General features: G+C 49.6%; 1 non-coding gene and 1 pseudogene across 1 annotated transcript; both read right to left on the bottom strand.

The window, feature by feature from the left end:
* Window positions 1–12,221: 12,221 nt before the first annotated feature.
* On the bottom strand, window positions 12,222–30,139 carry LOC139265778 (interferon-inducible GTPase 5-like; annotated as a pseudogene).
* Window positions 30,140–57,263: 27,124 nt separating this feature from the next.
* LOC139266510 (U2 spliceosomal RNA) lies at window positions 57,264–57,445 on the bottom strand. The gene has a single exon (XR_011593746.1). It is a non-coding gene; the product is annotated as a U2 spliceosomal RNA (small nuclear RNA).
* Between the last annotated feature and the right edge of the window lie 3,503 nt (window positions 57,446–60,948).

Below are 60,948 nucleotides of genomic sequence, written 5' to 3'. Positions count from 1 at the left end.
CATTCTTCTAAACTCTTGGGAATATTTACCTAGTCTACTCAATCTCTCCTCATAGGACAATCCCCCCATCCCAGGAATCGGTCCAGTGAACCTTTCAGCACTCCCTCTAAGGAAATAGATCCTTCCTTCGATAAGGAGACCAAAACTGTACACAGTACTCCAGGTGTGGACGCTCCAAAAACCGATATGATTGCAGTATGACTTATTCACGTTTATACTCCTACCCTTTTGTAATAAAGACTAACATACTATTTACCTCCCTAATTGCTTGCTGTACCTGCATGCTAACCTTCTGTGATTCTTGTACAGAGAGACCCTCTGAACAACAACATTTCACAATTTTAAAATATTCTGCTTCTTTATTTTATCGACCAAAGTGGATAACTTCACATTTCTCCACATTGTATTCCATCTGCCAAGTTCTTGCCCATTCACTTAACCTGTCGATATTCCTTTGCAGCCTCTTTGTGTCCTCCTCACAACTTCCTTTCCCACCTAGCTTTGTATGATCAGCAAACTAGGATATATTACACTCAGTCCCCTCATCAGTCATTGATCTAGATTGTAAATAGCTGGCACCCAAGCACTGATCCTTGCGGAACCTAGTTACAGTCTGTCAAACCGAAAATGACCCATTTATTTCTACTCTCTGTTTTCTGTCCAGTAACCAATCCTCAATCCATGCTAATATATTACCTCCAATCCCATGAGCCCTAATGTTGTGTAATATCCTCTTGTGTGGTACCTTATCGAATGCTTTTTAAAAATCCAAATACACGACATCCAATGGTTCCCCCTTATCTACCCTGCTAGTTACAACTTCAAAATATAACAGGCTTGTCAAACACCAATTCCCGATCATAAATCCTTATTGACTCTGCCCAATCATATCATGATATTCTAAGTGCCCTGTTACCAGGTTCCTAATAACAGATTCTAGCATTTTCCCGACTATTGATGTCGTGTTTTCTGATGTCCAAATTTCTGTTAATCCGCACCTATCAGATGTTGCTGATACGAACAGATCTTGGCGTTAGTATCAGAAACACTCTAGAAACTTGGGCATAATATCTAGGGTAATACTCTAGTGCAGTACTGAGGGAGTGCTTCATTTCAGAGGTGCCGTCTTTCAGTTAAGATGTTAAACCTTCTCAGGTGAATACAAAAGTTCAAAGAAGAGCAGGGGAGTTGTTTGTGGGGTTTTAGCCAATGTTTATCCCTCAACCAACATCAATAAAAACTGATTATCTGATCATTGACACCTTGCTGCTGTGGGAGCTTGCTGTGCACATATTGGCTGCCGTGTTTCCAAGTTGCCGTGTTTCCCAAGTTACATCAGTAACTACACTTCAAAAGTACTTCATTATTTGTGAATCACTTTGGGACATCCTGAAGTGGTGAAAGGCGGTGTAGAAATGCAAGCGGGTTTGTTTGATGGTCTTTCTGTGGTGAAAGCAGGAATGCTGCTGCTGGAGATGTGGATCATTGGGGCTGTGAATGAAGGAAATCACCAGCAGGGGGCAGGCAAAACACAAAACCCTCCCAATGCACAACGTTCAGTTAATCAACGCAACGACACCATCAGAATGTACGTCTCCTCATAGAAATCCTTGTGTGTCAGTGGTGGAGTTCATCAACAAACAGCTTGCAAGGCTTCAAGTGTTGGTTTTATGTGGTCACTCAGCGGGTTTCGAGCTGTGCTGTAAAGCAGCATGGAGAATGTGGAGCAGGAGCACTGGCCTCGTGTGTGGCTGGTGGGAAGCTGATCCCTGAATTCAGTAGCACGAGATAGGCCCGAATGTTCCTTATCATTCACTGCCAGCATTCCCGAGCTCATTTATGGCCAATCTCTATATTCGCTAGAGTTTAGAAAAATGAGAGATGATCTCATTGAAACTTACAAAATGCTTCCAGGGCTTGACGGTAGATGCAGGGAGGATGTTTTCTCTGGCTGAGGAGTCTAGAACCAGGGGACACAGTCTCAGAATAAGGGGTCGGCCATGTAGCACTGAGATGAGGCGAAATTTCTTCATTCAGAGGGTGGTGAATCTTTGACATTCTCTGCCCCAGCGGTCTGTGGAGGCTCAGTCAGTGAGTATATTCAAGACAGAGATCGATAAATTTGAGGATATTAAGGGAATCAAGGGATTATGGGGACACTGCAGGCAAGTGTTGAGTTGGACAATCAACCATGATATTATTGAATCGCGGAGCAGGCTCGAGGGGCCGAATGGCTCCTAAACCTTATGTTCTAATCTCACTGTTATTATCAATAATATCAATAAACACCATTTATAATTGACTCCCAACATTTTTTATATCAATCTTTTGGAGGTTTATGCTGGTTTCATTAATAAAGTAGGCTGTCTATGATTGGTGCTCGGGGTGAGTGGGGTAACACACTATTGGCTACACATAGAAAGGAATGAAATTGGGGAGGAATCCTGCAGCGGATCCACTCAGACCCCAGTCACAGTCAGATTCTTTGTGGAAGGATGAATCCACCTTCCTGACTAGTGCTCCCTGGTGACGCAGTGCTCCCCGGTGACTCGGCGTTCCCTGGTGACCCGGCGACCCGGTGACCCAGTGCTCGCCGGTGATCCAGTGTTCCCCGGTGACCCAGCGCTTCCCGGTCACTCGGTGTTCCCCGGTGACCCAGTGCTCCCCGGTGACCCAGCGCTCCCCGGTGTCCCGGCCCTCCCCAGCAACCCGTTGACCCAGTGTTCGCCGTTGACCCAGTGCTCCCCGGTGACCCAGTGTTCCCCGGTCATTCGGTGTTCCCCGGTGACCCAGAGCTCCCCGGTGACCCAGTACTCCCCGGTGACCCAGCGCTCCCCGGTGACCCGGCGCTCCCCGGCGACCCGGTGACCCAGTGCTCGCCGATGACCCAGTGTTCCCCGGTGACCCAGCGCTTCCCGGTCACTCGGTGTTCCCCGGTGACCCAGCGCTCCCCGGTGACCCGGCCCTCCCCAGCAACCCGTTGACCCAGTGCTCGCCGTTGACCCAGTGCTCCCCGGTGACCCAGTGTTCCCCGGTGACCCAGCGCTTCCCGGTCATTCGGTGTTCCCCGGTGACCCAGAGCTCCCCGGTGACCCAGTGTTCCCCGGTGACCCAGCGCTACCCGGTCATACGGTGCTCCCCGGTGACCCAGTGTTCCCCGGTGACCCAGCGCTTCCCGGTCATTCGGTGTTCCCCGGTGACCCAGTGTTCCCCGGTGACCCAGTGTTCCCCGGTGACCCAGCGCTACCCGGTCATACGGTGCTCCCCGGTGACCCAGTGCTCCCCGGTGACCCAGCGCTCCCCGGTGACCAGCACTCCCCGGCGACCCGGTGATCCGCCGCTCCCCGGAGACCCGGTGACCTAGTGCTGGCCGGTGACCCAGCGCTCCCCGGTGACCCAGCGCTCCCCAAAGACCCAGTGCTACCCGGTGACCCAGCGTTCCCCGGTGACCCAATGCTCCCCGGTGACCCAGTGTTCCCTGGTGATCCAGCGCTCTCCGGTGACCCAGTGTTCCCCAGTGACCCAGCACTCCCTGAGAAAATGATTGCGATGGTTATGATCTGGCAGCATTTCAGACAGTATGTGCTGGTAATAGTTATTCTGTAAACATTTACACCCGCTACGGACCCATCTTTTGAGTTTTTATTGTCCCATTACCATCCGCCTTTCCCTTGAACCATCATCCTTTGTGTCATTGAATCACTCCTGCCTTCCACCCAATCACAGACCTTGCCTTTAGCTGCCCCACCCTTTCACTTGATCTGCACTTGCTTATAAACTGTTAAATCACTGACTTCTTCCGGTTCTGATGAAAGGTTGACTTGGTTTCTCTCTCCACAGATACTGCCGGACCTGCTCAGTGTTCCAGCATTTTCTGTATTGTATTTTAGGATGCACCTCACAAGGAGATTTAACGTCGGATCCAAATGCAATGCACTTAGAAACCCAGCTGAGCAAACCATCACTGGGGCTGTGATCCACTGAGAACAAATAGGGAACCATCTGACCACCAGATTGGGGTCTGTCAGTGATATTGGGGGTTTAGAAGAATCCTAAATTATCTGGGCTGTGGACTGTCCCACAAACCCAGTTCAAAATATATTAACCAATTAACCGGCTTCAAAAGACTGAGTCGGACACAGAGGTGTATCAACTAACACTGCTTTATTTAATAACATCTATACTAATACAGTTACTGCCATCATCGGGTTAAGTACTGACGATTGCAATAAAGTAGTTCATTATTTAATATCAATCCAACAATCTAAACCATCACAGGTGGAACAGTAATCAAATGCATCACATGACGGTCAGTTTCGCTTGCTTTAACTCAGTAACAGTAAAACACAATTACGTTCAATGGCCAAGATTACTCCACCGTTGTTTCTTTAACATTCGTTTATGAGATGTGGGCGTCGATGGCAAGGCCGGCATTTATTGCCCATCCCTAGTTTCCCTTGAGAAGGTGGTGATGGGCCGCCTTGTTGAATCGTTGCAGTCCGTGAGGTGAAGTTACTCACACTGTGCTGTTAGGGAGGGAGTGCATGATTTTTGACCCAGCGACAATGAGGGAACGGTGATATATTTCCAACTCAGGATGCTGTGTGACTTGGAGAGGAACTTTGAGGTGGTGGTGTTCCCATGTGCCTGCTGCCCTTGTCCTATTAGGTGGGGGAAATTGTGGGTTTAGGAAGTCCTATTGAAGAAGCCTTGGTGAGTTGCTGCAGTGCATCGTGTCGATGGTACACGTAGCGCCGGTGGTGGAGGGACAAGATATTTAATGTGGTGGATGCCGGGCCATTCAAGCAGCATGGCCTGGATGGTGTTGAGCTGGTTGAGTGTTGGTGCAGCTGCACTTGGTAAACTCCAAGGACAGGACATCATGTAGGGGAGGGGCGAGGCCATGGAGGGATTTGAAAACAAGGATGACAATTTTAACATAGAGGCATTGATCAACTGGGAGCCAATGTAGGTCAGTGAGCACAGCTGCGATGGGTGAACAGGGTTTGGTGCGAGTTAGTATATGGGCAGCAGACTTTTAGATGACCTCAAATTAATGGAGGGTGGAGGATTGGAGGCCAGCCAAGAGTGCATTGGAATAGTCAGATCTAGAGGTAACAAAAGCATGGGTGAGGGTTTCAGCAGATGAGTAGAGGCAGGGATGGAGTTGGGCGATGTTCCCGAGATGGAAGTAGTTGGTCTGAGTGATGGTGTAGCTCTGTGGACAGAAGCTCCTCGGGGTCAAATACAACACCAAGGTTGTGAACAGTGTGGTTGAGCCTCAGGTTGGACAAATTTGACTCATTATTTCCACCTGGCATCGGCACTTTCATGGGGGTCAAGGTAGTCATTCACATAAACCCGGACGCCAAGCCAGTGCACCACAAGGCCAGAGCAGTGCCATACGTGATGCGGGAAAAGATAGAAGGCGAATTGGACCGCCTGCTGAGGGAAGGCATCATCTCGCCAGTCGAATTCAGTGACTGGGCGAGCCCGATTGTGCCGGTGCTTTCAAGGCGGATGGGTCGGTCAGGATATGTGGTGATTACAAGGCCATCAATCGGGTGTCACTCCAAGACCAGTACCCGTTACCGAGAGCGGAGGACCTCTTTGCGACGCTATCCGGTGGCAAACTTTTTTCAAAATTGGACATGATCTCAGCTTACATGACCCAGGAGCTGGCGAGTGAGTCGAAGAAGCTGACCACCATCACGACACACAAGCGGTTGTTTGAGTACAACAGATGTCCGTTCGGGATTCGCTCGGTCGCCGCGATCTTCCAACGAAATATGGAAAGCCTCCTCAAGTCGATTCCAGGGACGGTGGTTTTTCAGGACGACATCCTCATCACGAGTTACGATACTGAAGAACACCTCCGCAACCTGGAGGAGGTGCTACGCAGACTGGACCGGGTAGGGCTGCGACTGAAAAAGGCGAAGTGCGTCTTCCTTGCTCCAGAGGTAAAATTCCTGGGGATGAGGGTAGCAGCAGACGGGATCAGTCCAACTGCGTCCAAGATGGAAGCGATCCAGAAAGCACCCAGACTCCGTAACACGATGGAGCAGCGTTCGTTGCTGGGGCTCCTGAACTATTTTGGTAACTTTCTTCCCAAATTGAGCACGCTGATAGAGCCGCTACATGTGCTCCTACGCAAAGGTCGCGAATGGGTCTGGGGGGATAGCCAGGAAAGGGATTTTAATAGAGCACGCAATTTGTTATGTTCCAACACTCTGTTAACACTATACGACCCATGTAAGAAACTTGTGTTAACGTGCGATGCGTCGTCCTATGGTGTCGGGTGTGTGTTGCAGCATGTCAATGTCAAGGGTCAGTTACAGCCAGTAGCTTATGCCTCCAGGAGTCTGTCCCAGGCAGAAAGGGGTTACGGGATGGTAGAAAAGGAGGCGCTCGCATGTGTATATGCTGTAAAGAAAATGCACCAATACCTGTTTGGCAGGAAATTTGAACTGGAGACAGATCACAAACCCCGAACGTCCCTTTTGGCCGACAACAAGGCCATAAATGCAAACGCATCGGTCCGCATACAGAGGTGGGCACTCACGTTAGCCGCCTATGACTATACAATTCGGCACAGACCGGGCACCGAAAACTGCGCCGATGCACTCAGCAGGCTCCCACTAGCCACCACTGAGGGGGCTACCGAGCATGCTGCTGAGATGGTCATGGCTGTTGAAGCTTTCGGAAGTGAAGGCTCACCTGTGACAGCCCGTCAGATTAAAGTCTGGAAAAATAGAGACCCGCTATTGTCTCTAGTCAAGAAATGTGTCCTGAATGGGGACTGGACAGCCACGTACAGAGCATGCCCTGAGGAATTTAAACCATTTCACAGGCGCAGGGATGAACTCTCGATTCAGGCCGATTGCCTACTGTGGGGAAACCGCGTAGTCATGCCCCAGATGGGCAGAGAGGTGTTCATCAGAGAACTCCACAATGAGCACCCGGGCATTGTCATGATGAAGGCAATTGCCAGGTCACACGTTTGGTGGCCAGGGATAGACGCAGATCTGGAACTTTGTGTTCGCAGGTGCAACACGTGAGCCCAGCTGGGCAATTCGCCCAGGGAAGCCCCTCTTAGCCCCTGGCCATGGCCCACCAAGCCTTGGTCACGCATCCATGTGGACTACGCAGGTCCTTTCATGGAAAAATGTTTTTGGTTGCAGTAGATGCCTACTCCAAATGGATCGAGTGTGTCATTTTAAATTCAAGCACAGCCTCTGCCACCGTCGAAAGTCTACGGGCAATGTTCACCGCCCATGGTTTACCGGAAGTCTTGGTCAGCGACAATGGCCAGTGCTTAACAAGCACTGAATTCCAGGACTTCATGGCAGGCAATGGAATTAACCATGTCAGAACGGCACCGTTCAAGCCGGCCTCAAATGGCCAGGCCGAATGAGCAGTGCAGATAATCAAACAGGGGATGCTCAGAATCCAAGGGGGTTCCCTACAAACCCGCTTATCATGCCTCCTGTTGGCCTATTGATCCCGACCACACTCGCTCACAGGGGTTCCACCCGCAGAGCTGCTAATGAAAAGGACGCTCAAAACCCGGCTATCCCTTATACACCCCACCATGAAAGAAATTGTCGAGAGCATGCGCCAGTCACAATATGACGACCATGACAGGAATGCGAGGGTACGATGTATTGATGTAAATTACCCTGTTTTTGTCCTCAACTACGCTGCAGGGCCCAAATGGCTCGCAGGTCTTGTGATTTCCAAAGAGGGAAATAGGATTCTGGTAGTTAAACTTACCAATGGACAAATCTGCCACAAACACGTGGATCAAACAAAAAAGAGGCTCAACAACCCCATAGAAGAAGCAGAGGAAGAACATTATGTCGAGTTCACTCCACCACAAGTGACCGAACACCGGAACCAATGGGAGGAGAGCCCAATCACTGTGGGCAGTCTGGATAGGCCTGAGGCACCGCAAACAGCAGACACTCAGGCCTGCGCCCAACAACCAGAGCCCCAACTCAGGCGCTCTACAAGAGAGCGTAAACCACCAGAGAGACTCAACCTGTGATTCCAATAAGACTTTGGGGGGGAGGTGATGTCATGTATTCAACCAGCATTGTAACCCATGTATAATCTGACCTAAGTTGTACTCTGTGAGAACAATGACCACTAGGTGGGAGACACTCCTAACCTGGACCTTCAGGTATAAAAGGGGAAGCTCCACCCATCTTCATCACTTGAGTGTTAAGGAATAAAGGACAGGTCACAGACTGACCTTCTCTCAAGCATGGGCCTCGTGTGCATTTATACTGTATAGTAAGGACGTATCAGGGCCAACCGGCTAGCCCCGTGCTGGCGCTGTGGAGGAAACCTCAGGGCCCACCAGTGCCGATACACAGACTGTACATGCAAAGGCTACAGCACTAAAGGCCATCTTCAGCGAATGTGTAGAAGAAATTTTACTCACCGTCTCGTTGATGAGTTAGTTGATCACCCGGGCTCCAGCGCTGATGAAGATGAAGTGACTCAGCCCCTGGAAGAGGTGTACGGAGTGTATACCTGCTCCACTGAGAGTTCCCTGTGGAAAATGGAAGTAGAAATCAATGGTGTTCCAGTCTCAATGGAGATCGACACAGGGGCAAGCCAATCGCTGATGAACCAGACGGCCTTCGAGAAACTCTGGGACAATCCTGCCAAACAACCAAAAATGATCCTCATCCAGGCGAAGCTGCTCACTTACACAAAAGACACCATCCCAGTCGCTGGCAGCGTGGATGTCCAGGTGTCCCATGGCGGCGCGATGCACAAGCTTCCTTTGTGGGTCATTGCCGGTGATGGTCCAACGCTGCTGGGGAGATGGATGAAGCGAATCCAGATCTGTTGGAGCTGGGAAAGCCTCCAGCCCCCAGCGATCGACGTCCTACGCGGCACCAAACTTGGATCCATCGCAGCACCTGGAAATCCTACCATCCAGCTCGACTGCGTGGCGACGACACAGACTGCACAACTCAACGGCGAGATGATCCAACCTGAACGACCAGATCTCATCTTCCGGGCTCCAGTGGCAGGACTCCGAGGGAAGAGAATCGGTGCAGAAGGTGGGTTCCCGGCCACCGTGGCAGAACCTGGGGAGAAAAGGATCACCGCAGCCTACCTCGTGGAGAAAAAGAAGATGGCACCCGCACCACGAGGTGAAGCACCTGAAATCAAGATGGCCGCGACCAGACCACGAGAGGCAGCGTTGAGGGAGCAACACGTGAAGCTGAGCAGCGAACCGGATTGGGGTAAAGATTGCACGGCCTTGTTAAAGGAGACCGGCAACCCAGAACAATTAAAGGGACAGTTCCACTCTTCGTACAGCGATGCCGGTGATACTAATAAAGGTATAATTAATGAATGCAAGTATATAAATGTACTGTTGAACAGTGATGCCGGTAATACTAACGAGAAAAATGTAGCTAACAGAAATGCTGATAATACTCAAAAAAGTGATGTAAGTGACAAATTCGTACAGCTGAACAGTGACGCTGGTAATGCTAATGAGACAAATGTAATTAACAAAGGCAGGCATCCAATTGTACCCCTGTACACAGATACTGATAGTACACAGGAAAGTGTTGTAATGGACAAATGTGAAAGTGTAACTGATAGTACACAGGAAAGTGCAATGGACAAATGTGAAAGTCGGAGCCAATGTATCATGAAGGCTAATGGACGGCACAGCCACCACCACTGGCAACCTGCCCCAGATCGGCCCTACCCCGCTGGCCACCAGGACCAGCACTGGGAGCAAGAGGCCATTATCCTCCAGCCTTCCTGCCAGGACCTGGGATGACCAGACTTCCACCACCAATGAAGGGCAGCAGGGTGACCTTGCAGCCGTCAATGAAGGACAGGGAGGCCATGCCACCCTGTGGCTCTGCCCATCACTAAATGTCCTCACCCACCCAGACAATGTCATGTATGTCCTTTCCTATAACGTGTACTTGCTCCACCACTGCTGAATTCAAAAACAGTGACATAACCAACCTGATTCCTTACTCACTCTACATGTATGCCAATGCAGGCGTTGAGCCACACACATGGTCTATGTATGGAGGGGGAAATGGATGTATGTCGCCATGAACACATGGATCATACCCAGAACCCACACAACCCTCTCGACAACCTCCAACCGTCCACTGCCGACCACTTCCCAATATCATGGCAATAAGGACTTGGGGTCCACAGGGAGAGAGCCATTCCCTGGCAAAGACAAGGTGCCAGGGCTTTGGGTACTCAAGTCGAGGGCCAGAGAACACAATGCCTGTGGCACAAGACTTAATGTATATACTGTAACACTAGACCACTGAATGTACCATCACACTGTATACACCATACCTGTACCACCAGAGGGTGCTACTGGTGGAGACCTAAGGATCACCTGCACACTGCAGGTAACCAAGTAGAAAGGGGAGCTCACCTCATTGTGGCCTCACTCAAGAAGCTGTAATAAAAGGACGAAGGTCACTACAGTTCAAGTACTATACCTTACCTCATGGAGTCGTTACTAGAGTACTTGCATATACTACAGGTGTTCCCAATATTAGTTGGAGGAAATTTCTGCTCATCCAGTACTGGATGTCGGACAAGCAGTGTCACAATTTGGAGACAATGGAGGGATGGAGAGTGCCTTGGGATGTCTTACTATGTTAAAGGCTCTGTATAAAGTGGTTGTTGTTGAGGCTCAGGAGCATCTTGCCCACCCAACAAATGGTAACACAGTGCATGGGATTTGTCGCAATACGTGAAGTCACGTGAACCCATGCATACCCTGAGAGAATGTTGCAAGCCTGACTCACCTCCATACCATCCACGCCCTCACTGTTGAGAGATGGATGATGCCAAACACACAAGCACTCCTTTCCCACCTTATCCCACCTGTGTTATCCCAGAGCCTGATACACGGCTGCTGGGATTTGATTCATTAGAGAACAGATTGCTGCATGGCCTGTACCTGAAAGCATCCTTCCTGTGCAATGTCTGCACACTCCTGGCTGTAGTTCAATCTTGTGTTAATCAGGGGCCTTCCTCACTTCGCAGAGGGAAAGTTCCCGCAATCAGTGGGTCAAACACATTTGTCAGAGAGGAAGTGCACCCATCCCCCCACACGCACGAGGAGGAAGCTCCTCAATTCCTCGGGAATGCACCGGGGAGGCGGTGAGAGATGGGGATGTTGGAGGTGAGCTGCTGAGAACACATGGTAATAGAAGGGATCGGTCTCAGTCCAGTGAGCTGGTACAGTCTCCTGACATTCACCTCAATTGTAAGCTCTTCTGTTGTTGCTCACTGACTTCCTCAAAATCACATAAGAGTGGCCACCCTCCTAAACCCTTCCCTTTGTAACCCTCGCAGGTGATGCACAGCCTGATGCCTGGTCTGAAGAGCAGGCTGGCAGCTCCAGAGTGAAGAGCCACTCACCTGACTCACCAACTCTGTCCTGGCACCTTCCTCATTGAAGCAGCAGCACCAATACATCACTCAGGTCACAGGGTGTAAGAGCTGGTGAGGCACTGAGCACCAGTGAGCAGGAGGGGCTGGGAGGGGAGGAGGGGCAGGCAGCACTGCCTCAGCATGGGGAGAAATAACTGCCTTGGGCTGAGGAGCCTGATTGCAGGATCCCAGTGCCTAAGGGATCAATGATCCTGGAGTATTGAACACATGTGCTGCTGGGTCTGTTTCGGTGAATGTGCGAGGGTCTCACGCTCCAGGCTTGCAGCTTGGTCACACTCTGGTGCTTTTATCCGTGAAGCCAGTGAAGATGTGAGTGAGCCAAAGACTTTTCATTGTAAGATCCAACTGTGATGTGTGTCCAATGGGTGAACAGGGTCAGCAATGAATGAGCTGTATCGTGTGCAGACTTCACATGGTTCAGCAGGCAATGAGTAACAGGAAATTACTGAGTACAATGGGACCCATTCAAATCCTCAGGCCGGCTCTGAAATGGACACTGACAGTGAGACGCTGCTTTTCCAATGTGAAAATATATAGGATATTACAGACTGTGAGAGAAATTGAATAGGATCTGGGTTTGTATCCGGGGCATATCATGAAGCTTAATTTGGTTCTCAAGGTAATTATACCAATTAATTTAATTTAACCTGCACAGCCACAGCCTGAGCAGCAGGAGTCAGTCCAGCACGGGTAGGATTACCACCAACACTGAGCTACCGGACAGACATCATGAACTGGACAGGACACAATTCAGTGTGATGCTAATGGCAAATTTATTTCATTGGTTCTCCCATTTAAGGAAACTCAATGTTCAAAACAATCACTGAAAACATAGCAAGAAATGAACATTCAGAATTACAGTCACACATATTACATTATACTGCAATTATTTGTATACTTTTGCATTATGCTGCAATTGTCTCTATACTATTAGATTATACTGCAATTGTCCCTATACTATTAGATAATACTGCAATTGGCTCTATACTATTAGATAATACTGCAATTGGCTCTATACTATTAGATAATACTGCAATTGTCTCTACACTATTAGATTATGCTGAAATTGTCTCTATACCATTAGATTATGCTGCAATTGTCTCGATACCATTAGATTATGCTTCAATTGTCTCTATACTATTCGATTATACTGCAATTGTCTCTGTGTTATTAGATTATACTGCAATTGTCTCTATACTATTAGATTATGCTGCAATTGTCTCGATACCATTAGATTATGCTTCAATTGTCTCGATACTATTCGATTATACTGCAATTGTCTCTGTGTTATTAGATTATACTGCAATTGTCTCTATACTATTAGATTATGCTGCAATTGTCGCGATACTATTAGATTATGCTGCAATTGTCGCGATACTATTAGATAAAACTGCAATTGTCCCTATACTATTAAATAATACTGCAATTGTCTCTATACTATTAGATTATGCTGCAATTGTCACGATACTATTAGATTATGCTGCAATTGTCTCTCTACTGTTAGATTATACTGCAACTGTCTCTTTACGATTTGATTATGCTGCAATTGGCTCTATACTATTAGATAATACTGCAATTGTCTCTACACTATTAGATTATGCTGCAATTGTCTCTATACCATTAGATTATGCTGCAATTGTCTCGATACCATTAGATTATGCTTCAATTGTCTCTATACTATTCGATTCTACTGCAATTGTCTCTGTGTTATTAGATTATACTGCAATTGTCTCTATACTATTAGATTCTGCTGCAATTGTCGCGATACTATTAGATTATGCTGCAATTGTCTCTATACTATTAGATAAAACTGCAATTGTCCCTATACTATTAAATAATACTGCAATTGTCTCTATACTATTAGATTATGCTGCAATTGTCGCGATACTATTAGATTATGCTGCAATTGTCTCTATACTGTTAGATTATACTGCAACTGTCTCTATACGATTTGATTATGCTGCAATTGTCTCTATACTATTAGATTACACTGCAATTGTTTCTATACTATTATAATGTGATGTACAGCAGGTGAATTTCCAAGGCTTTCTCTCCCTAGTTCACATAACTTCAGCAGAGGTTCTGTGAAAACTCTGGAAAATATCAACCATGTCGATGTGGGTTTTCTGGAGTTTCCACTGGTCTTCGGGATGTCCTGAGGATGTGAAAGATGCCACATCCACACTACTTTCAGTCTTATTCTTGAACTTTTAATGATGTACAGGAGCGCGATGTGCTGATGTTTTAGTGCAGTCCATTTAATCAGTCTCAAATGCAGCCTTCACCACTCTCTGCGCATTCTCCACAAGCTCATTCAGTGCATCATTCAGCAGCTTGTAGGTCATTGCAAATGATGTTCCTGCTCCAAAGATGGAACCAATGATTGGTATGAAGTCAAGGATCGCCTCAGCTACTAAAATGGCAGCAAAGGTGGAACCCAGCAACATTCTTTTCACAAATTCTTCAGTAATTTCACCCATCAGAGGGGTTTTCACCACTGCTGTCAGATCTCTCACAGATTTCCCTGCCACATTGGCCAGTCTTTGAAGAGAGGCATCATCCAGACCCAGATATAGACGGAACTGTATTATTGCTGTAACCAGTATCCCAATGTCACAAGCAAAGGACAGGCCAGGAATGGGCACTGCTCCCACTGTTCCTGAAAGTGTTGCCAACATCCAGACTTGTTTATTTAGCTCTTTTATTCTCTACCATCTCCAATGTAATGTTTGGAGGTGACAGCAAGAAAACATGCTTCTTTATATCATCAAGGTTATTTGCAAGGGTTTCCTTTAATGTTGGAAAATCAAATTATTTCACGCAATGGCTTGATATCAGGAAAACAGTGGGTGATGGAATCCTGAACTTTTTCAACTCAGCAACACAATAAGTCCTGATATTTTTCATTTCTCTAGATTTTCCACCATCCGTTTCAATATCAGTGAGGTCATTGTCAATCTTCGATCGAGCAAAGTAAATATTCTTCCCCAGTCGCTTAATCTTTTTGCCGAGTTTTGCATCATGCTCTTTGACTCGGCAGCCTAAGATAATGATGAAGAAATCGTATCTTTCAAAGTGCATTTTCCTCAGATATGTATCTGCTTTGAAATTAAAAGTTCCAATTCCTGGCAGGTCCCAGAAGCAAACATTAGGCAGGCTGAGATGTGGGTGTGGGGCTGGCTCCATTGTGGTTTCTATGTTACCAACTTCAGCTGCTCCCTTATCATTTCTCCGAAGCCATCTCACAGCATTGATGAAGCTGGATTTCCCTACGCCTGATTCTCCCGTCACGGCAATGTCAAGCTTTACATTGTTGAGGTCTTCCAACTTCTTCTGTATCAGAGGCAGAGCCGTCTCCAGCCCGCCTGTTTCATAAGCGGACGTGAATCGCTTGCGATCTTTCTGACTGAAGAATGTAGATTTCGAAGACTGAGCCATCTGATCTCTGTAAAAAAAAAATGATTGTACACTATGGAGAATTTCTCCAAATTGTAAAAGATTGCAGGAAAACTACAATTAGAACTCGTGATTAAAGGCAGAAATCAGTGGGGACAATTCACTCAGAGCTACTGAAAGATGCACTGAGCTGTAAAACAAAGGATCTTGTCACCCTGTAACATCACTGATCCCTCTATCCCAATCATTCATTCCTACTCTCCGTGCTCGTGGGGCATGTGCTATACAGGCACTCCTGGCATTGAATACCTTGTGTTGACTTTGCAGTTTGTTGTATTAAAATAGAATGTGGATTTAACATTTGTTATTCAGGAAGATTAGAGTCAAACAGGACAGTGCAGGTATATAGTGCTGACTCAGTTAATCAGGTGATTATTATTAGCACTGTCACGTAGGAGCAAAGAGCACTGACGTGTTGGCATGTTGTAGGATGTTGCAGCCCAAACACCAACTGATCTGAAGACAGGAAGTAGAAAGAATCAAAATCAAAGGGTGACATCACAGGAAAGAAGGGAAGTGAGGTTCCGCAGGGCTCAGTGCTGGGACCCTTGCTTTTTATGGTATAAATCATCGATTTAGATTTGAATATCTGGAGTATGATTAACAAGTTTGCAGACGACACTAAAATTGGCTGTGCGGTTGGTAATGAAGAGGAAAGTCATGGGTTGCCGGAAGATATCAATCTACTGGTCAGGTGGGCAGAGCAGTGGCAAATGGAAATTAATTCAGAGAAGTGTGAGGTGCTGCGCTTTGGGAGGGCGAAAAAGGAAAAGATATACACATTAAGCGGTAGGTCACTTAATAGTGTAGATGAACAAAGGGACCTTGGAGTCCATAGATCCCTGAAAGTAGCAGGCCAAATGGATAAGGTGGTCAAGAAGGCATACGGAATGCTTGCCTTTATTGGCTGAGGCATAGAATATAAGAGCAGGGAGGTTATGCTTAAATTGTATAATACTTTGGTTAGGCCACAGCTGGAGTACTGCATGCAGTTCTGATCGCAGTATTATAGGAAGGATGTGATTGCACTAGAGAGGGTGCAGAGGAGATTTACTAGGATGCTGCCTGGAATGGAGAATCTTAGTTATGAGGACAGATTGAATAGGCTGAGTTTGTTCTCATTGGAACAGAGAATATTGAAAGGAGACCTCATTGAGTTGTACAAAATATTTAGGGGTCTGGACATCTTGGATAGTAATGGTCTATTTCCATTGGTGGAGGGGTCTATTATGAGGGGCCATAGCTTTAAGGTGGAAGGTTTAGAGGGGATTTGAGGGGGGCTTATTTATGCAGAGGGTTTTGGGGATCTGGAACTCGCTGCCTGGAAGAGTGGTGGATACAGACACCCTCACCACTTTTAAGAGATGGTTGGATGGGCACTTAAAGTGCAGTAGCATGCAGGTAATTGGGATGAGACTGGATGACGTTTTGTTGGACGGCACAGATATAATGGTAAGTACTGCAGGAATAGAATACATCCAGAGAGATCTCCTGTACTAGTTTCGATCACCTAATGGGTCAGAGAGGAATTTTCCCAGATTTTTTCTCCCTAAATTTGCCTGGGTTTTTATCTGGCTTTTGCCTCTCCCAGGAGATCACATGGCTCCGGTTGGGGTGGAATGTAGAATGTTTCAGTATAAGGGGTGCCGCAGTTGTGTGAGGCGGACTGGTTGGGCTGGGTGCTCTTTGCCTTTTCGCCATTGTTCATAGGTTTGTATGTAACCTTTAGGGCTGCTGACCAAGGGCCGTGCAGCTCTTTGTCGGCCGGCGCAAACACGATGGGCTGAAATGGCCTCCTTCTGCACTGTAAATTTCTATGTTTCTATGTTTTTATTGGTTGGTGAGTTTTTCTCTTTCGCTCTTTTCTGGGGCATTGATTTGAATTAGAGCTGGGATTAAAAACAAAACTTGAAAACTTAATTTACTAAATACATTAGAGGTGGCAGAGCAGGCGATGTGCTTCTGTTGTTGCATCTGGGAGCTGGTGGACCCCATTGAGTTCCACGTCGACCACATCTGCAGCAAGTGTCTGCAGCTCGAGGAACGTTGGCTTCCTGTTGATGAGCTGGAGTCCGAGCTGCAAACACTGTGATACATCAGAGGCGGGGAGAGTTACCTGGACACTGTGTTCCAGGAGGCAGTCACACCCCTTAGATTAATTAGTTTGAATTCGATCCGTGGTCAGGGACAGGAGGGTGTGACTACGAATGAGGAAGGTATGGGGACTCAGGATGTAGTGGTGGAGGAGCCTCGGCCCTTGAAATTGGCTAACAGGTATGAGATTCTTGCTCCCTGTGTGGACGAGAGCAAACTGACCACAGCACCTTAGTACAGGGGGCCATTCAAGTGGGGGAAGTAAAAAGAAACGTTGTAGTAATAGGGGACAGTATAATAAGGGGGATAGATACTGTTCTCTGCAGCTGAGAACGTGAGTCCCGAAAGTTGTGTTGCCTACCCGATGCCAGGGTTAAGGACATCTTCTCTGCGCTGGAGAAGATGGAGAGGAACTTGGAGTGGGAGGGGAAAGATCCAGTTGTCGTGGTCCACGTGGGTACCAACAACATAGGTAGGACAAAGAAAGAGGTTCTGCTGAGGGAGTATGAGCAGCTAGGAGCCAAATGAAAAGCAGAACCACAAAGGTAATAATCTCTGGATTACTACCCGAGCCACGAGCAAATTTGCATAGGGTAAATAATATCACGGAGTTGAACACGTGGCTCAAAGACTGGTGTGGGAGAAATGGGTTTTGGTTCGTGGGACACTGACACCAGTACTGGGGTAAGAGGGAGCTGTTCCATTGGGACGGGCTCCACTTAGACCGTGCTGGGACTAGGGGCCTGACCAATCAAAGAACTAGGGCTGTAGAGAGGGCTTTAAACTAAATAGTGTGGGGGGTGGGGGGTGGCGTGGGGGAGGAGCGTTCAGCTGAACAAGAATTTAAGAAGTCAAAGAATAAGGAGAAGGCAATAGATCAGGATAGCACTGGGGGAAATGAAAACCAGAGCATGCCAGGAAGGGACAGAATGTATAAACATAAAAGTGGGGTCAAAGCAGGAAAAAAGGATAAAGAAACAAAATGAAAAGCTCTTTATCTGAATGCACGCAGCATTCGTAACAAAATAGATGAGTTGATGGCACAGATAGATATAAATGGATATGATCTGACAGCCGTTAGAGATGTGGTTGCAAGGTGACCAGGACTGGGAACTAAATATTCAGGGGTATTTGACAATTCGGAAGGACAGACAGAAAGGAAAAGGTGGGGTAGCTCTTTTAATAAAGGATGAGATCACTCTGTTAGTGAGAAATGATATTGGCTCAGAGGATAAAGATGTTGAATCAGTTTGATAGGGAATAAGGAATAATAAGGGGAAAAAGTTGCTGGTGGGCATAGTCCATAGGCCCCCTAACAGTCGTTACACTGTTGGACAGAGTATAAATCAAGAAATAATGGAGGCATTTAAAAAAGGAATGGCAATAATCATGGGAGATTTTAACCTTCACATTGATTGGACAAAGCAAATTGGTCAGGGTAGCCTTGAGGAAGGGTTCATAGAGCGTATCCGGGATCCTTGAACATTACGTTGAGGAACCAACTAGGGAGCAGGCTATCTTAGAACTGGTACTGTGTAATGACCCTTGATGGCTTACATCCTAGGGTCTTAAAAGAAGTGGCTGCAGAGATAGTGGATGCATTGGTTGTAATCTACCAAAATTCCTTGGACTTTGGGGCGGTCCCAGCAGATTGGAAAATCACAACTGTAATGCCGGTCTTCAGAAAAGGAGGCAGACAAAAAGCAGGGAACTATAGACCAGTTAGCCTAACATCCGTCGTTGGTAAAATGCTGAAGTACATTATTAAGGAAGTGGTAGCGGTACATTTGGAAAAGCATTATTCAATCAAGTGGAGTCAGCATGGTTTTCTGAAAAGGAAATAAAGTTTGACAAATTTGCTCGAGTTCTTTGAAGATGTAACTAGCAGGGTGGTTAAAGGAGAACCAGTGGACGTGGTGTATTTGGGTTTCCAGAAGGCATTCGATGAGGTGCCACATAAAAGGTTACTGCACAAGATAAAAGTTCACGGGGTTGGGGGTAATATATTAGCATGGATTGAGGATTGGCTAACTAACAGAAAACAGAAACTTAGGATAAATGGGTCATTTTCCGGTTGGCAAATAGTGACTAGTGGCATGCTGCAGGAATTGGTGCTGGGTCCTCAACTATTTACAATCTATATTAATGACTTGGATGAAGGGACCGAGTGTAATGTAGCCAAGTTTGCTGATGATACAAAGATAGAACATAAGAACATAAATAATTAGGAACAGGAGTAGGCCATCTAGCCCCTCGAGCCTGCTCCGCCATTCAAAAAGATCATGGCTGATCTGGCCGTGGACTCAGCTCCAGTTACCCGCCCGCTCCCCATAACCCTTAATTCCCTTATTGGTTAAAAATCTATCTATCTGTGATTTGAATACATTCAATGAGCTAGCCTCAACTGCTTCCTTGGGCAGAGAATTCCACAGATTCACAACCCTCTGGGAGAAGAAATTCCGACTCAACTCAGTTTTAAATTGGCTCCCCCGTACTTTGAGGCTGTGCCCCCTAGTTCTAGTGTCGCCGACCAGCAGAAACAACCTCTCTGCCTCTATCTTGTCAATCCCTTTCATTATTTTAAATGTTTCTATAAGATCACCCCTCATTCTTCTGAACTCCAACGAGTAAAGACCCAGTCTACTCAATATGTGGGAAAGCAATTTGTGAGAAGGACACAAAAAATCTGTAAAGGGATATAAACAGGCTAAATGAGTGGGCAAAAATTTGGCAGATGGAGTATAATGTGGGAAAGTGTGAAGTTATCCACTTTTGCAGAAAATAAAGAAGCAAATTATTATTTAAATGGAGAAAAATTGCAAAGTGCTGCAGTACAGAGGGACCTGGGGGTCCTTGTGCATGAAACACAAAAAGTTATTATGCAGGTACAGCAAGTAATCAGGAAGGCAAATGGGATGTTGACCTTTATTGCAAGGGGGATAGAGTATAAAAGCAGAGACGTCCTGTTACAACTGTATAGGGTATTGGTAAGGCCACACCTGGAGTACTGTGTACAGTTTTGGTCTCCGTATTTAAGGAGGGATATATTTGTATTGGAGGCTGTTTAGAGAAGGTTCACTCAGTTGATTCCTGAGATGAGGGGGTTGACTTATGAACAAAGGTTGAGCAGGTTGGGCCTGTACACATTGGAGTTCAGAAGAAGTCATGTTATCAAAACATAGGATCATGAGGGGGCTCGACAAGGTGGATGCAGAGAGGATATTACCACTCATTGGTGAAATTAAAAGTAGGGGACATAGTCTCAAAATAAGGGGCCGCCCATTTAAAACTGAGATGATGAGGAATTTCTTCTCTATGGAATTCTCTGCCCCAGATAGCTGTGGAGGCTGGGTCATTGAATATATTTAAGGCGGAGATAGACAGAAATTTGAGCGATAAGGGAATAAAGGGCTATGGGGAGCGGAAGTGGAGCTGAGTCCATGATCAGATCAGCCATGATCTTATTAAATGGCGGAGCAGGCTCAAGGGGCCAGGTGGCTGACTCCTGCTCTTATTTCTTGTATTCTTAAGTTTTTATGTTTGGATATTGGATGGATGGGCTTAGATGGGGGATTTAGGGTACTAGATGGATGGATTTGATGGAGGATTTTCCGTACTAGATCGATGGGTTTGATGGGAGACTTAGAGTATTGGATGGATGGGTTGGTTTGATGGGAGAGTTAGAGTACTGGATGGATGGATGTTAGAAAACAACTATTCTGCAGGCTTTTCAGTAGATATAGGCCTTTTATATTCAAAAATGCTAATTCAGCAGTTTGTGTAACTGTTTTTGTACAACTAGTTCCAAAGGCATTTTGTCTATGGATATCTTATGTTGCGGGATTATAGCATGGGAAGTATGGGGTAAATGTTTCTGCCTATTGTGGAATGTGCGAGAGTGGTTCGGAGACTGTTCAGCCTGGGGAAACATTGAAATCTATTGACATACAGGCACTAAAAGCAGGCTCAAGTTCCCATAATATAATGAGTGATTCAACATATATAACAAAGACGTATATTGTATTATAATATTCTCGGAGCGAAACTGGTGATGCTCACATGTTATCACAAGGCCATTTGAGATCAAGCACCTCAAAACACCTTATAGATGTTAAATAAATTCAGTGGGGAATCCAGGAGAAATTTCTTTATCCATAGAGTGGTTAAAATGTGTAAAAGGAGAAGTTGAGGAGACTAGCATAGATACATTTAAGGCGAAACTAGATAAACACATGAGGGAGAAAGGAATAGAAGGATCTGTTGATCGGGTTCGATAAAGAAGAGTGGGAGGCGGCCTGCGTGGAGCATAAAAACACCGGCATAGACCGGTTGGACTGAATGGCCTGTTACTGTGCTATAAATATTGTGGTCAAAATTTTCTTCGGGGAGACGGGCTGGAGGCAGTGGTGGGGGGAGGGGTAGCAGTGGTGGTGGGGAAACCCAGGAAGCCTAATTTGAATGTGAGGCCTGATTGGCTGTGGGTGGCTAGGCCTCAGTTGTGAGGGTCGGTCTGGGGGAGGGATCACGGGAGGGGAGTCGGGGATTGGTGGGAGGGGGTCAGGATCGGGAAGGTCAGGCATCGTGGGCCATGGATTGCGGGGGGGTGGGTGCGGAGGATCGAGAGGGATGCCGGACGATCAGGGCCGGCCTCATCATCATCGCTGTGGGGAGGCCGGGGGTGGGGGGATGGGTTAGGCAGGGACCCTGGATCCAGGAGGTGGATATAAAGCCATTTATCTCCTGGATGCAGCCATCCCTTCCTCGGTCCAACTGTCAGGTTGTGTGAAACCCATCCACAGGCAGTTAAATTCGAAATGGAGGGAGAAATAGAGGCTTCCAGCCTCATTATAATATTTAAATTGAGGTAACGGCCCCTGTATGTGGATAGGTCGCCCGCCACCCGTCCCGCCCCGTCCCGCCCCAGCCCCGTCCTCCCCATTCCGCCCTGCACCCCCCTCCCCGCCCCGTCCCCCCCATCCCACTCCGTCCCGTCCTGCCCCGTCCCGCCCGGTCCCGCCCCTGGTCAAACCAGAAGTGGGTGGTGTGCATGTGACGATTGGCTGGGAGCAGCTGTCAGTCAGTGAGTGTCTGTGACGATTGGCTGGGAGCGGCTGTCAGTCAGTGACCGTGTGTGCGCATTGGCTGAGAACAACTGTCAGTCAGTGAGCGTGTGTGACGATTGGCTGAGAGCGCAGTCAGTGAGCATGTGTGGCGATTGGCTGGGAGTGGCCGTCAGTCAGTGAGCATGTGGCGATTGGCTGGGAGCAGCTGTCAGTCAGTGAGCATGTGTGGCGATTGGCTGAGAGCGGCTGTCAGTCAGTCAGTGAGTGTGTGCGGTGATTGGGTGGGAGCTGCTGTCAGTCAGTGAGTGTGTGTGGCGATTGGCTGGAAGCGACGGACAGTCACTGAGCGTGTGTGGCGATTGGCTGAGAGTGGCCGTCAGTCTGTGAGAATGTGATGATTGGATGGGAGCAGCTGTCAGTCAGTGAGCATGTGTGGCGATTGGCTGAGAGCGGCTGTCAGTCAGTCAGTGACTTTGTGCGGCGATTGGGTGGGAGCGGCTATAGTCAGTGAGTCTGTGTGGCGATTGGCTAGGAGCAGCTGTCTGTCAGTGAGCGCATATGCGGGTGCTGAGGGAACCGCCCACAGGCTGCTAGCACGCGTGCACACAAACACACATTCTCCGCATGCGCACAGGTACACCCCACATGCACACTCAACACAAGCACACCTAACACACGCACACCCAACACACGCACAGACACGAAGCCGGGCGCTGTCGACAGGTAAGCCTAGGCCAGGCGTGACCTCCCGCAGTTCGGAAAATTCTTTCTTTCGGCACCAGTCAGGTCCCAAGGGTGCCGGACCACAGAGGTCCAACCTGTACATATCAATCACTTAGACTTGAATAAAAGGTTTTCAATGATATACAAATTGGCTGTGTGATTGATAATGAAGAAGAAAGCTATAGACTGCAGGAAGATATCAATGAACTAGGCTGAACAGTGGCAAATAGAATTCAATCTAGAGAAGTGTGAGGTAATGCATTTGAGGATGGCTAACAAGGCAAGGGAATACACATTAAATGGTAGGACACTGAGAAGTGCAGAGAAACAAAGGGACCTTGGAGGGGCATGTCCACAAATCCCTGAAGGTAGCAGGCCAGGTACATAAGGTGGTTAAGAATGTATACGGAATACTTGCCTTTATTGGCTGAGGCATAGAATAGAAGAGCAGGGAGGTTATGCTTGAACTGTATAAAACACTAGTTAGGTCACAGCTAGAGTACTGCTTACAATTCTGGTCACCACATTGCAGGAAAGATGTGATTGCATTAGAGAGGGTACAGAGGAGATTTACGAGGATGTTGCCAGGAGTGGAGAGTTTTAGCTATGAGGAAAGATTGGATAGGCTGGGTTTGTTTTCTTTCGAACAGGGAAGGCTAATGGGAGAACTTATTGAGGTGTATAATATTATGGGGGACTTAGATAGAGTGGATAAGAAGGACCTATTTCTCTTAGCAGAGAGGCCAACAATCAGGGGGCATAGATTTAAAGTAATTGGTCGAAGGTTTAGAGGGGTTTGGTGGGGGTCTGGAACTCACTGCCTGAAAGGGTGGTAGAGGCAGAAACCCTCACCACATTTAAAAAGTACTTGGATGTGCACTTGAAGTGCCGTAACTTACAGTGCTACGGACCAAGATCTGGAAAGTGGGATTAGGCTGGGTAGCTCTTTGTCGATCGGCATGGACACGATGGGCCGAAATGGCCTCCTTCATTACTGTCAAATTCTATGATTCTATGATTTCCATCTATTGAATAGTATTTAATGTTAACCTTTGATTATTTCCTCATTCCATTCCCCATGGGAATAACTATCATGGCTTGTTGAGCTGGGTGTATGAAGTCCTATACTTGCAGCTGCATTGCTTGTCTATAGAATGAGAAGGGACGCATCGGTTTTAAGGAGGCCAATACATCTTACATTACGAGAAAAGCATTTAAACTTAATCTTCACTATCTTCTTTCCATGTTCAAATCCCTCATTATATTAATCTTGCTTTGCTTTCCTCTAAGGTGCAAGCAAGATTGTGTTTTCACAGAGGGTTTAGAAACTGTGGAATGTACTATGTTAGTTAGCAACTGAAGCAGAGACTACGGCCCTGAATTTCCTCAGTGTCAGTTCCTCGGTTGTTATGTTGCTCTTACACCGGAGGTTACCATCACTAGCAGCGGGATTTTCACACAAGTATACTGGGGTAAGTGAATGGAAATAGCTGTTGGTTCAGCTCTGCTATAAGTTGAGTGTTGAAACTGTAAATTGCTGCCAAACTTGCCCTCCCAGGAAACCTCCATGCAACAATGGTGTAACTCTTTTAAAGCTTTCTACAGATGTCTGACAGCAGCTGAACATTGTCGCACAGCAAGGTCATCAGCTCAAAGTGGTTTTGTTGCCTATTTCCACCAGATCATTGACACCATCTCTCACCCACACCTTCAGTCCAGATTGGCACCTTCGCACCCCATTAGTTGCCAGCTGTACCCATTGGGCATCACCCGAGGCCAGCAACAGAAGAACATTTGGGACCCCGATGAAAATCTCCAAGCTCTCCTCACCCACACCATCGGTCCAGATTGGCACCTTCACACTCCATTAGGTGCCAACTGGGCACCACGACAGGGCAGCAGGCACAAGGTCTACAACTGGCTCCCTGAGGGAAGTTCCAATCCCTGCTCCAGAGGTACATGAGGGAAGACACACACTCCTGGGTCTTTTGTTCAATAATCTGGACACCAGCATCAGCTTCCAGGGAGCAGGCACTGATTCCCCACTCCCTCACACCCAGCACCACATTCATTTCAACAGTGCAGAGAAAATGAAAATACTTCGAGAACATGTCGGCAAACTCTCTCTCTCATCCCTCTCCGTCCTGCCCACCACACTCTCCCTCTCCGTCCTGCCCACCACACTCTCCCTCTCCGTCCTGCCCACCACATTGTCCCTCTCCATCTTACCCACCTGACCCAACTCTAACTTTATTTGCAATTGATCGGTACTTCTTGCGCTTGGAATGCTCAAATCGCAAAACAGGTTACTCTGTAACATCGCCCGCCTCTGCCCCTGCCTCAGCTCTTCTGCTGCTGAAACCCTCATTCATGACTTTTTTTAGTTCTAGTCTTGACTATTCCAACTCACTCCTGGGTGGCTTCCCACATTCTACACTTCGTAAACTTGAGTTCATTAAAAACTCAGCAGCCCGTGTCCTAACTTGCACTAAGACACGACCATCCATCACTCCTGTGGTTTCTGACCTACATTGGCTCCGAGTTAAAAGTTCTCATCCTTGCTAACAAATCCCTCTATGGCCTTGCCCCTCCCTATCACTCTAATCTTTTTCAGCCTCACAATCCCACAAGATGTCTACGCTCCTCAAATTATGGTCTCTTGAATATCCCTCATTATAACTGCTCAACACTGGTGGCCTTGTCTTCTGTTGCCTGGGCCCCAAGCTTTGGAACTCCCTCCCTAAACCTCGCTACCTCTCTTTCCTCCTTTAAGACGTTCCTTAAAACCTACCTCATTAACCAAGCTTTTGCTCATCTGCCGTAATTTCTTCTTTTGTGGCTCGGTGTCAAATTTATCTGTTTTTTCTTGCAAGACTGTTGTGAAAAGCCTTGGGACATTTTACTACATTAATAAATATGTAAATAAAAGTTATTACAGGCAACTCTCCATTATCCGGGTCCCTCAGGGATTGGGCTATGCCGGGTAAACGATTTCTCTGTTAGAGCGATTTGACATTACAGTTAATGTTTACAGTACTGCAGGTGTGCTCTAACCAATAGTTGTAGCGTATCTTCTAATCCTTGAATTCTAGTCCTCTAGATCTAAAGACCATTAGACTTGTTGATTACTTCCTGTAAATGTTCATGGCATTTTAATGAATTATGAGAGGCAGTGGACCTGTGTGCGAGCAGCAGCGGAAGCTGAGGCAAGGCAGAGCGCTGAAAAGCAAGGCTCAACAGGCAACACTCGAAAGGAACATCAGAGTTTCAAAGCGACATCACACACGTGGAATTTTAAATGCTGTTACAACAGTTTCACGTTGTATCCGTGTGCGGATAATCGAGAGTTGCCTGTATTTATTATTATTACACGATAATCATTAATTTATACATACAGTGGTCCACGAGCGGGCAGCCGAGTTGATTGTTGTTCCTCTGGGTTTGATTTGACCGGATTGTCCCGTCTTCCACCTGCAGTAAAAAAGGTTGATTGCCTTTTGGCTTATATTCTGTTTGACTTTTTGCTGAGCAATTGACGTTTGGTGCCTTTTTCCTTATACTGTTAGCAGAAACTCTGAAGTGTAACTGTTAATCTGATAGTCTCTAATCTCAGGAAACACTTGGTGCTGACTCATTCTGGGTGGAGGATGACAGGCGATATTTTTTTCTGTCCATTCTTGGAATTTCAGCCTCAGCCACAAGCATACGAGTAACTATGTGTATCACATAGCTGTTCCACGCGTCCGTCCCTTTCTTACGATCCTCCCTCAAGTGACTCCTGAGTCTTTGACTCTCATGGGACACTTAAAGTCGTTTGATGTGTACAATCTGCACCACTGCAGCCAGAATGCTTTAATCATTTGCTTGAATCTTGTGGTGAACCATTCCTTAGTCATGCTGTCACACCAGTCACGTATGCTGAGACTTGACATATTGAGTATAATTTCCCTTTCATCCATCACAACATCATTAAACATAACAAACCTTTCAGCTCCAATACCAGGCCATTACTGATCCCCCTTTCTCAAGAGGACAATGCCATTTGGTTCTTTCTTTGGCTTCTTTGATTTTTGTTTAAAATCGATCCACTGTTTGGGTGTTTTAGGGCAGCTAATCATATTGCTGGGCAATTTCCATACAGACACATGAACGTACCTGAGTGCTTACTTCCCCAACAATTTCCCAACATTAAGTATGCCCATCGCTCCAATGCTTTACCCAAATGAACCTTGCCCCATGCAGGTACATACTGACCGACTGCCCCTTGCCCCATGCAGACACATACTGACCGAATGCTCCTTGCCCCATGCAGGCACATACTGACTGAATGCCCCTTGCCCCATGCAGATACATATTGACCGAATGCCCCATGCCCCATGCAGGTACATACTGACCAAATGCCTCTTGCCCCATGCAGACACATATTGACCGAATGCCCCTTGCCCCATGCAGACACATACTGACCGAATACACCTTGCCCCATGCAGGTATATACTGACCGAATGCCCCTTGCCCCATGCAGGTATATACTGACCGAATGCCCCTTGCCCCATGCAGACACAGACTGACCAAATGCCCCTTGCCCCATGCAGGTATATACTGACCGAATGCCTCTTGCCCCATGCAGACACATACTGACCGAATACACCTTGCCCCATGCAGGTAGACACTGACCGAATGCCCCTTGCCCCATGCAGGTACATACTGACCGAATGCCCCTTGCACCATGCAGACACATACTGACCGAATGCCCCTTGCAGGTTCTAACTGACCGAATGCCCCTTGCCCCATTCAGACACATACTGGTTGAATGCCTCTTGCCCTAAGAAGACACATACTGGCATTGGGGCATCTGGCCATAAGTCTCAGTTCCGCCACTCCCTCTGTAAAGTTTAGAGTGTTGTTGGAACACTTTAGACAAATTCACTGTCTTTCTTCCACCCTTTGGTGGTAGACAGTTACCGCCCAATTACTACATATTAGGGTCTGATTTTTAGCAATGGTTCCATCTTTACGGAGATTGATAAAACCCATATCTGAGGAATTTATTTTACCGATGGTGTTGGCCGTTGGGATTGTTTCCTGTCGAAACATTTGCATGTTCAATTCCCGCATCCCGAGTACCACGGCCACAATGAGCAGGATTAACATTTCCACATTTCCCTGTAATACACAAATAACTTTATGACAAACAAGGATATTATAACTTGTTCAATTTAAAGACTCCATGGCGTCCGAGGTTTTCGGACTCTAGTACTGATCCATCCTGGTGGTTATGCTGGTAGGTTTCCTTGGGGAATTTTGGATGGAGATGTTACCACTAACCCCATTGTCGATGTTGGCGCGGGTGACACAGCCACAGGGGGTGCAGCTGGCACCACCGCCCGCTGAAATGGTTCTAGTACTGGACTTTCATCGTCCCACAACATAGGTGCTAGTCCTGTGTACCCGATCATGCACATAACCATGCCCTTTTGTCTTACTTGTTTGCATGCAGTACCCGTTGCACTATATCGCTTCATCTGGTTGATGTGGAACCACTTAACCATTTTGGATAATTGCACCGGCCGCGTAGACCATTGGGCTGGCTTTTTCCACGATATTGTACAGACGCTTATACAGTGGTTCAAACACTCCCACCCTCGCATAATTCCTGACCACCACCTGATCTCCCAGATCCCACTCCTGGGATTTATGAAGTTCCAATAACAACTTATTACTGGTATGTTGTTTCCCAATATTGTGAGCTGCATTCCAGTGTGCCACAGATTTTTCACGAACTTGTCCCTTGTCACCTCTCTTTCATGAGTTTCCGTCAAGGTCGGGACTAACAAATGGGCTGGGGTTCTCATTGGCCTTCCCGTCACAAGTTCACAAGTACCCCATTCCCTTCGCAGCATTGAATGTGATGTCCATTAGGACCAATGGAAGCACCTCATCCCATGTCTTTGGATTATTCCCCAATCCCTTTCGTAGCCTTTTAAGGATTCAATCCATTCTCTCCACAATCCCAGATCACTGCGGGTTATGGGCCACATGCCATTTTCCTTTGATTCTCAACAACTTCAGGGTTGGCTGCATCACTTGACTGGTGAAGTGACTTCCCTGATCAGATTCCACTACTCTGGGGAGTCTCCATCACGAGAAAATCTCCCTCACAAGGCTTTTAGTTGTGAGTGCCGTGGCTGTTTTGCAAGGAAAGGCCTCCACCTATTTGGTGAAGGTATCCACCAGGACCAGGCAGTATTTATTAGCTCTTCTGGTGGTGGGAAGTGGAGCGATGAAATCAATCTGGACACAGTGCCATGGGCCTTCCAGTCTTCTTATACGTCCGAGAGGCGCCTCCTTCGTGTGGGGATCTGGATTGTTAGCTGCGCACACCAAACTGTTGTCACAATATTCCCTCACATCTTCCCTCTGGTGAGGCCACCATTTACCACCTTCCACTTGTTTCCAAGTGGTTTCGGGTCTGGGATGCCCAGCCCTTGGTCCTCCATGGGCCAGTTGCATGAATTCTTCCCAGTACCTCTCTGGAAGTATCCATTTGTCTCCTTTAAATAACATCCCTTTGCTTAGCTGCACGTCGCTTGCTCCAAATGGCTCCTCCAGGTACATCCCTCTGCCTTTTCTTTGATAATGGCTTTCAGTCCCACATCCTTTGTCTGTACTGCTTTCCGATCTGGTGGTCGGGTCACCAGATCTTTTACCTCAGTCGCTCCTGGTAGGACGGCTGCCATTACTCCTGATTGATAGGGATCCCACAGGATTCCCTGTACCACCCCTTCTCTTGCCAACTTGTCTGCCCTCTTACTTCCTTTCCACTAGTCTTCACCTTTATTTCCTGTGGCCTCCAAATTGGTGGCTAATAAGGGTGCATTCACTAGTAGTTTCCCATTAACTGACTTAAACGCTCTCCTGGCCCTTATTGCCAAGTACTCCATGCAGGAGTTACAGGTAAACATAGAGTCTGAGCAGATGGTGTAGGGCGGTGGGAATTCCATGGGGTGTGTCACCACAAAAGTTACTGTGGCCAATTGTGCCTGCTGGGCACTCACACCTTCCGGCAAGCAAATTACCAGCTCCACCCCTTTCCTTGGATCATAAATCCCACACCTTGTTTTTTCCTCCCATCTTCCACAAAGCTTGATCCGTCTACATAAATGTCTCTTCCGTTGGGTGTTCTCCCGCCCGGAATCCTATTCCCATTGCTCCTTCAATTGCCCAAACACTGGTGCCGTCTGCAGGTCCCTTTTAAATCGGACAAAGGCTTCCTCACATTAGTCATCCCATTCCCAGTCTGCCCCTTTCCTGAGTAACCTGAAGGGAGGCACTGCTGTGGGAGCATAATCCTCGATAAACTCCCTCGAGCATCCCGTGAGTCCTAGAAATGATCTCAAGGCTATGACGTCAGCAGGGATTGATAGCTCTTGCACTGCCTTTCGTTTGGCTTCATCTATTGATCTTTCGCCTGGTCTGAGCACTAATCCTGAGAACCGTAGCTCCTTTCATCCCATCTGGGCATTTTTAGGGTTTACCTTAACACCTGCCTTGGCTAACAGCTTCAACAATCCATTTAGCATTTGTTTATGGTCCACCTCAGAATCTGAAAATAGCAACAGATCATCCACATATTGGACCAGGCAGTCTGGCCGACTGAATTCCTTAATGGTGTTAGCCATGCACTGTTGTAATATGGAGGGGCTATTCTGGAACTCCCGGCAGACATGACCAGGTGTACTGCTGTCCTTCAAAGGTAAACGCAAACTTGTACTGGTCTTCTTGTCTTACCGCTATCGGCCACAACCCGTTTAAGATAACCAACATGGTAAATACCGTTGCCGATGAGGAGATATTTCCAATCAGGTCCACCACCGCTGCCACGGTCGGGGCACAGGCGGGAATATTTTTGGTAAAGACCCGATAGCCCATGGTCATTTACCATGACTTATCTGGTTTCTTCACCGGCCAAACCGGTGAGTTTACATGGGTGGCCAGCAGCCTTGAGACCCCCTGTATAACCAACGATGTCACCAAATCTTTCTCTGCATCCCTTGGAAAGTTATAATGCTTCTGGGCTTTAGTCATTGGTTCCCGTCGATCTGCGCTTCCATGCCTGTCACCCTACTGCAATCGTGTTTATGTGCAGAAAATGCTCCCTTGTTTACCTCTACCACTGATCTGTACTCCTCGGGTACATTGTTTACCAACTATCCTCTGTCATATGGGTCGTTGGGCAGCATCATCCATGCAGGATCACGTTTCCTAACTCCCTTCGGGATCTCTAATACTTCCTCAGACCCATCGTCATCCACTACTCCCCAACTGCAATCATTCTGCATGTCCACGATAATATTATGGGCCAACACCCAGTCTGACTCTAGGACACCTAATCCTTGTTGGTCCCATTTCATTAAACACATGTCCACTCAGTTTCCAAGGGGCCCGTCTTGAAACTTAAGGTTTTGATACCATCCCAACCTGTTCGTTCCCAGTGAAGCTCGCCAAAGTGACTGGTTTACCGCATGACCATGGGGCTCTTGAGGGAGTCTCTGAGTGTATGACGGTGCTGGAAGCCCCCGTGTCCACTAGATAGTCCCGTCTCTTCCCTTCCACTATTATGTCAATACACGGTCTCCCCCATTTGTCGTATCTGAGTGGACGCAGATCCTTGGGCTGGGGACGGCTCCATCATTGGGACGGGGGAGAGTCACTGGTTATTACCAGTGGTTACACTCACAACCCCTTTCCCTACTGCTTATTGTAAGGCCTTTACTAATATTTGCATAACTCTCTCCTGTGGTCCACCACTCTGGCTGTCCTGTGGTAGTACCAACATTTTTGGACGTGAAGAGTCCCATTTGTTCTTTAGATTTCTTACAATCGCTAATGAAATGTTCTTTCCTCCGCAATTATAGCAGGTCTTATCCCCTCCTTGTCTATAATGTCTCCCTCCTGCTGCCACTTTTGCCTGCCTTGCCCGTCTATACATGATGGATAACCTCTTGCTTCGAACAGTTTCCCTTTCTGTTTGGGCTTGACTGAACCACACCCCTCCATTTTACTGGCTGTGCCCCTATCTGCTTCGAAAGCTAAAGTTAACCTCCGTAATGAGATGTTGGGGGCCTGAGGATCGAACCAGTGATCTGTTTTCGCTCGAATATGGAGCAAGCTATTTGCAACTAGTGTCCTCAGCTCGTGACTGAGGGGGTGGCTAACAGATTAGCCCGCACCAAATCACAGCTGCAGGGGGCTGAGTAGATGGGCTTAATCTCTTGGCAAAAGCTTCCATCAGTTCTCCCGGTTCTTGCCTGGTGTTATTCACCCGATCGAACGGGCATCTGCTGTCGCAACCCATGGCCCGTACCATTTGATCTTTTAACCCGTGCCAGGTACCTCCACCACGTTTAGTTATGGGAGGGAGGCCACTATATAACGAGGGTTCGAGTGTAAACAGCAATATTTATATGTGCTCTGCCTCATCACAGATGTTTAAGTCTGTTGCCTGCTGTCCCACCCCTTGCTTCCGGCCCTTGCCCAATGTTTACCTTTTCTACAGGATAGCTCAGATCAATACGTGGCTTGAGGAATGATGCATGGGGGAGAGATTCAAATTCCTGGGACATTGGAACCAGTTCTGGGGGAGGTGGGACCAGTACAAACCGGATGGTCTGCACCTGGGCAGGACCGGAACCGATGCCGAGGCAGACTGTTTGCTAGTGCTGTTGGGAAGGGTTTAAACTAAAATGGCAGGGGGATGGGAATCTATGCAGGGAGACAGAGGGAGGTAAAAAATGGGGCAGAAGCAAAAAGGTAGGAAGGAGAAAAGCAAGAGTAGAGGGCAGAGAAATCAAGGGCAAAAATCAAAAAGGGCCACATTAGAACATAATTCTAAAAGGACAAAGAGTGTTAAAAAAGACAAGCCTGAGGCTCTGTGTCTCAATGCGAGGAGTATTCACAATAAGGTGGATATATTGACTGCGCAGATAGCTGTTACTGGATATGATTTAATTGGGATTGTGGAGACATGGCTCCAAGGTAACCAAGGCTGGGAACTCAACATCCAGGGGTATTCAATATTCACGAAGGATAGACAGGAAAAAGGAGGTGGGGTAGCATTACTGGTTAAAGAGGAGATTACTGCAATAGTAAGGAAGGACGTTAGCTTGGATGATGTGGAATCTATATGGGTAGAGCTGCGAAACACCAAAGGGCAGAAAACCTTAGTGGGCGTTGTGTACAGACCACCAAACAGTAGTAGGCAGGTTGGTGATGGCATCAAACAGGAAATTAGGGATGTTGTGTATCTGTAAAGCATGCACTCCCATGTTCCGTCCCCAGAGAGCTCAACCACGAGTCTACAACTGCCAGCAGGCCTCAGGTGACCCAGATGACTCAGAGTCCGCAACAAAGGATGAATGCAAGGCAATTCACACCTTGTTGGCATTGTGGAGGCTTCCATTCAGCCTATTCATGCCACATCAAAGGGTACATTTGCAAGAGCTGTGGAACAATGGGGCACCTCCAATGAGCTTGCAAATGCGCTGCAAGCTCTGCAAAACCTGCTAACCACGACGTGGCAGAGGAAGATCGGTCCATGGTGGATCAAAGCAATTTCGAGCCTCAGAGAGAGGCGGCAGATGCTGAAGTACACGGGGTGCACACATTTGAGAGGAAATGTCCACCTATAATGCTAAACATAAAATTGAATGGCTTACCCATAGCCATGGAACTGGACACTGGCGCTAGCCAATCCATCATGAGCAAAAAAATGTTTGAGAGACTTTGGTGCAACAAGGCATTCAGACCAGCCCTGAGCCCCATCCACACGAAACTGAGAACGTACACCAAAAAGCTTATCACTGTCCTGGGCAGCGCCATGGTCAAGGTCACCATGAGGGCACAGTGCACGACCTGCCACTCTGGATTGTCCCGGGCGATGGCACCACACTGCTTGGAAGGAGCTGGCTGGGCAAAATCTGTTGGAACTGGGATGACATCCGAGCGCTATCACATGTCGATGAGGCCTCATGTACCCAGGTTCTTAACAAATTTCCTTCCCTTTTTGAGCCAGGCATTGGAAACTTTTCCGGGGCGAAGGTGCGGATCCACTTGGTCCCAGAGGCACGACCCATTCACCACAAGGCGCGAGCGGTACCTCACATGATGAGGGAGAGAGTGGAAATCGAGCTGGACAAGCTGCAGTGCGAGGGCATCATCTCCCCATTGGAATTCAGAAAGTGGGCCAGCCCAATTGTTCCAGTACTCAAAAGTGATGGCACGATCAGGATTTACAACGATTATATAGTAACTATGAATCGTTTCTCGCTCCAGGACCAATACCCGCTACCTAAGGCAGATGACCTATTTGCGATGCTGGCAGGAGGCAAGACGTTCACCAAGCTCGACCTGACTTCGGCTTACATGATGCAGGAGCTGGAGGAGTCTTCGAAGGGCCTCACCTGCGTCAACACGCTCAAGGGCTGTTAATCTGCAACAGATAGAATTCGGTCGGCTGCAGCGATCTTCCAGAGAAACATGGAGAGCCTACTCAAGTCGGTACCACGCACAGTGGTCTTTCAGTACGACATATTGGCCACGGGTTGGGACACCGCTGAGCATCGACAAAACCTGGAGGAGGTCCTCCAGCGACTGCATTGAGTAGGGCTGTGGCTGAAGAGGTCGAAATGCGTCTTCATGGAAACAGAAGTGGAGTTTTTGGGGAGAAAGATCGCGGCGGACGGCATTCGGCCCACAGACGCCAAGACAGAGGCTATCAGGAACGCGCCCAGGCCACAGAACGTCACGGAGCTGCAGTCGTTCCTGGGACTCCTCAAATATTTTGGTAACTTTTTACCGGGATTAAGCACCCTCTTAGAGCCCCGACATATGTCATTGCCTCAAGTTAAGAACTGGGTATGGAGATAAAACCAAGTAATTGCTTTTGAGAAAGCCAGAAACATTTTATGCTCCAACAAGCTGCTTGTATTGTATAACCCATGTAAAAGACTTGTGCTAGCATGAGACACGTCGTCGTACGGAGTCGGGTGTGCATTACAACAAGCTAACATTGCGGGGAAGTTGCAACCTGTCGTCCATGCTTCCAGGAGTTTGTCTAAGGCCGAGAGGGCCGACAACATGATTGAGAAAGAGGCATTAGCATGTGTGTTCAGGGTAAAGCAAATGCATCCGTACCTGTTTGGCCTCAAATTTGAGCTGGAAACTGATCACAAGCCCCTCACATCCCTGTTCGCTGAAAACAAAGGGATAAATACTAATGCCTCAGCCAGAATACAAAGGTGGGCACTCGCGCTATCAGCGTAAACTATACCATCCGCCACAGGCCAGGCACCGAGAACTGTGTGGATGCTCTCAGTTGGCTACCGTTGCCCACCACAGGCCTGCAAACTTGTTGATGGTCATGGAAGCGTTTGAAAATGATAAATCACCTGTCATGGTCCGCCAAGATCCTCTGCTGTCCCTCGTAAAAAACTGTGTACTGCATAGGAGCTGGGCCAGCATCCCGTTGAAATGCAAGAGCTAATCAAACCATTCCAGCGGCGAAAGGACGAGCTGTCCATTCAGGCGGACTGCCTATTTCGGGGTAATCGCGTAGTACTACCAAAAAAGGGCAGGGAGACGTTCATCTCGGATCTCTACAGCACGCACGTGGGTATACTAATGATGAAAACGAAAGCCAGATGCCACGTGTGGTGGCCTGGTATCGACTATGACTTTGAGTCCTGTGTACAGCAAGGCAGCGTGTGTGCTCAGTTGAGCAACGTGCCCAGAGAGGCACAACTAAGTTTGTGGTCCTGGCCCTCCAGACCATGGTCGAGGATCCATGTCGTCTATGGGGGCCATTTCTTGGTAAAATGTTCCTGGTGGCGGTGGATGCTTTTTCAAAATGGATTGAACATGAAATAATGTCGGGAAGCAGCGCCACCGCCACCATTGAATGCCTGAGGGCCATGTTTGCCACCCACGGCCTGCCTGACATACTGGTCAGTGACAACGGCCCATGTTTCACCAGTGCTGAATTTAAAGAATTCATGAACTGCAATGGGATCAAACATGTCACCTCGGCCCCGTTTAAACCAGCCTCCAATGGGCAGGCAGAGCAGGCAGTACAAGCAATCAAACAGAGCCTTAAACAATTCACAGAAGGCTCACTCCAAACCCGTCTGTCCAGAGTACAGCTCAGTTACCGCAAGAGATCCCACTCGCTCACAGGGGTGCCCCCGGCTGAGCTACTCATGAAAAGGACACTTAAACCCAGACTCTCTCTGGTTGACCCCAACCTGCATGATCAGGTTGAGAGCAGGCGGCAGCAACAAAATGTAAACGATGGTGCGCCAGTGTGTCACGGGAAGTTGATCTGAATGACCTTGTGTATGTGCTCAATTATAGACATGGTTCCAAGTGGATCGCGGGCACGATGATAGCTAAAGAAGGGAGTAGGGTGTTTGTAGTCAAACTAGACGATGGATAAATTTGCAGAAAGCACCTGGACCAAATGAGGCTGCGGTTCACAGACTGCCCTGAACAACTCACAGCAGACACCACCTTTTGAGCCCACAACACACACCCAAAAGGATCAACGATACCACGCCGGACCAGGAAATCGAACCCATCACACCCTTCAGCTTAGCAAGGCCAGGCTCACCTAGCAGCCCTGCAGGGCCGACAACACGCCAGCCCAGCGAGGGCACAGCCAACACAACAGAACAGACATTTGTACCGAGGCGGTCCACCAGGGAAAGAAAGGCTCCCGACCGCCTCACCTTGTAAATAGTTTTCACTTTGACTTTAGGGGCGAGGGGGGCGGGGGGAGTGATGTTGCGTATCTGTAAAGCATGACTCCCATGTTCCGCCACCAGAGAGCACATCCCCTGAAGTCCCAAGGGATCCCAGCATCCCTTGGGAGCACTGTATATAAGCCTGCCCCTAAGACCTGTTCCTCACTGGAGTGTCTTATTAAAGACTGAGGTCACTGTTACTTTAACCTCCCTGTGTGCAGTCTCATCTGTGTTCGGAACAGAATAAGGGATGTGTGCAATAAGGGTACAGCAGTTATCATGGGTGACTTTGATCTACGTATTGTTTGGGCTAACCAAACTGGTAGTAAGACTGTGGAGGAGGACTTCCTGGAGTGTATAAGGGATGGTTTTCTAGACCAATATGTCAAGGAACCAACTAGATATCAGGCCATCCGAGACTGGATCTTGTGTAGCAAGAGAGGATTAATTAGCAATCTTGTTGTGCGAGGCCCCTTGGGGGAGAGTGCCCATAATATGGTAGAATTCTTCATTAAGGTGGAGAATGACACAGTTAATTCAGAGACTAGGGTCCTGAAATTAAAGAAAGGAAACATCAATGGTATGAAACATGAATTGGCTCGAATAGACTGGCAAATGATACTTAAAAGGTTGACGGTGGATAGGCAATGGCAGACATTTAAGGATCACATGGATGAACTACAACAATTGTACATCCAGTGTGGCTTAAGAATAAAAAAGTGAAGGTGGCTCAACCATGGCTAACAAGAGAAATTAGCGATAATGTTAAATCCAAGGAAGAGGCATATAAATTGGCCAGAAAAAGCAGCAAACCTGAGGACTAGAAGAAATTTAGAATTCAGCAGAGGAGGACTAAAGTTTTAATGAGGAGGGGGAAAATAGAGTATGAGAGTAAGCTTGCAGGGAACATAAAAACTGACTGCAAAAGCTTTTATAGATATGTGAAGAGAAAAAGATTAGTGAAGACTAATGTAGGTCCCTTGCAGTCAGAATCAGGTGAATTCATAATGGGGAACAAGGAAATGGCAGACCAATTGAACAAATACTTTGGTTCTGTCTTCACTAAGGAAGACACGAATAACCTCCCGAAATTACTAGGGGACCGAGGGTCTAGCGAGAAGGGGAAACGGAGGGAAATCTTTATTAGTCAGGAAATGGCATTCGGGAAATTGAAGGGACTGAAGGCCAATAAATCCCCAGGGCCTGATAGTCTGCATCCCAGAGTATTTAAGGAAGTGGCCCTAGAAATAGTGGCTGCATTGGTGGTCATTTTCCAACATTCCATGGCCTCTGGTTTAGTTGCTCTGGATTGGAGGGTAGCTAATGTAACACCACTTTTTAAAAATGGAGGGAGAGAGAAAACAGAGAATTATAGACCGATTAGCCTGACATTGGTGGTGGGGAAAATGCTGGAATCAATTATTAAAGATGTAATAGCAGCGCATTTGGCAAGCAGTGACAGGATCGGTCAAAGTCAGCATGGATTTATGAAAGGGAAATCATGCTTGACAAATGTTCTAGAATTTTTTGAGGATGTAGTTGGTAGAGTGGATAAGGGAGAACCAGTGGATGTGGTGTATTTGGACTTTCAAAAGGCTTTTGACAAGGTCCCACACAGGAGATTAGTGTGCAAAATTAAAGCACATGGTATTGGGGGTAACGTATTGACGTGGATAGAGAACCGGTTGGCAGACAGGAAGCAAAGAGTGTGAATAAACGGGTCCTTTTCAGAATGGCAGCCAGTGACTAATGGGGTGCCACAGGGTTCAGTGCTGGGACCTCAGCTATTTACAATATACATTAATAATTTAGACGAAGGAATTGAATTTAATATCTCCAAGTTTGCAGATGACACTGAGCTGGGTTCCAGTGTGAGTTGTGATGAGGATGCTAAGAGGCTGCAGGGTGACTTGGACAGGTTAGGTGAATGGGCAAATGCATGGCAGATGCAGTATAATGTGGATACATGTGAGGTTATCTACTTTGGTGGCAAAAACAGGAAGGTGGATTATTATCTGAATGGTGACAGATTAGTAAAAGGGGAGGTGCAACGAGACCTGGGTGTTTATGGTACATCAGTCATTGAAGGTTGGCATGCAGGTACAGCAGGCAGTAAAGAAAGCAAATGGCATGCTGGCCTTCACAGCAATGGGATTTGAGTATCGGAGCAGGGAGATCTTACTGCAGTTGTACAGGGCCTTGGTGAGACCACACCTTGAGTATTGTGTGCAGTTTTGGTCTCCTAATCTGGAGGAAGGACATTCTTGCTATTGAGGGAGTGCAGCGAAGGTTCACCAGACTGACTCCCGGGATGGCAGGACTGACATATGAAGAAAGACTGGATCGACTCGGCTTATATTCAGTAGAATTTAGAAGAATGAGAGGGGATGTCATAAAAACATATAAAATTCTGATGGGATTGAAAAAGTTAGATGCAGGAAGAATGTTCCCGATGTTGGGGAAGTCCAGAACCAGGGGACACAGTCCAAGGATAAGGGGTAAGCCATTTGGGAACGAGATGAGGAGAAACATCTTCACTCAGAGAATTGTGAACCTGTGGAATTCTCTACCACAGAAAGTTGTTGAGGCCAGTTCGTTAGATATATTCAAAAGGGAGTTAGATGTGGCCCTTACGGCTAAAGAGATCAGGGGGTATGGAGAGAAAGCAGGAATGGGGTACTGAAGTTGCATGATCAGCCATAATCACATTGAATGTTGGTGCAGGCTCGAAGGGCCGAATGGCCTACTCCTGCACCTATTTTCTATGTTTCTATCCGCTATCATCTCTTTTAGCTGAGTAGTGTAAAGGATCCTACATCATCGCTCTGTAACGCTCCTCGCTGAGCCCCGGCTGCTGGTGGAGTGAATCTTTGTTGGTGTGTGGGGTTCATGGGGAGCACAGTACTCAGGGGCTCCAGAGGAATGGGAGGTGGGCGCACGGCCCCATATTGCAAATCATCATCTCACCCCTTAACATCTCCTATTTCTGTTTCCTCCTCTTGCTCAAGAAATGTGCCTGGGCTCATCAGACACAACAGACCCTTTGTACTTGCCAATTGTGCTTTTCATCTCACTATTTGTTGCTGCCACTGGGTGTGATCACTTTCCTCATGTTTTTGTTGTTGTAGTACAACAAAGGCCACTTTTATTCCCTGAGCCCTTCTCTCTGCTGCCTTGGCATAGCTCCAACGTTTATTACCCTCCTGCTCCCGACTGTCACACCTGCGCTTGCATTCTGTTACTTGGCACTGCAGATACTCTATCGTACTCTCGTGCCTCAATCTATCTGCCTCCTTTTGTCCCTTTTCTTCGAAATTATTCAGTGACTCATTTACTACGGCTTCTCTGTCACTAGCTTTATGGCGTAGTTCGTGCTTTACTTTTCTGAGTGTTACTAATTCCTGGTCCTCTAGACCTATTTGTTTTTGGTATACCAGTAACCACACAACATTCATCAGTCGATCTCTACAAAGAGAACTCTCGGTCCAGTCCAGTGTTTTTCACACTGGATCTTCACTGTGTGCCATGCCTTGTACCCACAGCTCCGTTACCCACAACATATTTAGCTTCTAACTCATCTATAGGTTTACTCTTTCGTTTTGGCATTGTATTCTCTGCTCAGTGTCCCTGTTCGGACATCACTTCCTGTAAGAGTTTGCTTTCTTACAATAGAGTTCAGACCCTGAAACTTACTGAAGAAAAACTGACAAAATCAAACCTGATCCAACTCTAACATTATTAGCAATTGATCAGTACTACTTGTACTTACTGCTCAAACAACAACCTATGTCTTTACATGATAATCACAATGACTTACACATAGTGACCCACGAGCGGTCAGGTCGTGTTGACCAGATCATCCCGTCTTCCTCTGACTGCAGTAAAGAAAGGTTGATTTCTCTTTCCTTATATTCTGTTTGACCTCTTACTGAGTCAGTCATATTTGTTGCCTTTTTCCCTTATACTGTTAGCAGAAACTCAACTTTAACTTTCAAATCTGATTCTCTGACTCTCGGGAACCACTTGCTGCCAACTCATCGTGTTTTAACATTGGTAGCTTTCATCTGATGCTGACTTATTCTGTGTGGAGGATAATTGACATCCCATGGGCAGGAGTTTTGGCTCATTTGCGCCTCGGTTAACGCCCTGGCGTAGCGTTAAAATGCTGATTTTGGGCTTTACGCCGAGCGTCCAGGATTTAGCACCTGACCGGAAGGTTTGGCTATTGGTTTGGCCCAGCAGAAAAACTTACCGCCCCGCCCTCCGTTTTCAGAGTCATTGTGATGTCAATGGTCGTGCAAGGCTGCGCTAGCGCCCCAGATGGAACTTTCGGTCATAATGTCTCATTTAATGCCCACTTCGGTAAGGACTGAAAAAAACAGGTGGTCCCAGGGTACAGCAGGTGGTATTGGCAGCATATTTAAAGGGAGGCTGGAGGATGTTACATCGCCGTTGTCAGTGACTGCTACGGCTGTGTGCAGAATGTTGCGTGAGGCCCCGAGGTGCAAACAGCACTTTTATGTGACATGACACTTTGCTTACAAGGTCAGAGAGAGAGATTTCAATGGGGGCAATACTAGTTTGCCAGCGTATCATACTAGTTGGGGGGGGGAGGGGGGGGCCACTTCAAGCTGGAAGAAATGTTCTTGGCCATTTTGGGCCACGGATTCATAGAGGTCACAGACGTATGGGGAGGAGGCCTTAACCTCCATAGGTTTACAGGAAACATCGCTCATACCGCCAGATCTCTGAGGCACTGCACTTCCAAAAATAAGTGCTGACAGAGATATGCCAGCTGCTTTCAGCAGACCTACAGCCTACCAGCAGCAGCAGGACTGCGCTGCCGGTCAAGGTGAAGGTGAGTGTGGTGATGTCCTTCTATATCTCTGGCTCCTTCCAGGCAGCAGCAGGGAACCTATGCAGCATCTCTCAGCACGCTGCACATTGCTGCGATTGCCAGGTTACTGTACACACACAAATGGACTTCATAAAGTTCCCAATGAGCAGGCACTTCCCCAAGGTTCAAGAACCATTGACAGTACACCCATAGCCTTGCGAGCACCATTACATAACGCAGAGGTCTTCAGAAACCGAAAGGGATACCACTCCCAAAACTTACAGCTGGTCTGCGACTACATGCAGTGCATCCTCGCAGTGAATGCCCAATATCCAGGGAGTGCACATGATGCTTTCATCTTGCGTGAGAGCAATGTGTCACAAATGTTTCAGTGATAAAGACAAGGGCAGGGCTGGCTGATCGGGGACAAAGGTTATGGCTTGGCCACCTGGCTCATGACCCCACTCCAGAACATGCCACAGAAGCCGAGCAGCGCTACAATGAGAACCATGCATCCATACACAACATCATCGAACAGACAATTGGCGTGCTCAAGCAGCAGTTCCAATACTATGACTGCTCTGCAGGCAGCCTTCAATATTCCCCTCAACAGGTCTCCGAATTCATTGTGGTGTGCTGCATGCTGCACAACTTGGCCATCATGAGGGGCCAGGCATTGCCAATGGGGATTGCAGGACCACCTCAGGAGGAGGAGGATGAGGAAGACGAGCCTGGCGAGGAACCCATTGTGGATCCACCACAACAACAGGGGAGGCAGCGCGGAGATGGGGCCACAGCAAGAGCCAGCTCAGCATTGACCGGTTAGGTCTGGGTCTCAATATCCAGAGCACAATGTGCCTCCACAACTTGCTGGCCTGCTTCAGTTACATCCCTTCCTCATTGGACAATGGGGAATGCAGAAAGGATGGCAGCAGACATCGACCGCATCACATCACCAAGCTGCAGCGTACCTTGTGCCTGCGATGCACCAGAGGCTACGAGGTGATCAAGGGCACACACCACACACTCTGGAATGTCACTGTTGCTGCTCGAGGCCTCTGTGTGTGGGCAATGATGACTTCAGTGGAGCCCTGAGTCAAACTGACAATCCGTGACACTCCGCAACAGTCGCAGTAAGCATGTCGGTGCTTCCTGGATCCATCCCAGTGCACCCATAAGCACACGGTTCTTTTTCCCTGGAAATTTCCACCAAGTCCAGTTCCATGTCTGCCTGTCGTTGAGCAGACCGAGTTTGCCAACTCGCCCTCCGGAGAGCTGGCCTGCGAGATTACACTCACACACTGCGTTGCTGCAGGTGACTGAGGCCAGGAGCTTCTGAAGACTCAAACCGCTCAAAATCTCATTGCCGCCAGAGGAGGAATGTTGAGACGGGGCAACGGGTGGGCTCTGTGGCTCAGTGATGTTGGTTTGTCCGCAGCCTTGTCATCACCGCCATGGCCTGAGGTTGATGCGTCCCGGGAAGGCTGATGCGATTGTGGCTGATCTTCTGCAGCACAAAAACACGTGCGTGTGGTTAGCAGCAGGGGAGGGGGCAGGGTGACATGAGGACGGTGGCATTGCACGTGTTCATTTGAAGGCTCGCTGTCACTTCATTATACATCTCAATGCAGTCTCTTCAGGTGCCCTCTCCATTTACATGCCTTCACTACCTGAATAGGGCTCAGCATCGCCCCCGGCAATTGCCCGAGCTGCTATGCCAATGAGGGCCGACACCCGTTCCACGACATCATTCAGCTCAAGTATTTGAGGCGCCCCCCCACCTGTGCACAGCTGCTGCCTCCTGTTGTGGGAGTGCTTCGACTGCAAAGAGAAAAATGGGAGGGGTTGAGAAAGGGTTACTCGCCTTTTGTGACACATATGCCTACCATAGTGCAATAGGAGAGACTGTGTGAATGTTCTAGTGGCGTTCATTCAATCTGTTTGGATGTTCCATGAGCTTCACGAGCGATTGTTAGGGGGTTAGAGGGATATAACATCGGTGATCTTTCTGAAAGCCATAGCATTAATGGGAGTGTATTGTGAGGAAGGATGTAAATTAGCAGTTTATGTAAATCGATCATTAGAAGGCAATGGCTGCAGAAGTAAGCCTTAATTTTTCTTATGCATTGTGAAACCCACCCCACAGACAGCAAGATATCTGAGATGGACCATATACATGAAAGACTTCACATAGTGTGTGAGATTCATATTAGAAGGAAAGGATGCACACAGAAATAGAAACATAGAAATTTACAGCGCAGAAGGAGGCCATTTCGGCCCATCATGTCCGCGCTGGCCGACAAAGATCCGCACGGCTCTCGGTCAGCAGCCCTAAAGGTTACGTATAAACCTATGAACAATGATGGAAAGGCAAAGCGCACCCAGCCCAACCAGTCCGCCTCACACAACTGCGACACTCCTTATTAAGAAAACCTCGACACTCCACCCCAACCAGAGCCATGTGATCTCCTGGGAGAGGCAAAAACCAGATAAAAACATACGGCAATTTAGGGAGAATAAATCTGGGTAAATTACTCTCCGACCCATCCAGGCGATCAACACTAGTCCAGGAGATCAACCTGGCCGTTTTCTATTCCCTGCAGAACTTAACATTATATCTGCGCCGTCCAACAAAAGGTCATCCAGTCTAATCCCAATTACCACCTCTAGGTCCGTAACTCTGCAGGTTACTGCACTTTAAATGCCCATCCAACCATCTCTTAAAAGTGCTGAGGGTTTCTGCATCCACCACTCTTCCAGGAAGTGAGTCCCAGATCCCCACAACCCTCTGCGTAAAGAAGCCCCCCTCAAATCCCCTCGAAACCTTCCACAATCCACTTTAAAACTATGCCCTCTCATAATAGACCCCTCCACCAATGAAAATGGATCCTTACTATCCACTATGTCCAGGCCCCTCAATATTTTGTACACCTCGATGAGGTCTCCTCTCAACCTCCCCTGTTCCAATGAGAACAAACCCAGCCTATCCAATCTGTCCTCGTAACTAAGATTGTCCATTCCAGGCAGCATCCTAGTAAATCTTCTCTGCACCCTCTCACGTCCTTCCTATAATACGGCAACCAGAACTGCACGCAGTACTCCAGTTGTGGCCTAACCAAAGTATTATACAATTTAAGCATAACCTCCCTGCTCTTATATTCTATGCCTCGGCCAATAAAGGCAAGCATTCTGTATGCCTTCTTAACCACCTTATCCACCTGGCCTGCTACTTTCAGGGAATCTGTGGACCAATGGTGGAGCTTTGGAGGCGTGGCCTATTCAGTTGGAGCTCTGTTGCTGTGAGAGAAGGTACTCCCTGTTGTTGCTCCTGCCGGAAGGCCTAGACCAGCCCAGGAAGAGGAGGAAGGGGTTTACTACAGTTCCAATTCATCCAGAGGGAGAGGAGGAGAGCAGAAAAATGTATCAACTTTATTACTGCTACAGAGAGTTGGAGAGAGGGGGAAAAGAACAACAACCTGAGAAAGCACCATCCAGTGTGGAAGGAGGGAGAGCCATTTCTACAATCTTCAACAGGTGGGTGTATTTTGGTGCATTCCCCGAAAGACTTTGTTTTATTGGTGGGGGGAGGAAAGAAGATAACTCGAGGGCCGGAACATCGCGGGGGGTGTGTGTGGGGGTCTTGCTTACAGCTAGGCCCCACACACCACTGAAGCACCCCTCCACCATTGCCTAGCCTGGGATAGCTGGAGCTACCTGGCTGAAGAATCATTAATTACCCTATCTAACATCGTTGGGAGTGTGTGCCTGGGTGGCTCCAGCTGCCCCAGGTGAAGACATCGTCTCCCCCCACCCGAAGACCATCTACAAAGACTGTGCTTTTTGCCATCTGGGGAGTGCACCTCAAGAAACACCCACCCATCGCTGTGAGGGGAGACCTGCCCTCGCAGCTTCCCTCTTTCTCTCTCTCTCTGTCTCTCCCCTCTCTCTCTGAGAGCCCCTTTCCTCCTAATTGAAAAAACAATTAAGACAACTGAGCAGAGGGAGCAAGGCCCCTCCCCAATTGTCAACTAGGGAAGAGGTGTGCCTCATTAAGAGCTCCTCGGCTCATACACTTAAACGAGGCCAATTAAGAACATTAAGGCCTGTGACTTTGGGGTGGGTGTAGCCCTTAAAGGGACCCCGTGATGGCGACTCCATCCACGCCGGTGGCAGGGCCAGCTAAGACATACGCGCAGGCGGCGTCCGCATCCACGGCACCTCCTGCGCCTCCTGCTGCCCTGCCACCATTCAGACTCATAACAAAAAAACACGGGGTCAAGAGCTACACTCATCCCACAATGAGAATTGAGGAGTGCGTGCGGGCGATGGCTGGGGTAGTCGGCCCCTCGGCCATTGTCGCAGCCTCCAAGATGTCTGGGAAGGCCGTGTTCTTCCTGGGGTCGGAGCGGGCGGTGTCCCTGGCCCTTGAAAAGGGGCTCACGGTGGGCGGGACGTTCCTGCCGGTGGACCCTCTCAAGGCCACCACGCAGAGGGTCATCCTTTCTAATGTCCCGCCCTTTGTTCCCGCTGAGCTCCTCCTCCCTCACCTACACCAACTCGGGGAGGTAAGGTCAGGGATCAACCCCATACCGCTCGGCCTCAGGGAGAACAGCCTGTGCCACGTCTTCTCCTTCCGCCGCCAGCTTTTTGTCCGGCTGGCGCGGGAGGAGACGACAGAGGGTAATTTTAATGTGGTGCACGAGGGGACTGCCTACTGCGTCTTCTGGATGTCGGACGGCATGCGGTGCCATGCCTGTAGGGAGGTGGGGCACGGTCGCAAGAACTGCCCCGGCTCCAAGGCCGCCAAACCACCGAAGGCGGCCAAGGCTGGCGCCGCCGCCACCCATTCCCCTAGTTGCGTCCGCGTACCGGGAGCCGTGGGTGCGCGGGCATCGTCGGGGGCCTTTGTTTTCACGGCCTCCGGCGGGGGGGAGGGAGAGCGTCCGGCCGGAAAGAAGGCGTGGAAGAAGGCGAAACATCTCGAGGCGAGTCCCCTCAGTGCGCCAGACAATTTGATTACCGCGCTCAGCCCAACCCTGTCACCGGCGGGCGCGGGGTGCCCTGAGCCCGTGCCCGAGCCCTTGACCAATACCGCAGAGGGGTTCGGGCGTGGGCAAAAAAAGAAAAAGGGGGGAGTGGAGCGGGAGGCCTCGGCAGACATGGAGATCTCCCTGCATCCGCGCACCCCCAGGAACAAAAGGAGGCGCCGCTTCAATGAGGCAGAGGGGGAACAATATCCCTCCGCAGAGGAGTCGGTGCCCGCCGCGTGTCCCGCGTCCCCCACTAGCACCCCCAAACTGCGCCGTAGGTGAGAGGAGTCTGTCCCCGGGGAGGGTGAGACAGTCGAGCCTGCCCAGCCTCTGCTTCCCGGGGATGGCATGGAAGATCTGTCTGTCGTGGGGGGAGTGGGGCCAGCGGAGGAATACGATGCCGCCGAGTCGAGCGTCCCGGGGACAGAGGCGGGCGGGGCCGAAAAGGCCGAACCTGAGCCCGCCCAGCCAATATCCAACTTCCCCCGGGACTTGCTTGACTCGGCAGAAAATGACAATTTTAAAAGTTTTAATATATATCCACACGCTGGGCCGGGGGGTGGCGGCGGGGAGGGGGAAGAACACCAACCCTCACCCCCTACTCTGGAGCTGGGGTACTTGGAGCACCTGGAACATTTCCTTGACCAGGTCTCTCCAGTTTCCCCGGTTCCTGGGGCGGAGGAGGAACCCCTTCCGCTGTCGCTTCCCGACCCAGCACCGCTTTTAAAAGAGCCCAGTGGGGACTCCTCTGCCGACGATCCTGGGGGTGGGATCGGGGCAGAGCCAGGATCGGAAGGAGCGGCCGAGTCGTTTGCCGTACCTCGTGCGGTCGACGGGCCGGCTGCTGGCGGCGACCTCCCGGAGGGGGACGGGGACTCGGTGGGGGACGAGGGAGAAGATCTCGAGTCCATCGCCAGTGAGGCAGTGGATCTCCTCGTACCCGCCGCTGAGTTCCCCCTCATTTCTGCAAAGGAACTCCGGGACTTTTTGGTCCAGAGCCAGGGTCGCCGCAACCGAACCCAACTGGCCCTGGAAAGATGGTCCGAGCCGGGGCTGCTCATCGCGTCCGTCCGCGCCGCCGCTAAAACCATGGCCGCGGGCGGGCCCATATCAAAGGCGCAAGGCCTTGAGCTGCGCCAGCTCACAAGGTTCCTCGCTGGGCTGCTGAAGGAGTGGAGGTCAAAAAACGAGAGGTGGGCACCGGAGGGACTGGAGTGCATCATCACGCCCGGCAACCAAATTTTAATTTGATTTTATGTTTTAAAGTTTAATTTGTTTTAATTGCCAGTATTTTTAGTGACCCCTCCCCTTTTATAGGGGGCACTTGGAGAAAAAAAATATGATTTTAGTGCCCAAAAAAAAACTTAAAAAAAAAACACAAAAAAGAAAATACAAAAAAACATTAAAAAGGGCCTTATAAATGTTTGGTGCGTCCCCCAGATCGGGGGGCCACGATTTAATGTTTTCATTTCCTCCCAAAAGAGTTCTGTGGACCAATGGTGGAGCTTTGGAGGCGTGGCCTATTCAGTTGGAGCTCTGTTGCTGTGAGAGAAGGTACTTCCTGCTGTTGCTCCTGCCGGAAGTCCTAGAGAGAACCCTGAGACCAGCCCAGGAAGCGGAGGAAGGGGCTTACTACAGTTTCAATTCATCCAGAGGGAGAGGAGGAGAGCAGAAAAATTTATCAACTTTATTATTGCTACAGAGAGTTGGAGAGAGGGGGAAAAGAACAACAACCTGAGAAAAAACCATCCAGTGTGGAAGGAGGGAGAGCCATTTCTACAATCTTCAACAGGTGGGTGTGTTTTGGTGCATTCCCCGAAAGACTTTGTTTTATTGGTGGGGGGAGGAAAGAAGATAAGTCGAGGGCCGGAACATCGCGGGGGGTGTGTGTGTGTGGAAGTGTGTGTGGGGGTCTTGCTTACAGCTAGGCCCCACACACCACTGAAGCACCCCTCCCCCATTGCCTAGCCTGGGATAGCTGGAGCTACCTGGCTGAAGAATCATTAATTACCCTATCTAACATCGTTGGGAGTGTGTGCCTGGGTGGCTCCAGCTGCCCCAGGTGAAGACATCTTCTCCCCCCACCCGAAGACCATCTACAAAGACTGTGTTTTTTGCCATCTGGGGAGTGCACCCCAAGAAACACCCACCCATCGTTGTGAGGGGAGACCTGCCCTCGCAGCTTCCCTCTTTCCCACCCCCCCCTTTCTCTCTCTCTCTCTGTCTCTCCCCTCTCTCTCTGAGAGCCCCTTTCCTCCTAATTGAAAACAATTAAGACAACTGAGCTGAGGGAGCAAGGCCCCTCCTCAATTGTTAACGAGGGAAAAGGTGTGCCTCATTGAGAGCTCCTCTGCTCATACACTTAAACGAGGCCAATTAAGAACATTAAGGCCTGTGACTTTGGGGTGGGTATAGCCCTTAAAGGGACCCCGTGATGGCGACCCCATCCACGCCGGTGGCAGGGCCAGCTAAGACATACGCGCAGGCGGCGTCCGCATCCACGGCGCCTCCTGCGCCTCCTGCTGCCCTGCCACCGTTCAGACTTATAACAAAAAAACACGGGGTCAAGAGCTACACTCATCCCACAATGAGCATCGAGGAGTGCGTGCGGGCGATGGCTGGGGTAGTCGGCCCCTCGGCCATTGTCGCAGCCTCCAAGATGTCTGGGAAGGCTGTATTCTTCCTGGGGTCGGAGCGGGCAGTGTCCCTGGCCCTTGAAAAGGGGCTCAAGGTGGGCGGGACGTTCCTGCCAGTGGACCCTCTCGAGGCCACCGCGCAGAGGGTCATCCTTTCTAACGTCCCGCCCTTTGTTCCCACTGAGCTCCTCCTCCCTCACCTACACCAACTGGGGGAGGTAAGGTCAGGGATCAACCCCATACCGCTCGGCCTCAGGGAGAACAGCCTGCACCACGTGTTCTCCTTCCGCCGCCAGCTTTTTGTCCGGCTGGCGCGGGAGGAGACGACAGAGGGTAATTTTAATGTGGTGCACGATGGGATTGCCTACCTTGTCTTCTGGACGTCGGACGGCGTGCGGTGCCATGCCTGTAGGGATGTGGGACAAGTTCGCAAGAACTGCCCCGCCTCTATAGCCGCCAAACTACCGAAGGCGGCCAAGGCTGGCGCCGCCGCCACCCCTCCCCCTAGTTGCGTCCGCGTGCCGGGAGCCGTGGGTGCGCGGGCATCGTCGGAGGCCTTTGTATTCATGGCCTCCGGCAGGGGGGAGGGAGAGCGTCCGGCCGGAAAGAAGGCGCGGAGGAAGGCGAAACATCTCGAGGCGGGTCCCCTCAGTGCGCCAGACAGTTTGACCACCACGCTCAGCCCTACCCTGTCACCGGCGAGCGCGGTGTGACCTGAGCCCGTGCCCGAGCCCCTGACCAATACCGCAGAGGGGTTCGGGCACGGGCAAGAAAAGAAAAAGGGGGGAGTGGAGCGGGAGGCCTCAGCAGACATGGAGGTCTCCCTGCCTCCGCGCCCCCCAGGAACAAAATGAGGCACCGCTCCAATGAGGCCCTCCGCGGAGGAGTCGGTGCCCGCCGCGTGTCCCGCGTCACCCACCAGCGCCCCCAAACTGCGCCGTAGGCGAGAGGAGTCTGTCCCCGGGGAGGGTGAGACAGTCGAGCCTGCCCAGTTCTGCCTCCCGGGGATGGCATGGAAGATCTGCCTGTCGTGGGGGACGTGGGGCCAGCGGAGGAATGCGTTGCCGCCGAGTCGAGCGTCCTGGGGACTGAGGCGGGCGGGGCCGAAAAGGCCGAACCTGAGCCCGCCCAGCCAATATCCAACTTCCCCCGGGACTTGCTTGACTCGGCAGAAAATGACAATTTAAAAAGTTTTAATATATATCCACAAGCTGGGCCGGGGGGTGGCGGCGGGGAGGGGGAAGACTTCCAACCCTCACCCCCTACTTTGGAGCTGGGATACTTGGAGGACCTGGAACATTACTTTGGCCAGGTCTCTCCGTGTTCCCTGGTTCCTGGAGCGGAGGAGGAACCCCTTCCGCTGTCGCTTCCTGACCCAGCACCGCTTTTAAAAGAGCCCAGTGGGGAGTGCTCTGCCGACGATCCTGGGGGTGGGATCGGGGTAGAGCCAGGGTCGGAAGGAGCGGCCGGGCCATTTGCCGTACCTCGTGCGGTCGAAGGGCCGGCTGCTGGTGGCGACCTCCCGGAGGAGGACGGGGACTCGGTGGAGGACTAGGGAGAAGATCTCGAGTCCATCGCCAGTGAGGCGGTGGATCTCCTCGTGCCCGCCGCTGAGTCCCCCCTCATTCCTGTAAAGAACTCCGGGACTTTTTGGTCCAGTGCCGGGGTCGCCGCAACCGAGCCCACCTGGCCCTGGAAAGATGGTCCGAGCCGGGGCTGCTCATCGCGTCCATCCACGCCGCCGCAAAACCATGGCCGCGGGCGGGCCCTTATCAAAGGCGCAAGGCCTTGAGCTGCGCCGGCTCAAAAGGTTCCTCTCTGGGCTGCTGAAGGAGTGGATGTCAACAAACGACTCCACTCCCCCACAATAGGTTAGGTAGACGTTGCACTATGCTTTTGTCATGAAGATAACCATAGCCAGCCTCAACATCAACGGCGGCAGAGAGGCACGCCGTAGATTTAACAAATTTTCGCTCCTGCGAGTGGGGAAATATGCGGCGTGCTTCCTGCAAGAAACCCACATCGTTCCGGGAGATGAAACCACGTGGCTCCTGGAATGGCAAGGGGAGGTCCGCATGAGCCACCTCACTACCACTTCTTGTGGGGTGGCCATCTTGCTGGCCCCGCATTTTCAGCCGGAGATCTTGGGGGTCGAGGAGCCCATGCCAGGCCGCTAGCTGCACGTCACGGTTCGCCTGGGGGACGTGCCGCTCCATCTCGTGAACGTGTACGCTGCTCAGCCCGGCCCGCAGCAAACGCGTTTCTTCGAAGAAGTGTCCGCTCTTCTTGGCTCTGTCGACGTCGGCGACTGCATTGTCCTCGGGGGGGATTTTAACTGCACCCTCGAGGCGAGGGACCGCTCCGGTGCCCCGCAGAGCATGACGGCGATGGAGAAGTTGAGGGACCTGGTCGGGTCCTTCGACTTGGTGGACGTCTGGCGAAATCTCCACCCCGACTCCAGCGCCTTTACTTGGGTGAGGCCTGGAGTAGGATGGTCCAGAATCGACCGCCTTTACGTGTCTCGGGCGTACGTTTCCTGCGTCCCGGCGGCCTCCATGCGGCCGGTGCCGTGTTCGGACCAGCACCTGGTGCGGGCGGAGCGCGCTGAGCTCCGCGCGAGGACGGGGTCCGCGTACTGGCACTTTAACAACCAGCTGCTGCAGGACGAGCGGTTCCAGGACTCGTTCCGTCGATTCTGGGCTGACTGGAGAAGGAAGCAGGGGGGCTTCCCCTCCTTGAGGCTATGGTGGGACGTGGGCAAGGCTCATGTCCGCGTCTTCTGTCAAGAGTACGCGAGGGTGTCGACCAAGAGGCGGGCGGCCAGAGTCGGGCGCCTAGAAAAAGAGGTGCTCGACCTGGAGTCCCGTCTCGGTCAAGTCGTCGAGGATCCTGCCCTGAGGACGGTGTACGAAGCAAAGAAGGCCACGTCGGGTCCCGAGGCGCGTTCGTGAGGTCACGGATCTGGTTCCTGTGGGATCTGGACCGCGGCTCCCCCTTCTTCTACTCGCTGGAAAAAAGACAGAGTGTCCCTAAGCAGCTCTTGACGCTGCTGGCCAACGACGGCTCTCTCGTCTCGGATCCGGAGGGCGTCAACAACAGGACCCGTGAATATTACGGGGCTCTGTTCTCTCCGGAGCCATCCAGCGAGAAAGCGCGTAGAGTTTTGTGGGAGGACCTGCCGAAGGTCAGCCCGGAGGGTGCCGAAAATCTGGAAGCTCCGCTAAGTCTGGTGGAGCTGACCGGCGCCCTCGACTGACTCTTGAGGGGAAAAGCCCCGGGGTTGGACGGGCTGACCGTGGAGTTCCACAGGGCGTTCTTGGATGTCCTGGGGGGCGACTACGCGCGGATCCTGGGGGAAAGTCTGGCGACCGGGGAGATGCCCCTCTCTTGGCGCAGGGCAGTCATCGACCAAGAGAAGGCGTTCGACAGGGTGGATCACGACTATCTGTTCGGGACTCTGCGCGCTTTCGGGTTCGGGACGCATTTTGTACGCCACCGCGGTGTGTCTGATTAAGGTTAACGGGTCCTTGACGGCGCCCCTTCGCTTTGGGAGAGGGGTGCGCCAGGGATGCCCCATGTCCGGCCAGTTATATGCCATCTGCGTGGAGCCTTTCCTGCGCCTCCTGCGGACAAGGTTGACGGGACTGGCTCTGCAAGGGCCGGGCGTGGAGGTCGTCCTCTCGGCTTACGCCAATGACGTGCTCCTCGCGGTAGAGGATCCCGCTGACCTGCGGAGGATGCGCGAGTGCCAGGAGATTTACTCGGCCGCATCCTCCGCCAGGATCAACTGGGAGAAATGTTCCGGACACCTGGTGGGTCAGTGGCGGGTGGACTCCCTGCCGGAGGAGCTCAGGCCTTTTGCCTGGAGCACGACCCATCTCCTCTATCTGGGAGTCTACCTTAGCCCCGACGAGGAAGTCTGGCCGGCGAACTGGCAAGAGCTGGAGGCCAAAGTCGCCGCTCGCCTAGGGCGCTGGACAGGACTGCTCCGAGTGCTGTCCTACAGGGGTCGAGCGCTAGTCATAAACCAGCTGGTGGCCGCCATGTTGTGGTACCGGCTGGTCACTTTGACCCCTCCTCCTGCGTTTGTCACCAAGATACAGAAGAAGCTGGTGGACTTCTTCTGGAACAACAGGAAGCACTGGGTTTCTGCCACGGTCTTGAGGCTCCCGCTTGGGGAGGGCGGTCAGTCGTTGGTGTGCGTCAGCGCCCAGCTCGCGACTTTCCGTCTTCAGACGCTGCAGAGATACCTTTACGTTGAGCCCCCTCCTAGGTGGCGTGCTCTGGCGACGTATTTCTTCCGCCAGCAGCACGGCCTCAACTACGACACGCAGCTCCTGTTTGTGAGCATGGGGGGCATCAGGACCGTCTTCCAGGAGCTGCCTGTCTTTTACAAGGAACTCACCAGGGTCTGGAACAAAGTCTCCATCAAGCGCAGCTCTCCACCAGCTGGAGTGGTGGCTGTCCTGCAGGAGCTGCTGCTCGGGAATCCGTACCTCCACGACCGAGGTTTTAGGTGGCAGTCGGACGAGAGGGCTGTGGCAGGTGAGGTGACTAGGGTCAGGGACCTGCTCGATGGCGGAGGAGCGGACTGGATGGCACCAGACATGCTGGCGCGGCGCCTAAATACGGCCGACGTCCGCCGCGTGGTCGATGCCATCGAGTCGCTAAAAACAGCTCTGGGCCCTGACTCCATTAGGTGCGTCGAGGAGGCTCAGGCACGTGGGGAGATCCCATCCGAACTGACCCTCGTCCAGACGGAATTCCTCATCGGCGCCAAACCCCAAAACCGCCCTTGGGAGCCGGCGCCTCACAACTTGAGCCGCCTCGGGGAAATCCCCTCCGTGCCTTTCAGTTCCGCGCGGAGGGGTTTCCTGTACGGGCTGCTCCTGCACACTCTCAATTTTGCCATCCTGCCTTCCGGACACGCCATGGCGTACCATCTTGCCATCCAGAGGAGGCAGGGGTCCCCGATGGAGGGCAATCTACGCGGGAGTCACCCACTATTTATCGGGGACTTGGCCTGGAGGGTGGTGCACGGAGCAGTGCAATGCAATAAATTTTTCAGCCGGTTCACGGGCTCCCAGGCCGCCTGCAATTTCTGCGGTCTGGAAGAGTCCGTGCTCCATTTTTTTATCGAATGCACGAGGTTGCAGCCCCTATTTTATTATTTAAAGGGGCTGCTCCTGAAATTCTGGCTGCACTTCAGTCCCACACTCCTGATCTTTGGGCACCCTGTGCGGAGCGGAGCGGGTAGGTCCGAGGGCCTCCTCGTAGGACTGCTCCTGGGCACGGCCAAGGGTGCCATCAGCCGGTCCAGGCAGCGGGCGGTCGAGGGGGTCGTTCAACCTGACTGCCTGCCTCTCTTCCGCACGTACATCCGCGCCAGGGTGTCCTTGGAGATGGAACACGCGGTGTCCACCGGTACGCTCGCGGCCTTCCGCGAGAGGTGGGCACCGGAGGGACTGGAGTGCATCATCATGCCCGGCAACCAAATTTTAATTTGATTTTATGTTTTAAAGTTTAATTTGTTTTAATTGCCGGTGTTTTTAATGTCCCCCTCCCCTTTTATAGGGGGCACTTGGAGAAAAAATATGATTTTAGTGCCCCAAAAAAAACTTAAAAAAAAACACCAAAAAAAATACAAAAAACAAAAAAAAGGGCCTTGTAAATGTTTGGTGCGTCCCCCAGATTGGCGGGGGGGGACGGACGATTTAATGTTTTCATTTCCTCCCAAAAGAGTTCTGTGGACAAGCACTCCAAGGTCCCTTTGTTCATCTACATTATTGAGTGGCCTACCGCTTAATGTGTATACCCTTTCCTTATTAACCCTCCCAAAGTGCATCACTTCACACTTCTCTGAATTAAATTCCATTTGCCACTGCTCTGCCCACCTGACCAATAGATTAATATTCTCCTATAGCCCATGACTTTCCTCTTCTTTATCAACCACACAGCCAATTTTAGTATCATCAGCAAACTTTTTAATCACACTCCCTGTATTCAAATCTAAATCGTTGATATATACCACAAAAATCAAGGGACCCAGTACTGAGCCCTGCGGAACCCCACTGGAAACATCCTTCCAGTCAGATCCATCAATAATTACACTTTGGCTTCCAACCTCCAAGCCAATTTTGGATCCAACTTGCCACTTTGGACCTGGATCCTATGGGCTTTAACCTTCATGACCAGTCTACCAATTTGGACCTTATCAAAAGCCTTGCTAAAGTCCATATATACTACATCATGCGCACTACCCTCATCGACCCTCTTAGTTACCTTCTCAAAAAATTAAATCAGGTTAGTCAAACACAATCGTTCCTTAACAAATCCATGCTTACTGTCCCTAACGAATCCTTGCCTTTCCAAATACGGATTTATCCTGTCTTTCAGGATTTTTCCAATAAGAAATGAGCTTAGTCTGACAGGCCTCTAATTACTCGACCTATCCCTTTCTCCCTTCTTGCAGTCTTCCAGCGCCATGCCCAGATACAAAGAGGACTGGAAAATGATGGTCAAGGCCTCTGCTATTTCTTCCTTTGCTTCGCTCAACAGCCTGTGATGCATTTCATTTGGGCCTGGGGACTTATCTACTTTCAAAGCTGCTAAATCCCTTTAATACTTCCTCTGTCAATATATTTATTTAATCCAGAAAATCACACTCCTCCTCGATAGCAGTATTTGCAGTACCCCTTTTCTTTGTGAAAACAGATGCAAAGCATTCGTTGAGAACCCTACCAACGTCTTACGCCTCCACACCAAGATTACCCTCGTGGTATCTAATAGGCCCTACCCTTTCTTTAGTTACCCTCTTACTCTTAATATATTTATAGAAATGTGAATGGGACTCATACTGATGAACCTGATAAGGTTGTTGAACTTTTTTCAACATTGTATCCCAGTTCTGGGCACAGTCACTGCAGCAGAGACCTCCTGTGCTATGCCACTCCTTGTAATGTATGAATGAAGAGTCTGACCAGATATTGTGAGCTCAAAGTAAAGTGTGACCTTAGTCTTTTATTGCAGGTCTCCAGAGTGCCTTTCCAGCCTGTGAGGCCTCCTTAAGTACCGGTGCTCCCAAGGGACTGTGGGATCCCTTGGGACTCCAGGGGATGAGCCCTCTGGTGATTAAACAAGGTATTTACAGGTTTACATAAAAACAACACTTCCCCCCCCCCCCCCCCCGCCCCCCAAAGGCAATAGTGTAACTATTTACAAGGTGAGTCGATCTGGGGCCTTTCTTTCCCTGGTTGATCATCTCGGTGCAAATGCTGGTTTTGCTGAGTCATTTGTTGGGCCCTCGCTGGCCTTACTGGACTGCCTGGTGTGGTGAGTCCTGCTGGGCTGCTGCGGGTGATGGGTTCTGCTTCGTGGTCAACCGCTGTGTCGGTTGCCACTGGTGTGTGTGTTGGGGGGATCAAAAAAGGTAGGTTCTAATGTGGGTTTCTCTGGATAGTCGGTGAATCTGACTTTGGTTTCCTGTACATGAGTCCATTTGAAAGTTTGACCCGAAACACCCTACTCCCCTCTTTAGCCACGACAGTGCCGGGAAGCCACTTGGGACTTGTCCATAGTTCAACACAAAATTAGGATCATTGATCTCAATTTCACGTGACACATTTGCAGTATCATGATATGTACTTTGTTGAAGCCGCCTGCTCTCTACCTGTTCGTGTAGATCAGGGTGGATTAACGAGAGCCTTGTCTTAATTGCCCTTTTCATGAGCAGTTCAGCGGGTAGAATCCCAGTGAGCGAGTGAGGTCTCGTGCGGTAACTATGCAGGACTCGGGATAGGCGAGTCTGCAGTGAGCCTTCAGTTACCCTCTTCAAGCTCTGCTTGATTGTTTGCACTGCTCTCTCTGCCTGACCATCGGATACTGGTTTGAATGGGGCAGATGTGACATGTTTGATCCCATTGCAGGTCATGAACTCTTAGAACTCGGCACTGGTGAAACACGGCCCGTTGTCATTCACAAGGACATCAGGCAGGCCATGCATGGAAAGTATGGCCCGCAGGCTTTCAGTGGTGGCAGCAGACGTGCTTGCTGACATTATCTCACTTCTTTTTTTTTGTTCATTCTTGTCAGATCAACTCCAGCGCCAAAGATCACTTTGTGCTACTACATTTGATCTTAGCCAAAAGGTCGAGAGGGGAAGCTGCACCGTTCCTGGAAACACTGCAATACCAGGTTGGTGCGTGGAGTGTACGGAGAAAGCCCCTGTTCCATCTCCCTGTTCCAAAAATCAATTTAATATTTGGTCCCCAGATAGGGGATATTAACCTGATAAGAACAGATACTACACTTGATCTTAGCCAAAAGGCCGAGAAGCTCTCACATTCAATTCATTTGGAGTACGCATCTACAACCACTAAGAACGTTTTTCCCAAGAACGGGCCAGCATAGTTAACATGGACCCTAGACCACGGTTTGGATGGCCAAGACCATAAACTTAGTGGCGCCTCCCTGGGTGCATTGCTTAATTGTGAACATGTGTTACATTTGTGCACGCAGGACTCTAAGTCCGCATCGATACCAGGCCACCACATGTGGGATCTGGCTATCGCCTTCATCATTACAATGCCAGGGCGAGTACTGTGGAGATCACTAATGAAAGTGTCCCTGCCCTTTTTTGGTACCACTACGCGATTGCCCCACAGAAGGCAGTCTGCCTGTAAAGACATTTCATCTTTGCGCCGCTGGTACGGCTGCATTTCTAATGGAACACTGGACCAGCTCCCGTGAAGGACACCATTTTTTTACTGAGGACAGTAAGGGGTCCTGGCTCATCCAGGTTCTAATCTGTCAGGCAGTAACAGGTGATTGCTCACTCTCGAATGCTTCCCTTACCATAACTAAATCTGCGGGCTGTGCCATTTCCACCCCCGTGGTGGGCAAAGGCAGCCTACTGAGAGCATCAGCACAGTTTTCTGTGCCTGGCCTGTGGAGAATGGCATAGTTGTATGCGGACAACGTGAGCACCCATCTCTGGATGCATTCGTATTTAATCCCTTGCTTTCCGAAAAGAGGGATATCAGTGGCTTATGGTCAGTTTCCAATTCAAATATGAGCATTTTCTTCACCTCATGAACACACGCAAAGGCTTCGTTTTCAATCATGCTATCGGCCTTCTCAGCCTTAGACAGACTTCTGGATGCATAAGCAACCGGTTACAATTTCCCAGATTCATTAGCTTTTTGCAATACACACCCGACAACGTATGATGACGCATCACATGCTAGTACCAAACGCTTACATGGATCACACAACACAAGCAATTTGTTTGAGCGTAACAGTTTTCTAGCTTTTACAAAGGCATTTTCTTAGCTTTTACCCCATACCCGTTCGTCTCCTTTACGCAGTAAGGTGTGCAGTGGTTCTAACAGTGTGCTAAGATGTTACCAAAGTAGTTCAGGAGTCCTAGAAACGACCACAGCTCCGTCACGTTCCGTGGCCTTGGTGCATTCTCGATTGCCTCCGTCTTCGAATCAGTTAGCCTGATGCTGTCCGCCACGATTCTTCTCCCCAGGAACTCCACTTCAGGCACCAGGAAAACACACTGCAAGCATTTTAACCTGAGCTCCACCCGATTGAGCCAACTAAGAACCTCCTCCAGGTTCTGCAGATGCTCGAAGGTGTCCCGACCTGTAACCAAGATGTCATCCTGGAAGACCACAGGGCGCAGGACCGACTTCAGTAAGCTTTCCATGTTTCTCTGGAATATTGCCGCGGCTGATCGAATCCTAAACGAGCATCTGTTGTAAATGAAGAGACATTTGTGCGTGTTGATGCAGGTGAGGCCCTTCGCTGATTCCTCCAGCTCCTGCATCATGTAGGCCGAGGTCAAGTCCAGCTTCGTGAACGTCTTTCCTTCCGCCAGTGTTGCAAATAGGTCGCCTGCCTTTGGTAGTGGGTATTGATCCTGCAGGGAGAAACGATTGATAGTTACTTTGTAATCACCACAGATTCTGATGGTGCCGTCTCCCTTGAGGACTGGAATAATCAGACTGGCCCACTCATTGAATTCGATCGCTGAAATGATGCCCTCTCTTTGCAGCTGGTCCAGCTTGATCTCCACCCTCTCTCTCATCATGTACGGTACTGCTCTCGCCTTGTGATGGATGGGTCGCGCCCCTGGAATTAGGTGAATCTGCACTTTTGCTCCTTGGAACTTCCCGATGCCTGGTTCGAACAGCAAAGGGAACTTGTTTAGGACCTGGGCACACGAAGTGTCGTCGACAGGCGAGAGCGCTCAGATGTCATCCCAGTTCCAGTGTATCTTCCCCAGCCAGCCCCTGCCGAGCAGCATGGGGCCATCGACCGGAACCACCCAGAGTGGTAGCTTGTGCACCGCTCCATTGAAGGAGACCTTTACGGTAGCACTGCCGATTATGGGAATCAGTTCCTTTGTAGAAGTTCTCAGTTTAGTGCGAAATGGAGTCAGGACTGGCCTTGAGGCCTTGCTACACCACAATTTATCGAAAGTCTTTTTGCTCATAATGGTCTGGCTCGCGCTCGTATCCAGCTCCATTGACACAGGGAGTCCAATTAATTCAACCTTCAGCATTATCGGGGGACACTTTATGGTAAATATGTGCACCCCATATAGCTCTGCCTCCTCGGTCTGAGGCTCTGGTTCGTCGTGATCCACGGTGGATCTGTCCTCCTCTGCAACATGGTGGTCTGCAGGATTAGCAGGGTTTGCAGCTCACCTGCACATGCGTTGGAGGTGTCCCATTGTTCCACAACCCTTGCAAATGTATCCTTTGAAGCGGCATAAATGGAAACGATGATCACCCCGGCAGCGCCAATAACGTGTTAATAGCCTAGCATTCATCACCCTTGATGGTGGACTCTGAGACATCTGCGTACGGGCAGTTGCAGGCATGTGAGGTGTGCCCTGTACATTACGATTCGAAAACAACATTACTTTCTTCACAGTACCTGTAGCAGCACTTATGTGCTGAGAGATTTGCTTGGTATTGTCACTGGTGGCGATGAATGCCTGGGCTATCGCTATGGCTTTACTCAAGCTTGGGGTCTCTGTAGTCAAAAGTTTGCGAAGAATTACTTCATGGCCAATGCCAAGTACAAAGAAGTCCGAGCATGTGCTCCAAATGTCCTTCAAATTCACAATGTCCTGCAAGGCGTCTAAGATCGGCGGCATAGCTCGCCACTTCCTGGCCTTCAGACCTCTTGCACATGTAGAACCAGTACCTCGCCATCAGAACGCTTTCCTTCGGGTTAAGATGCTCCCGGACCAGGGTGCACAAATCATCATATGATTTCTCTGTGGGTTTCACTGGAGCAAGCAGATTTTTCATGAAGCCATATGTTGGTGCCCCGCAAACGGTGAGGAGAATCGCCCTTTGTTTGGCAGCTTTCGTTTCTTCTTCCAGCTCATTGGCCACAAAGTATTGGTTGAGTCGCTCCACGAAGGTTTCCCAATCATCTCCCTCCGAAAATTTCTCCAGGATGCCCACTGTTCTCTGCATCATTGCGGTGATATGTGTATCTCGTCACCAGTTGTAGTATATTAATAAAGAGTCTGACCAGATATTGTGAGCTCAAAGTAAAGTGTGACCGTAGACTTTTAGTGCAGGTCTCCAGAGTGCTTCTCCAGCCTGTGAGGCCTCCTTAAGTACCGGTGCTCCCAAGAGATTGTGGGATCCCTTGAGACTCCAGCGGATGAGCCCTCTGTTGGTTAAACAAAGACTTTACATGTTTACATATATAATGCTCCTCATCTTCTTAAATAAAGGTGGGAGTGGTCTGGCTCCCGCAGCAAAATGGAGTGAGGACCATCTCCTCTCTACTGCGTGGACAAACGCCTCACTT

The sequence above is a fragment of the Pristiophorus japonicus genome, chromosome 6 (assembly GCF_044704955.1).
Source record: "Pristiophorus japonicus isolate sPriJap1 chromosome 6, sPriJap1.hap1, whole genome shotgun sequence".
In the NCBI taxonomy this organism is placed as follows: domain Eukaryota; kingdom Metazoa; phylum Chordata; class Chondrichthyes; family Pristiophoridae; genus Pristiophorus; species Pristiophorus japonicus.
This window is presented reverse-complemented; position numbering and strand designations above follow the sequence as displayed.